This window comes from Macaca thibetana, chromosome 18 (genome assembly GCF_024542745.1).
Source record: "Macaca thibetana thibetana isolate TM-01 chromosome 18, ASM2454274v1, whole genome shotgun sequence".
Classification (NCBI taxonomy): domain Eukaryota; kingdom Metazoa; phylum Chordata; class Mammalia; order Primates; family Cercopithecidae; genus Macaca; species Macaca thibetana.
In genome coordinates, this window is record NC_065595.1 from 48,530,205 (window position 1) to 48,602,293 (window position 72,089).

Sequence of the window (72,089 nt, forward strand, 5' to 3'; positions counted from 1 at the left end):
GGAGGATAAACAGGAGGTGGGAGAAGAGAGAAATGGATGTGGCTCTATAAAGGCAACTTTAGGGATTCCTGTGGTGATGGAAATGTTCTGTGTCTTGATTGTATCAATGTCAATATCCTGATTATGCTATTGTAGTGTATATAGTTCTGCAAGATGTTACCATTAGGGGAAACTGAGTGAAGGGTAGATGGATCTCTCTGAATTATTTTTTATTACTGTGTGTGACTACAATTATCTCTAAATAAAATTTGAATTTAAAAAATTGAGTAAAGTGAGCCTGATGCTACAAGAAAGATGGGATTTATTGCCAATGATAAAATTTAATATTTCAAACAAAAGTTAAAATTTTGGAAAATTTGTTTCTGCCACCATGAGCATAACAATTTCCCAAGACTTAAATACATATATATATGTATATATATATATATATATATATATATAAAATTGGGGGGTTTTTAGTCATGTTTTTACTTATTTATTTTGACATGGAGTCTTACTCTGTCCACCAGGCTGGAGTACAGTGGTGCAATCACAGCTCACTGTAGCCTGACCTTCTGGGTCCAAGCAATCCTCATACCTCAGCCTCCCAAGTAGCTGGGACCACAAGCACGTGCCAACATGCCCAGATAATTTTTTTATATAGAGAGAGACAGAGTCTCCCTGTGTTGTCCAGGCTGGTCTCGAACTCCTGGACTAAAGTGATCCACCTGCCTCGGCCTCCCAAAATGCTGGGGCTACAAGCATGAAAGACTTTAAAATGAGATCAGTAGTGCAATTAACTAATGTTGTTTTCATACCGTATAATGAAATGTGTCAAATGTTGTAAGAGCTGTATAACTCAGTGAACCAATATTTTCTAAATTATCAATGCACAGTATTGCAAAATCAGACATAGCTGAAAGACTCAAAATACAAGATAGACTAATGGATTTTACAGGACAGAATACAAAAGTTCATTGATATGGTTTCGGATTTTGATTGCAACTAACCTTTAAGAAGTTACCATTGTCAACTTTTAACAAAATTATTTCAAAAGAATATTCATATTTACCTGAGAAAGCTATTCAAATATGCCTTCCTTTTCCAAGAACATATTTGTGTGAGGTTAGATTTTCTTCACATCCTTCAGACAAATTAATATATCACAACAGAATAAATGCAGAATCATCTGTGAAAACTCAGCTGTCTTCTATTGAGCTAGGCATTAGAGATTTTCCCAGAAAATGTAAACCAATGCCCCTCTCTTTGCTAAATATTCTCGTGTTTTGAAAAATACAGCTATTTTTCATAAAAATATTTATGTTAGTATAGAAGGGGCTTATTTTTTGTGATTGATAAATACATTAAATTTTTCCTGGTTTGAATTTCTAATAAACACTTATTTAAATCAATGAGCTGCTTGTAAGCAAAATAGATCCTCGGTAATCTATTTGAGATCCTCAGTAATTTTTAAAATGTGAAGATTCCTGAATAATCTATTTGAGATCCTCAGTAATCTGTTTGAGATCCTCAGTAATTTTTAAAATGTGAAGATTCCTGAATAATCTATTTGAGATCCTCAGTAATTTTTAAAATGTGAAGATTCCTGAGTAATCTATTTGAGATCCTCAGTAATCTATTTGAGATCCTCAGTAATTTTTAAAATGTGAAGATTCCTGAGTAATCTATTTGAGATCCTCAGTAATCTATTTGAGATCTTCAGTAATTTTTAAAATGTAAAGACTCCTGAGACCCAAAAACTTTGAGACTTGCCACTCAAAGAGTGAAAGGTTTTCTTGCTGATTATAGTCATTTGCTCAATCAAATTCTAAACCAAGCTCATGTACCATAGGGACTATATAAGAAAACAAGAGAGTAGCCGGTTGTGGAGAAGAATGTATATTAACAGAGAGTGGGGAGCTATCCCATTACCCTTCCCAATGCTGGGAAAGGATGGCACTGAAACTGCTGCAATTCCGCATGGTGGATCATTCCCACTGGGTGTTTCTAGTGGGTTTCTAAGGAATCACTTGTGAGGACACCACACGTGGCCCCCATATGGAAGGATCAGTAATTTGAAAAGCAATCTCTAACTGTTGCTCTCCCTTTTTTCTAGACAATATTATACTTTCAGAAGAGCCTGAATTGCTTTTCTCTCATTTAAAAGAAGGAAACACAAACAGTATTTCACCAAATTGACTTTGACCAAAATAGTGATTTATAGTATTTCCAGCTATTTACAGAAAAAGATCCATTTTTAGAAGAATGAGGTGGTTGTAATATCTCTTAGGCGAATCCATGACGAAGAATCCTTTTTAATTTCATTTGCTGGCCGTATTGTCGAGTTAATCTTCAAAAAGCATGCTGCTAAAAGAGGAAAGAACAATTGATGATTTAATTTCTAAATTTAAAAACTGTTATTTAAATGAATCACAGGAAAACGATCTAGTCTTTAAATGAAGTACCCATTAGTAGTCTCCTGGCCTCCCTCCTAGCTGGCAATGGCTCCTGCTCCTGGTCTCCATTTAGAGCCCTGGCTTTTTGAGCCCACATTATTCAGATGCTAAAACATTATGGTGAACACATACATTTGCCTCAGAAAAAAAGGTCATTCTGATTTAAGATCTAAACAACATCTGTGAGATCTGTTATCAGTGAATTAACTGTAGAAATGCCTAGCCTAAGATAATGTAAGTCAACTGCCTTGTCCTTGGGAATGTGTTTAAATGACCCAGACACAAAATAGTTCTGTTGTAATATTATGGAGTGTGTGTGTGTGCGTGTGTGTGTTTCCACTTACTATCCTTACCATGTCCCTGATACTCTCATGGTTTCCCCACTTTATTGACTTAGTTTCCTTCTGTCTCTTCTCTTTGGTTTTGTCACTTTTCTTTAACTCCTTCTAATTTTTACTTGCTAAGTTAGAGTCCTTATAACAGCTGTTACACTTCCCATTGTCAAGGAAATATCCTGGCAATCCCATCCACCCAGTTAACTTGTCCCCTCCTGCCCTGCCACTGTTCCACCTTCCATGCACCAACTTCTGGCTCATCCCAATGGCCCAGGAGACCGAACTTGCAGGCACAGCTGCCATCAGGTTGACATACCAGGCCAAGTATTCGCTGATTTTTCCCTTTTATTTTGAGTCATAAAATAAGCTGAAAGTTGTCTTAAAACAAAACAATCTGTTTATATTTTAAGCACTTTTGTAATAGTTTTGTGAGGTAATTGATCTATTGCCATATTATTAGCATTAAACATCTTCCTGATGTTGAGGAAATAGGACAACAGCCTACGATAATACAACGATTTCCTTTCAGTTCATTATCATTGTCCAGGTTTTGACTGACTGGTCAAACATGTTTTTATTATTTTATATCTTGATATAAATAATAATATCTTGATACCCATCTGTCCCCTTTAAAAACTCAAAACTTTAAATATAGTATGTCTTGAATAATCGTTTTTCTTAAGAAAATGTACTCTTGCTTTAGCCAATTGCGGTATTTTTATTTTTGGAGATATTCTAATTGGGCATGTTTTCTGACTGGCTTCAGTAGCAATTTTCAGAGACTCCAATTGGAATGAACTAGAACTGGAAGAATTTTAGGGCTTCATTTTTAGGTAATGTTCAGATTTCATGCCACTTTCTCTGTGCTCCTTTGCGAGGAAGAATATGAATCGGCATGTAAAACTCTGTGCTCTACTGCTGGAGTATGTAGTGGATGCTAGGGCACTGCTGCTTGGTCCTGTCCTTTGAATGAAGGCTGTCATGCAAGAAATGCCCTCCCCCAAAGGCCGTTGCCTTGTCCAATTTTATGCCCCTCTTTGGGGGCAGCCCCATTCCAGCGATGGGAGTACAAAGGCCTGGCCCCCCTCCCTTGATTCAGGATGTGCCTAAGAAGGAATCATCCCCACTCCAGAGCTCCCTGGAGGATGGGCTAAGGCCTCAGCTGCAACCACATCACAGTCTAACCTCACCCTCTGCCCAGGCCAGCTCCCTCGGCCTATTATATGTGTTCCAGGAGCCCTCCCCAATCAACCTCCTGTGTACAAATATCCATCTCAGAGTCAGCTTCCCAAGGGACCCACTGGAAACAGGGTCGTTTCAGGAGTCTATTCACATTTTAGAGATTTTTTGAGGGAAGACTAAATCCTTTACTTGAAAACTTGCCTTAGAATTAGTTATTCCACGTGAAGCCAGAATGAACTGGAACCTTCTTTAATGCAAAAGCTTCCCCAAACATGCCTGCATCCCCCTCCTACGGGCCTCAGCTCAGCACCACTCTAAAGCCTTTAGAACAAAAACATTTGCAGGCCACCTCTCCACTTTACCAGGAAGGTTTGAACTTGCAGGCAAAATCAATTGTGCCTTTCAGGTCACAGACCACACCACACTCCAGGAAAAAACCCCTACACACAACTGTACACAATGTTGTATACAATTCCAGGAGGATAATGAACCTCCATAAATCCCAATTTAAGAATTGTTGATTTACAGTGAAAGTAATAGGAACTTTTATAGTCTGAAATCAGTTGTCCCAGCATAGGAAGCAAAGAGAAGAAGGCAAGAACCAAAGTATGTCAAAAATGTCCTAGTTCCTCTCCATAAGATTTCACCAATAGGTTGTGAATAATCAAATATCAGCCTCAACTTACATTTTGCAGAGTCAGATTTGGTCCATTTGAGCTCATCCTTTCACGATATTTCTTCCTGGTGCAATAGACACTGACAAGAGTGATGATGAGCATCAAGGCAAACACAGCGACAGTAGATGAAACGGCAATGACGATGGTGTCTCGGGTAGAGCCTCTCTTTTCACACCTTTCTCCCATGTACCACCAGTCTTCCCCTGACTGGCACCTGCACATTGAGAGTGTGACTCAGAGTTATGAGTTGATATGTAACTCCAGAAATCTTCACAGTTAAAGATGTGGATCACCTTTAGTCTATTTGATCACCAATAGGTCACTGCTATATGGAACTATTTTACCCACTCTGGACTGGAGAGAGACAAGCACCTAGAGCACAGGTGTAAGCAATGGAAAGAAAAAATGGAATTCCTCCTAATCTGATACTAAAACAGCATCTGCAAGTTAGGAAAGGCTGTTAGCACAGGTAATAGAGAAAGTTTAGTTCTCAGCGTCCCATGCCCACCATCCTCCAGCTTCACATCTTGGCCAAGGGCTCCTCAGAACGTCAGTATCTTCATCTAGGAAAGGGAGGCAGCTACACTTAAAATGACTGGACTGTTGTGAGGACTTTTTCAGACAATTAGAATATAGTGTAATTTTTTTTCATAAAAAATTGTGTTGGCTATCACAAAGATAGTTTTTGTGGTTATCCAAAGCCCCAAAAGGAGGACAACACCACAAAAAATTCTATGAATGACTGTGAGATGGGAATCAACTGATTTCATTCATAAGAACTATCAAGTATTTAATCCTACATTATGGGAATAAAATTTCTAACCAAAGAATGGAGAGATCTCTTCCAAATGATCCTTACCTGCACTCAGCTTTGCCATCTCGAACAGTGCAGACACCATCATTTTCACAGGTGGTTTTTGAGCAGAGGTCTTGGACACTAGGGGTTGGTGTTGCCTGGATTTGCGTAGAGTTGAGGTGAGATATGTCTAGGAAGATGGGGAAGAGTGTGGATGGAAATCAGCTTTTGTTTAACAATCATTTGATCTTTAAGTTTCTTTTTCTTTTAATGTCTCTTTTTTCCTTTTTTCTTTCTTTCTTTCTTTTTTTTTTTTTTTTTTTTTTAGAGGTGGGATCTTGTAATGTTGCCCAGGCTGGTCTTTGCTCCCGGGCTCAGACATTCTTTCCACTTCAGCCTCAGAGTCCTGGGATTGTAGGTGTGAGCCATCATGCCAAGCCCAATCTTAAGTTTCAAAATAGACGATGATCAGATTTTAGGCTTATGAGAAATTCAGGTAACCTTGAAGCACCGTCTAGCAACATTGATATAGGCAGCGAGATAAGAACTAGGCAAAGGGAAACTAGGCCAGCCTGCTGGGGCTCCAACTCAACCACATGCTGGCCTGGATTGTGGGAGTCCAGAAGGGTACAAGCCCCTGATGCCAACTTTCAAGAGACAGATAAGGAAACCAAAACTCAGAAATGTAAAGTAATTGAGGGCATTGCCCAAGGTCAGAGGTCTCTGGCTTGGTAGAGCAAGTTGGTGGAGACTTGGAGAAAGACACCAAGTGCCCTGACAAATAGTGTTATGCTCTCTGCAGTATGTTATTGCTTCTGGTTGAAATCGCTATGGTCAAAGAGAACTGATGCATATCTGATTTTTTTTCTCTGCTACATAAAATGTTTTCTCTCTTAACAAAAGTTATTTCTGAATAATTTCTCCAAGAGGTATCATCTAGATTTACTCTAATGGACACTGGAGTCAAATTTTTGTGGGTTTTAATTGCACCACCTTTCATCACAAACGACAATCTGATTTACTGAGACCCAAGTGGGTCTTTAATAGAAAATGAGTTAAAATCCTACCATATAAAAAATGAAAACCACCAGAATTGCTGCAAAATGTATTTATTGGCTGCAGGAGTAAGAAATTTAACATTAATCTAACAAGAGATTAATATCATTTCTGCCAATATATATATATGTGTGTGTGTGTATGTATATATGTATGCATGTATGTACATTTGAAACAGATAAGACACAGCCGTTTCCAGTCATTTCATGTGCTGATGTGATATTTTTATTTCGGGAATCCTAGAGTATAATTGTTCTATTTTAATTTATTTCTTTTTTTTTTTTTTTTTTTTTGAGACGGAGTCTCGCTCTGTCGCCCAGGCCGGAGTGCAGTGGCCGGATCTCGGCTCACTGCAAGCTCCACCTCCCGGGTTCACGCCATTCTCCTGCCTCAGCCTCCCGAGTAGCTGGGACTACAGGCGCCCACCACCTCGCCCGGCTAGTTTTTTGTATTTTTTAGTAGAGATGGGGTTTCACCGTGTTAGCCAGGATGGTCTCGATCTCCTGACCTCGTGATCCACCCGTCTCGGCCTCCCAAAGTGCTGGGATTACAGGCTTGAGCCACCACGCCCGGCCTATTTTAATTTATTTCTAAAGAAATTTCCCAACCTAAAGAGTTCCACTATAGCTTCATGTGGTATTCATTAAATTCTTTATTCTGGAGTCCTTACTGTTTCAAATTAAATTATTTTCATGTTGTCAATAATTCATGTTCCCCTCACACCCCACTCATGCCCATTTCCCCCCACATCTCTACATAATACACCTAAAAATGGAATGCAGAAATAAACAGAAAATAATCAGTGGCCACAACAAAAAACTAGCTTATATAAAACTATTTTTATTGACATACCTTCCACTGTCAGTAGGATATAAACATCATCTCCTTTTATAAAATCTCCGCTTTTCAGCCTCTCGTGGGTTATAAAGGCACTGGTTCCATAGCCACCACCTCTTCTAAACTGAGTTCCATTAGGGAAAACAGCCACTGCTCCCACTTTGGAAGGCCTGTCCCAAAAATAGCTTCCATTATCTGAAAAAGCAATTTATATTAATGGAGTGTGTTTATCATCATCGTAGCTTTTGGTGGTAGGAAAGAACAGGCAATGTGAAACACAATTAGGCTGGAGCTCAAAATAATTAAATGATGCTATTGGCCTGTGATGTATTCCCTGGCAAATCGCTGGGGCTTGTTCATTTATACTGTCCTAGAAGAAATGAAATTACCTGGCAGGGAGGACCACACTGTAGAATAAGAGTGGAGAGGTACCAGAAGTTTCCTAGGTGCCAGATATTCCTGGGAATATCATATCTCTACTTATTGAACGGTATAGAAACCCTCCTATCTATTAGAATAATTTCTTAGTAGCCTAAGGCTACTAAGAGAGTCCTTTTACAAAGTTACAGTTTGTCTAGTTAAAGCAATATATTGCTGAGAGACTTTTTAATATCAGCATAGAATGATTTATCTTATTAACTGAATTATCCACCTAACAAGCAAAGTGCTTCAGAAGTAGAAGACAAGAAGAAGTACTGCTTCTGGGAAAAGATAATGACCTACCCAGCCCTGAGCTGCTTTTAATGTCATTTAGGAAGAAACACTTTAGGAAAAAGTGAAAAAATTCTGAATGTCAAGTCCCTACAATTCCATTGGTGAATATTATTGTTTTCCTATGAGATTAAGTTGGATTTTTTCTATGCCAATTTGGTCCATGTTTTTCATATACAGAATTCACATTTGGCAAAAATATTCAGCTTGCCATAATTTCATTGTTTTCCTTTATGAGGGTCTCAGAAGCAAAGAGTTATTAAAATTAGAAGTGTGATCATTGCTTTCAGTGGGTTACTTCTTTTTGAGATGGGAAAGATGGGGAATGATGTCACGATTAGCAAATCCTCTGTAACTTTTTACTAAGAAATTATAATGTATTCTCACACCCTTCCCACCAACACTTGAATGCACCTGCTCAATACCTTCCTTCTGGTCAAAAACTACCCCCATTTCCAACGCTGAATTATTTTTGACATTCCCAGTGACGTGAACAAGGTAGCATGAGTTAGAAAAACCCAACATCTGAGGGCCTCTCCACTGCAGGCCTTTCCACAGCTTCCACACTTGACCTGTACTAATTCTCATAGCAAATCTGTGGAATGGTTACTACAGCCCTGGCTTTACAGTTGAGGACACTGGGGCCCTAAGAGATTATCTGCTCAAGGTCACGTAGCTAATGAGAAGCAAACCTTGGACTTGAACTCAGGCATGTCAGACTCTAAAACCAACACTTCTTGCACAGAAGTGGAAATCTGAGGAGGGCCATCAATTCCCAGGAATACAGTCAGTATCTTCTTTATTTGTTGGAGTCCTTGCTGACATTTCTGATGAGCTCCTGTCTGAAAGACTCTGTCCACAATTCTTGAAACCTTTCTCCTAAATATCTTAAGATTTGGGACTCAAATTTCCCTAGGTAACTAACTGTGCAATCTCTCATTCCCAAAATTATCCATCCCTCCTAGAGCAATGATTGTTTATTAGCAATAAAGAAAATGAGTTACGAACTGGTGGTCATAAATGGGTCCGTAGTTATACTCCGCTGATTGGACATACGCTGTCGAATGTCAGGATTTTGATCCAAAAGTGTCATTGTGGCTTGTTGCCAAGGACATGGCCACTGTAATTGATCATCATTGGCTCCAGAGATCAAGTGGAAATATATCCCTGCATTAGTCACATGGGTTAGATTTAAGTAAATCTGAAAGGCATAACCTTTAGAAGAGTAAAATGGAGGGCTATACAAAGTTCCATTTGGGCTGCCAATGAACTGTGTGAAATTCCTTATATGCCAGATATGATGAGGGCACCGTGTTTCCGAAAGATTGATGTCATCAATAGACAGACCACCCAGTGATGTGCCAGAGCCTTTGCGTCCTTCAAACACCACTCTAAACTTCTTGGTCACTTTCAATGTTACATGATAAAGTTGCCAGCTCCCAATGGGTATTTCTGCAAAAGAGTTATTATTATTTCAAAGACAAAGAAGTTTAAATTATGTACATGTCAACATTAGATTTCTAGCCTTCTTAGACAAAGGATCATCCAAAACTGATTTATTTCTATGGGTCAGAAGTATGGTTTTGCCAAAGCTCCAGCCTAGAATTATTTACTTAAAGGTGCTTCTATGGGGTCACACTGTTCTCTGGAATAGCTGAATATTTGTCTAGCTGTTTCTCAAATAGATCACCCTTTCCTAGAGATCAGAGAGCAAATAACAACATCTAGCTCATGAGTACTTCATGCCCTACCTATGAGTTACCTGGCATTCTCCATTGTTAAACAGCCAGCAAGCCCAATACTCGTAATACTTCTACCCAAGATTCCTGTAATACTCAGGCAAAGCCTTCTTTAATATATTTATGGTTTGATTGGAATACTTCCCTCACATACAAAATCTTCAATCAACCTTTTGGTAATATTAAACAAAATCCACCAAACCCTGGAAAGCCCACATCCCGCAATCTACTCTTTAGATTACTTCCCAGTGACTCAGCATTGTAAGTATTTATCTGATATTTGGTACCACCTTCTTTCTTTCCAACCTGCACTCCCTCCCCAACTATTAGCCCATAACCCTCGCTAGCAGCACATGATATGCCATTTTGTCTGATTTTCTTATATCACATACTCAAATAAGAAGCAGTATACTAAATAATCTGCAGAAACCCCCAGATGGACAGCAGCTGAGAAATTCATGTCAAACTAGTGGTTAACACAAAGTCTTAAAACAAAAATATGTTGGTGCTTAATGTGAAACACAGCTACTTGAGAATAAGTTAGACATACCCAAATGACAGAAAATAAGGAAGTTTCTTAAGTGCCTTTTTGTGTTATTGTGTATCAATGACACACCCACAGATTGCTAATAGAAAGGATCCCCCTTCCAATCCTGGACAATTATATATATTATAGATACATTATATCAATATTTATATTAATTTATATATTAATACATAATATATAATATTTATAGTAACATATGGCTTATATATAAGACTTTTATATATTTAATATATAATACATATTATATATAATTATACTTTATATTTTATTTTGTTACATGAATAATATATATGTATAATATGTGTATATTCTTAGTGAGCTTAAAAACCTTACTGCTTATAGGTGTTCACAAAGAAAAATATCACCTGTATTTCAGATTGTTTCTCCTTGTTAAAAACAGGAGGAAAATGGCATACTATATTGCATAATATGGATCCAATTGTGGAACAAATTGAATTACTCAATTCATTCAAGCCAGGAGATGATTAAGTGGAATAGACAGTAATATATCTGCCAGCCCACAGCCCCTCCCTTTCTCAGTCACCCCCTTAACCATCTACTTGCATAGGTGCTCAACATGGCTCTCCTCTCCGACATATTGTTGGTAAGAAGGGTGGGTACTCACTTCCCACTCAGGAATTTCTCCAGAGGCTGTGTTTGACTGAAGTCATAAGCATCCCAGTTCTTCACTGGGATTTATTTTCTAAGCTTTATATTAGAGGAAGAGTCCTTTTTCCAGACTGATAGCAAATTTGGTCAAATGTAAGCTGGGAAGTGAAACAACCAAAGTACCAGTCCTATAAAGAAAGCCATTCTGAGGTAAAACAAGAGGTGCCCAGCAATGTTCAGAGACAGAGCTATTAAAAATTCCCCCTCAAGCCGGTGTCTCCCTCATCTGTCCCACAGGCTGTAACTACCCTTCAGCCAGGAACCTGTCCTATTTTGCCTAAGCTAGTTCGCATCGTATTTTCAGGTATTTTATTTTATTTTATTTTATTTTATTTTATTTTATCTATTTTTTCAGAGATAGAGTCTTGCTCTGTCGCACAGGCTGGAGTGCAGTGGCGTGATCTCAGCTCATTGCCACCTCCGCCTCCCGGGTTCAAGCAATTCTCCTTCCTCAGCTTCCCAAGTAGCTGGGACTACAGGCGTGTGCCACCACTCCCAGCTAATTTATGTATTTTTTCAGTAGAGACAAGGTTTCACTATATATTGACCAGTCTGGTCTCGAACTCATGACCTCAGGTGATCCGACTGCCTTGGCCTCCCAAAGTGCTGGAATTACAGCTGTGAGCCACTGCACCCGGCTTTGTATTTTTATTATTTGCCAAGAACTGACCTCCATAGTGCCAGAGACTGATCTACAGTTTCTTAAGTGAGTGTCACATAACAGAGCACTCAGAAAGAGTCTTCATTCTAGCTTCCTTGCCACCACTTAAAACAAGAAGAATCTAGTTCTTAGTTGAAGGGTAGTGACTCAGTAGCCCCTGCCCTATTGTAAATTGTTGCACTAACTAAAGAAAAGACCTAAGATTGCCTCACTTTGAATCCAAACAATAAGAATGTTGACATTGTACCTTTTATTTCTTCCACAAGGGTTAAATTGCCATCCACATTGTCTGTAGAATACTCCCTGATGTAGATGTTCAGTTGATCACTTTCACTGCCACTGTTATATAAGTAAAATTGCAAGCACTGAAATCCTCTTTTAGGGTACAGCGTTCTACTTTCCAGCACTGCTGTGGCCCCCACATTTACAGAGCTGCTATCGAAATGCATGAAGAAACCAGAACCTGTTAAAGAAAAGCAGAATTGAGAGAAAAGAGATACTGGGTATGGAAATGTGTGTTTGTTAATAGTGGTGCTAGATTCTTTACACGAGGCGTAAGTAACATCCATATATAAATCGCCAGGGAGAAACGACAGAAGCCTAAGCTACATATCTGGCACTTGCAAAAGCTAGCAGATTGACATAACAGTATAAAACTCAAACTTCTCTATTATTTATAAGACGTTTACTTACAATAGTAGTTTTCCGTGGGCACTAATCCTTGCTTATCTTCGTTTGTTATGAGCTATAAAGATACAGCAAGTTTAAGTATCAAATGCTAATTTTTTAAAAATCCACTGTAAGGCTGCAGGTCAAGACCAAACAGCAGGGCTAAAAGGTAGAGTCTACACAGGACACCTTTCAAGTGTCTGCAACCCTGGTCCAGCTCCAAGTGGGAAGAGCTACCACTGGAAAAAGATGCTACAGAGGGTTGTTCCCCTCTAAGAATATGAAAAAGGAAAATGGAAATTAAGTCAAAAGGAGGGTTTGAAACTTGGGTGGGTAGAGAGTTGTAGCATCTGTGTCTCCCAAGGCTAATTCAGTGTCAACTTCTAGGTCTTTCTGGAGAGGTGAACACACAATGCGGACAGGAGCGAGAGCCCAGCCAGGAAACCAGGGCCTTGGCTGCCCCCTTTTTTTAAAAAAACACTTTCTAACTTCTTTGGCTTCAAACTGTCACAAAAAAAGAAGGAAGAATAAAAGAAAAGAAAGAAAGAAATTCAACTCTCAGAAGATACTGTAACTACAGCAACCATCTGGGGAGATTCACATTTTAATATTTTTTAAATGATATTTGTAATGAAAAAATAGAGAATAACTGAACCTGATAATTTCAGAGGTACCTCCCAGTTCTCTGCTTTCATTATCTGCAATACTTAATCTTCCAAGCCATCTCTAAAGAAGGCAGAGCTAGTGATTCTGGTTTGAATGTATATATATTTTGTTTCCTTTTTTTTTTTTTTTTTTTTTTTTTTTGAGGCAATGTCTTACTCCGTTGTCCAGGCTAGAATGCAATGGTACTATCTCAGCTCACTACAACCTCTGCCTCCCGGGTTCAAGTGATTCTCCTGCCTCAGTCCTGCAACTAGCTGGGACTACAGGCATGCGCCACCACACCCAGCTAATTTTTGCATATTTAGTAGAGACGGGGTCTTACCATGTTGGCCCAGCTGGTCTCAAACTCCCAACCTCAGGTGATCCGCCCACCTTGGCCTCCCAAAGGCCTGAGATTACAGGCATGAGCCACTGCACCCGGCCCAATTTTCTTTACCTTATTTCAAGTATTTGCTTAGTTTCCACTATATGCAGGGAATTGTGTTGGGCATTTAAATATGGTTCTAGGAGCAGGCAATTTCTGAAAGACACAACGTTAGGGAACCTTTCCCTTACTACAGAAATTAGCTTTCAAAAACAGAAAAAAGTGAGAGCTGCCTGGTCTGGATTCTTCTTCCTTTCCTCCCTCCCTCCCTATCTACTTTCCTCTGGTCTGAGGAGGACCACTATCCGCTATCCAAATATGCATTTAAAAAGAAAAATAAAAGGAAAAGCACCTTTTTGCCATTGAAGGCCTCCAATTCCTGCCTAGATCATCTGAGCTATTATTATTAAGCACTGGCCCTAAGTTCTGAAGTCTAGTTTTACATATTTGTTGCCAGAATAAGCAAATAAGTAAAAATGTGGTCCTTGTAGCCAAATAGCTACTTAAGGCAAAACAAAATGAAAATGGAAAAGGATATGCATCTGAAGAAAATTAAATAAATGGTGCTTTTTAGATATTTTTGTAACAGGAGCATATAATCACATCCAGCTACAGTTCTGAAACAATAGTTCACAGCCTAGTGCTGTCCATTGGGAAGAGTCTCTTGTATTCTGCAAACTTCTAGAAAACAATAGTACTGCCCCTGAGATAAAAGGCCTTGCAGGAGGCCCACTCTGGTATGCTCTCCTATGGGAACGCACTGGTAGAGGCATCACAGAGCCCAGCTCTGACTTGTAGAAAGAAAAATAAATGCAGAAGGAAAAGCAATTAACAATGTCTTTATCAGGTGCAAGACCTACTTCTCAGTAGTCACCTAATGAATAATCATTAATTAATCTGATAGAAATTAGAGATAAAATCCCAGTCTTTCATAGAGAAGAACGTGGCTGTAGCCACTGGGTATACAATCTAGGAGTATCCCACTCCTGTTACCTTGGCACTGGCCCATGTTGGAGTGATCATTCTCTGGCCCCCTGGGAACCTGTGAAACCCGTTGCCAGTCAGCATTATCTACTGAACTTTGGATCATGCCACACACATTTTCCAATTCAAAACTGCACGAGTCCATAAAACTCAAGGAAGAGGCTACAAAAGCAAAAAACAATTATTGACACTCATACAACATGATAATCTAAGTAAGAACAACTGAACTTATCACAGTATTAGAAATGCCAGGTTGGTATTACAGGGAACACCTGACTGATTCTGGGTGATGGTGGCTCAAAGATCCCTCTTCATTTGCAGAACCCCTACAAAGAAGGTAATGAATTCTGCACATCTGAATAAGCTCTCTGCCCCATCTTTTTTTAAAAAATTATCTAATTTGTAGAAATCTGAGTCTACACTCCCCTAGTTATTCGAATCATTAAGCCACAATCCAGTTTATTTGATCCCATTCATATTACAACTAGACATATCATTCTAGCTAAAAGGAAGTGTGAGTATCAGTCTTACCCATGTTTGAATTAGTAACAGCTTTTAAAACCTGCCTGAGGCATATTCCTACAGGACCCAATTTGTTTTTAGATCTCAACACCAGACGTGGTGAAAAGAAAAATGCTGCTTCCAAGGTGTAGATTGAGATCTGAGTACTATTCTGTTTACTTCCTGAATATCAAGTCTCCATAATCTCAGAAACCCCACCGGTGCTCGACGAAATGGCACAGACCATCATTTTTTCCTACATAACAGAGGGAAATACAAGTCATTTCAAAGAACCTGTCACATACAGCAGTTATACAGTCGATTCAACTTTAGGAGATCAGAGTCACTGAAATCCATTCGTTGGCCAATCACATCCTCGAAGTCTGAGATTCTTGTGACAATTGTCGGCTCTGTTCCGTTTTGGAATGCAGTTTTACTGTAGTGCATTACTGAAGTGTAATCATAGGGAACGTTCAGGGAATCTGATACGCTGTCACTATAGGTGTTAAAATTGTGTTCTCTGCCTAAAGGATAAATAAAAAATCTTTACTTGATGTTCAGAAAATTCAGCTTATCTTACTCCAAATACTACTCACTTAGAAATGGAGAATATAATAAACTCAAACAATTTTTGCTACAACTAACAACAGTTTCATTATTCCCATCTTACAATATAACATTCAAACTTAGAACTGTAATACAAGCAGTGACACTGAACATATCTAAGGTTCTATTGCAGCCCATAGTTAGGACACTGGCATTTAGTCTAAGGCTGTAAAAACTGCTCGTGGAAAGGAGGATTCTAAAAAGTGTTGCTAACCAGCCGGGGCAACAAAGTGAGACATCATCTCTAATAAATATTTTAAGCCCAGGCGTGGTGGCTCACGCCTGTAATCCCAGCACTTTAGGAGGCCAAGGCAGGCTGATCATAAGGTCAGGAGTTCAAGACCAGCCTGGCCAACATGGTGAAACCCCGTCTCTACTAAAAATACAAAAATTAGCCTGGCGTGTTGGTGCGTGCCTGTAATCCCAGTTACTTGGGAGGCAGAGGCAGGAGAATTGCTTGAACCCAGGAGGCGGAGGTTGCAGTGAGCTGAGACTGCACCACTGCACTCCAGCCTAGGTGACAGAATGAGACTCCATCTCAGAATAAAATAAAATAAAATAAAATAAATATTTTAAAAATTAGCCAGGCGTGGTGGTGCATGCTTGTAGTACCAGCTACTCAGGAGGCTGAGGTGGGAGGATTGCCTGAGCCTGGGAAGTCGAGGCTGCAGTGAGCTGTGATCACGCCACTGCACTCCAGCCTGGGTGATAGAGTAAGACCCTGTCTCAAACAACAACAACAAAAAGTGTTGTTGAACTACTCAGGGCATTGGCCAGCAGTGATGGCAGGCTGAGGACATCCACCGTAGATGGAGATGGAAGTAAGAAGACTTTGAAGGATGGTGAGATGAAACCTGGGAATGATAACTTTCTAGTTATCCTACAAAGAAGTCATTAGAAAGCGTTGACATGCGGTTATTGACTAACCATAATTCATGGTTACTAGAATATGTGTAGATGTATTTAAAGCATGATGAACCAGCCTGGCCAACATGTTGAAACCCCATCTCTACTAAAAATACAAAAAGTAACCAGCTGTGGTGGCGGGCGCCTGTAATCCCAGCTACTCGGGAGGCTGAGGCAGGAGAATCACTTGAACCCAGGAGGCGGAAGTTGCTGTGAGCCAAGATCATACCACTGTACTCCAGCCTGGGCAACAGAGCAAGATTCTGTCTCAAAATAAATAAATAAGTAAAGCACGATGACTATAGTTAATAATAATGTAGTGTATATTTCAAAATTGCTAAAAGAATAAATCTCAAATGTCTCACCACAGAAATGATAAGTGAGGTGATGGCTATGTTAAGCAGCTTGTTTTAGTCATTCCACATTGTGTACACATGTCAAAATATCACTGTACCCCATAAGTATTTACAATTATGATTTGTCAGTTTAAAATAATAATAAAAAACAAAAATGAATCTATTTAGAGAAGATATCAGGCTGTTTAGCATTATACCAATGGGCAACTGATTCCAACTTGAAATGGAATGATTCTGTGGACACATTGAGGTGGTTCTAATCTCCAAAACATAAAGATGTGTTATCAAATGTGGGCAGAAGTTTTGATCAAAAATAAGACTTTGGGAATCCTAAAGAGTATGGCTGTGGATTAAAGCTAAACACTGCTGTTTCTCTAGAAATCTTTTAGTTTGCTGCTATGCCTGACCCCATTTGAGATAAGCAGAGGTGGGGGATGAAGAGCAAGATCTATGATTTCAAGAAGTGTGGTGTCAGGGGGCCTTGTGTAGGGCACTCCTCACAGTGCCTCAGACATAATAGCAATGCCCTTTCCTCTGTCTCGCCCCGCACAGGCAGGACAGATGAGGAAGCTGAGTGTCACTGTGGAATGTGGAAAACATGAGCTCTAGTCAGACATGGTTATTAAGACTTTGTGACTTTGAACACAGAATCACAAACAGTTCATGCTACTCAACTATTACTGAAAATTGTTCCATGAAACAATAAATCCAAATACTCTACAAGCTACTCTGCAAAAAGAAAAAAAGACCATGATCAAATCATTTTGTAAATCACTTTTCTTAGAGATTTACAATTCCTGTCAACCTAATAAAGACTCAGAGCAGTATAGTGGGATAAATAAGTCTAATTTCTTTTAACCTAGGTGCTATGGCTTGAATATGTCCCCCCGCAAAAGCATGTATTGGAAACCTAATCCCCACTGCAACAGTGTTGGGAGGTGAGGCCTAATGAGAGGTAATTAGGGCATGAGGGCTCTGTCTTATAAATGGATTAATCCCATTGCTGCAGGAGTAGGTTTGCTACTGCAGGGGTGGATTCCTTGTAAAAGGACAGATTTGGCCCTGTTTTTTCTGACTCTCCCTTGCCCTTCTGCCCTCTGCCATGGTATGCGACACAGCAAGAAGGCCCTCATCAAATGCCCACCCCTTGATTTTGGACTTTCCAGCTACCAGAACAATGAGGAATAAATTTCAGTTCTTTATAAATTACCCAGTCTGTGGTGTTTTGTTATAGCAGCGCAAGATGGACTAAGACTTGGGGATTTGCTAAACTAATTTGGGCACAGACTCCATTCCACGTAATACTCAGGAACATATTGTGGGACTGAATGTGCTTTAAAACCACAAACCCAGTTTCTAAGAGCATATCTAGCTCATATGGGTTCTAGAATACCAGTGTTCCAATAACTCAGAATGAGTTTGAGCTGAATGAATTAAGACATCAAAACATCAAAGTTTTAAAATTATTAACAGTTGCCACAGATGACAAGAGAGGACACATGCTTAGAAATTCAGTCCTTGACTAAAAACACAGGAAAATAAGAGAAATGTACCTGACAGAATTCTGTCCCACATTATCCTGACATAGTCATCCCGGTCAGAACGCGACTGCTCATGCCAGAATCCCAGAGCGTGGAGGAACTCATGTTGAACCGTTGCTATTCGGTCACAGTTTGCCCCGATGGAAAGTTCTTGCTTCCCAGCCCGCCTATTTCCCACTGAAGACCAGCAGCTTATAGGAGAGTTTACAAGAAAGGGGGAAGAGGATGTTACAATCTGAGGTCTCAGGGCAGAGTCTCCACTGCCTAGTCCACCTCATTACCCACCTAAATCCTTTGCTGTTACATCTGAACACTGTGCATTTCTCTCATAACCCAGGTGATATAGTTTGGACAATTGTCCCCACTCACATCTCATGTTGAAATGTAATTCCCAATGCTGGAAGTGGGACCTCATGGGAGGTATTTGAGTCATGGGACAAACCCCTCATGGCTTGGTGCTGTCTTTGCAATAGTGAATTTTCATGAGATCTGGTCATTTAAAAGTGTGTAGCACCTCCCCCTCCCCACTCTTTCTCTGGCTCCTGCTTTTGCCATGTGACATGCCTGCTCCACCTTCACCTTCCACCATGATTGTAAGTTTGCAGAGGCCTCCCCAGAAGCTGAGCAGATGTCAGCACCATGCTTCCTATAAAGCCTGCAGAACTGTGAGCCAGTTAAACCTCTTTTCTGTATAAATTACCGAGTCTCTGGTATTTCTGTACAGCAATGCAAGAACAGCCTAATATACCAGGTATTGTATAATATTAAAAAACCTTGTAGACCAGGTGATCTTTAAAGAACTTGCCCTAACGCCAGATATTACATAGGAGCAAATCATCCCCAAGGTGGTCCAGACCTGGTTTTTCCTGTGAATTTCAAAGTCTTTGAGATCCTCCTTGGTATGCCTGTGCCCATTAAACAAGGACTTTACAGGGACAGCAATCACTCAGAATTGCTGAGCTCAAGACAAATAATACTGTCGCCTTCTTAACTCAAGAAATAAGAGTGGTTGGGTTAAAATAAGCTTAAATACAGACATGGACACGCATAAATACACATTTTTTTACTTGAAAGGGATAAAGAGTATGTAAATTACAAACGGCCTGAAATTCACAAGGTTGTGGGTCTGATGGCATGCAATTCCATCCACTTTGTCTAAAGGTGGTTACATGTATGGGAATATAACTTCTATGTCTACGAAAACTAGATCCAGTTGTTTTTTACTCTCCAGCAACTAGCAAGAAAGTCCCCACCCCTTCCTAAAGATCAGAGCCTAGGACGATTGCTGTAATGTAACGTCCCAGGCACTAGAGTTCTCCTTAGATGCCTTGGAAGACTAAGTCTTCAACTTACCCACTGCCCTTGATCACTGATATATAGTTTGTTTCTCCAGCCCAAGGCTTAAAGTCAATACAGGTTTTTAGGCGATAACGTTCAAATGCATTGAGGATAACTCCCTTAGCATTCATTTCTGAAGGAAGAAAACAAACAAAAATATACTTATTAAAACAATCACCATTGAAAAATCTACCATGGAAGCAGGCCATTGTAATGTATTGCTTATCATGAGTTAGTCTCTTCATGAATGTTGAGTCTTTTATTTTTACAAAAATGAGAATTCAGTACCCATTGAATATCATATACAGTATCTGCTTATTCTTCAGATCCCTTATTTGGCCTCATATTTCTCTAGCACTCACTAATGGTGCATTACTAAACAATAAAAATGCATTTCTTTACCTCAGAGAACATATCCATTAGATCACAGGCAATCAAAATAGATAATCACCATCACATACTTCATCTGAGAAGACATAATATGTATTTAAAGCTGCACAGCTGGGCTTTTAATCTGAGGATCTTGAGATGGGAGAGTCTGTGAACAGCCTGAAATAGTATGCAAAGCGTGCATGTGTGTGTGTGTGTGCGTGCACATCTACATATGCAAAGTGCATTTTCTAGAGAGAGCTTTCATGAGGTCTGCAAGTGAGTTCGTGGCCCAAAATAGGGGTAAGAGCCAATGCTTTGGATATAAGACTGATATGGATATGGAGCTCAAAGAAGGCAGAGGCATGGAAGAAACAACATGCAGGAAAAGAAACTTGTGAGTGACCAGGAGGAAGGGGCTGTATCAGATGCACATGGAGAGGCATCATATGGACCAGGTCCTAGTGAAGTGAAAAATGGGAGCCTGCCAGGAGGTAGGAGACAGTATGGCAGAGGGGAAAGTGCTTGGACTTTGGAGCCAGACACACCTAAGTTCTTCTCTATCCTCACCACTTACTTTTGACATAAAACTTTTGCCAATTCAATCAACCTTTGGAGCTTTGGTGTTATTATCAGTTAAGTGAGGAAATAAAATCAACTTTGCAGGATATTGTGAGGATAATAAGAGAAAGTAAACGTGAAGTTCCAAGTAAAATTAGCATTTGTCAAATGTTCATTTCCTTTCTCCCTTCTTGAGTAACCATTGCATAGACATTCAAGGAAGATTACTTGGTATGCCTCTGTTGAGGCAGGCCTAAGAAGATCAAGAACAGGATTCACATAGGGAAGACCCTAAAATCCATAAGTTGTAAAAGGCACTAAGTTCAGACTTTTACAATACCACATAAGTAATACACTATCATTATAAATAAGTTAAAATGTTGATATGAATAAAAAGAAATTTAAAATCCTATCATCCAGGTATAATCAGTCACCCTTACCATACATTTTGCCTTTGAATACACATATAACATACATATGTTAATATTTCTATAAAAAATAAAGTCACCTACATAGCATTTTACCAACTATTTTTTCGCTAAATATTATGTCATCAAAATCTTTTTTCATCATTGAGTATTGTTTTTATCATTTTAATGAACAGAGGATTACAAATTGGATCCATTGGACATTGGATCACAGGCAATCAAAATAAATTGTCACCACATACTTAATCTGAGAAGCTATAATATGCATTTAAAGCCTCACAGCTGGGCTTTTAATCTGAGGACATTCAGATGGGAAGGTCTATGAGCACCCTGAAATAGTATGCAAAGTGTGTGTGTGTGTGTGTGTGTGTGTGTGTGTGTATCTACGTATGACTGTAACATTCAAAATGTTCTGTCCTATAAGTATCATGTTTGGGTCGTTATTTCAAATGTAATATTTCCTTCAAATAAGGTATGATAATACTGACCACCATATCACTGTTTTAAACAGAACTTAAAACAGCATACTAGTTTAGGCCATTTATCAAAACTTAATGAGGACAGTTTCTTGAATTAATAAAGTAACATGTGAAAGCTTTATAAACACTGAGGCCCTTTACCAAGATAAGATCTTTATTTTCCATATGCCTTTATTTACCAAGGGCCTTAGTTAACCTTGCTTTATAGATATAGAAAGCTCCACTTGGAACCATATCATAGAAATCCCCAGGCTTCGGAAAATGAGGCAAGTTGCTGGCAGTCCTAGGAGTTCAGTAAGCAGCTGTTCAGGATTGTTTCCCCTTAGTAGCCCCTTCAGGTTTCTAGCACCTTCCCCTTCATTTCTATCCCCAACTCTTTACCCTCAGCCTCCCCCACTGCCTTTTCTCCCTTGGTGCTAAGGCAAGGAATTATAACTTAGGCCCTGGAAAGTATAAATGGCTGCTTTGAGTGTTACTCCTTTCAGGGAAGTTGCATCTACCAGCCAGGTAACATCTGAAGTTCAAGCTCAAAGACTACAGTCCTACTGGTAGAATTTCACAGGTTGACCTACTAGAATCTGAGTAATAGGGTCTTCCAGAAATCAACCCTTCATGGGCATTTACTTTTGCTACCTGTAAGAGTGGCCTTGCTTAGTAATTTTCTTAGTCTGAGTCATTTGAAGATGGTATACATTTCTGAAACATAAGGATACTTTTCTTAATTTGAACATAGAAAATAAGTTGAATTCTACAATATTAAACAAAGGTGTTTTCTAAATAAGAAATAATCAAAATCACATAATTTAAAAAATTAGTCTATAAAAATTTGAAGTTTGATTCTATTATAAAGACTATACAATACGAAAAAATGCAATAACATTAAATGAAAAATTAGAACAAAAAATTTAAGACGTCATAGTTATAACTACGTAAAAATGTGCACAGTTTGGATGGTAGGATCTAGGCTGAATTTTTACCTAACATTTTTCATTTATATATATATACATATGCTTATCAATTTATTTCAAAAGTATTATTACATATAACATGCTAGAGACTATGTTAATCCTCCAATTTGCAAGATGAAAAATAGCTCTTGTCCTCAAGGCATTCATTATGTTGTTTATAATGTTGTTTAAAAAATAAATAAAGCTTATAAGGTTAGATGGCTTTGGTTAAATACATGGCAAAAAAAAAAATATAGCCTAAGAGATATATAAAATTAAAGCTCCCTAATCTTTCATGGAACATACTTAGGAGAATAATTAAAAAATATATATATATATAGCTGGATGTGGTGGCTCACACCTGTAATCCCAACACTTTGGGAGGCCGAGGCGGGTGGGTTGCTTGAGTTCAGGAATTCAAGACCAGCCTGGACAACAGATGAAACCCCATCTCTACCAAAAATACAAAAAATTAGCCAGGCATGGTGGCGTACATCTGTGGTCCCAGATACTTGGAAGGCTGAGGTGGAAGGATCACTTATGCCTGGGAGGCAGAGGTTGAAGCCTGGGTGATGGAGTAAGAACTCATCTCAAAAAAGAGAGAGAGAGAGAGAGAGACAGAGAGGAAGGAGGGAGGGAGGGAGGGAAGGAAGGAAGGGAGGGAGGGAGGGAGGAAGGAAGGAGGGAGGGAGGGAAGAAAGGAAGGATAATTAAAATAAAAGAACTTAAAAATTCTTTAATCAAAAGACTAAACTAAAAAACATATATATTCAAAATCTTTCAGGTTCCTGATTCCAAAAGTCAATGAACCTCTTTCTCTCCTCATGCTCCCTTTGCTCTTTATGGCTTCCAACCCTGCTAACTACTCCTGCCCTGGCTTTCCCTACCCTACTGTTAGTTTTTCATCTATGTTTCTGGCCAATTCCCCCTTCTCAATAACTTCCACCAGATCTTCCTTCTATACCAGTTCCAAAACATGGCACTGAGTTTCATTCTCGACCATCTTCTTACTTATTCAACACAACCTTCCAGGATAAATCAATAAAATCCAGTTATCTATGGAGCACCTGTTCTATGCAAGGCACTGTGTGAAATGCTCATCCATACTCACAGCTTCAACCATCTCTTATATCCTAATAACTCCCAAATATTTCTCGATCTTGAATGACCAGGTCATATACCAACACTTTATTTAGTATCTCCACCACAGTGACTCTGAAACATTTCAAATTCTGCATGCCAAAAGCTAATTTCCACCACACTTCTCTGTCTCATGCTCCTCAAGGTTAAATTCTCCATTCTTGTTAAAGACATTACCATCCACTCAGCTACCCAGGACTGAATCCTGAGCACTAGAATCTCATTACCTACATCCACCTTCTTTTTGACCTCTTACAGTCAATCACTAAGTCTAACAAATGCCTCCCAAATAGCTTTTAGATTTATCCACTCTTGTCTATCCCCATTGAGAAGGTCTTGGTTAGGAATCTCTTAATTCTTTCTCTGAATTTCTTCACTGGTCTTCTAACTGGTCTCCCTACCTTCTTTTTACCCCACTAACGACACATCTTCTATACTTCAACCCAAGTGATTATTTTAAACTGCAATTTTAACAATCTCACTGCCACAATAATACTTTTGGTGGCTCCATGTTATTAGTATACACAACAAGTTCTTTAACACGGGAAAGACCCAAGTCCTTTCCCACCTGGGTTCTGCCTACCTGCTCAACTTCCTATCTCCCAACTCTCAATCTGAATTCCAGCTCAGGGTTTTCTCCCTTCTTCAAGCCTTAGCAGATCGTGGTGCATCTGGCTAAAGCACCCTTCCCTTGTTATCAGAGGCCACGCTAGCCCACATGGTGCCTGTGTGCAGATTAGAAAGAGGCACTACATCTGAGCAGGGGGTGCAGTTGCTGGCTGTCCAGACGGGTGAACAGCACTTTCACACAAAGAAACAAATGCCTCCTGGTGAATAGAAAGAACGTACACCTGGTATCAGCTCCACTTGTTTCCTGGCCCAGCCACCTGAGAGCAACCTCTCGAAACAGCTCTGCATCATTAATGGCATTCTTCATTCATTCCTCTCAGTCAAAAAGTCTTGCAGAATCTGAAAGCCGAGGTGGCATGGCGGCACCAGCTCCAGGAGGTCATGTCTGTTGTATAGTGTACAAGTTACACAACCTTTGTGGCAGTCCTGCTATATAGTGTCCTCTGCTTATAATGCATATGCTTTTCTATCCAGGTTGAGTTTAATGCCCCTCCAATGTGCTCCCATAGCTCTTTGAACATATCGCTAATCATGTTTATTCCATTCTATCATAATTCACTTTTATGTGACTCTCCACTGAAATGCATGATCCTTAAGGAAAATAGCAGGGTTTTCAAATACCATATGTTTTCCCATAAGTGGGAGCTAAATATTACATACACATGGATGTAAAGATGAGAACAAAAGACACTGGGGACTACAAGAGGGGAAAGGGAGGGAGAAAGGGTTGGAGAAGCCACCTATTGGGTGCTATGCTCAACTCCTGGGTCATGGGTTCATTTGGACCCCTAAACTCAGCATCATGCAACATACCTGTGTAACAAACCTGCACACTTACCCCCGAATCTAAAATAAAAGTTGAAAATTAAAAAAACTATAACAGGCTGGGTGCAGTGGCTCATACCTGTAATCTCAGCACTTTGGGAAGCCGAGGCAGGCAAATCACTTGAGGCCAGGAATTTGAGACCAGCCTGGCCGACATGGCGAAAGCCCGTCCCAACTAAAAAATACAAAAATTAGCCAGGTGTGCTAGCACATGCCTGTAATCCCAGCTACTCGGGAAGCTGAAGCAGGAGAATTGCTGAAACCTGGGAGGTAGAAGTTACAGTGAGCCGAGATTATGCCACTGTACTCCAGCCTGAGCTCGTGCCACTGCACTCCAGCCTGAGATCGTGCCACTGTACTCCAGCCTGAGATCGTGCCACTGCACTCCAGCCTGAGATCGTGCCACTGCACTCCAGCCTGAGCTCGTGCCACTGCACTCCAGCCTGAGATCGTGCCACTGTACTCCAGCCTGAGCTCGTGCCACTGCACTCCAGCCTGAGATCATGCCACTGCATTCCAGAGCAAGACTCTGTCTCAAAAAGAAAAAAAAAAGAAAAAGAAAATTCAAAAACTATAGCAGGGTTTTTACTCAAACTTTCCCCAAACAGCAATTTCTACACTAATGCTGGTCAGTGACATCATTGTCACTAGTCCATAGATAAAATGAAGACCATGTTTAGAGTTTTCCAACACATTTAAGTTTCTTCTATAGAAAAGCTGCCCTTAGTTTTGAATTTGATTCTTCTGACTTTTTAACATTTTAATACTAAACTAATAACATTATTTATTGTATGAAAAGAGGATGATAAAAGCTCTTTTATCATGTTACGTTGTTGTTGAAGTTCCTGACCTGGCAAAATAAAATGTTGATAAAACAATGCCAGTTCTTCAAGTTGTGTTTAGTTGTTTATTTTATGCGTTTTGTTATATGTATACTTGGTCACAGGGGAAACCACTGCTTTAAAATAAAGACTGGCTCCCTGTGAGCCCATCAATCAGGCCCTGCACCTGTTTAGCAAAGTGTAGGGAGCAGTGCAGTGGAGATCTGCGCCTGCCTGCGCCTCCTCGCCCGCCTCCACTACATCATGGGCGAGTACGCAGAGGCCCTGAGAAGCCAGCAGGAGGCAGTGCTGATGAGCGTGCGGGTGACGGGCATCGAGCACCCCAACACCATCCAGGAAAACACGCACCTGGCCCTGCACTGCTTCACCAGCAGGCAGCTGTCTCCGGCCCTGAGCCTGCTGCGGGGCGCCGGCTACCTCACGCTGCTGGTGCTTGGGGAAGACACCCCGAGGTGGCGTGCTGAACAACATCGGGCGGTTGCTCGACCTTTCGCCACGCTTCCTGGACAACGCGCTGGCCGTCAGCACCAAGTACCACGGGTCCAAGGCCCTCAAGGTGGCCTTGGCCACCACCTCATCACCTGGGTCTATGAGAGCAAGGCTGAGTTCCGGTGGGCCCTGCAGCACCAGAAGGAAGGGCTGCACACCCTCCGTAATACCCAGCTGGGCGAGGACCAGGAGAAGACCAAGGAGAGCTCCGAGTACCTCAAATGCCTGACCCAGCCAGCCGTGGTCCTGCGGAGCGCCATGAATGAGATCTACCGCAATGGCTCCAGCAACAACATCCCGCCCCTCAACTTCACAGCCCCCGGCATGGCCAGCATCTTGGAGCAGTTCAGAGGCATCAGTGGCATCCTCTTCATTCCTCTCAGTCCAAAAGACTTGGAGAATCTGAAAGCCGAGGTGACACAGTGACACCAGCTCCAGGAGGCCAGTAGAAACAGGGATAAGGCCGAGGAGCCCAAGGCCACGAAGCCCGAGTCAGTGGAGGCACCAGAGGACCTGGGCTCCCAGCCCCGGGCTGCCAAGGACTCTTCTTCCCCAAACTTGCAGGGATAGAGAGGGACAGGCAGACGGACAGTCAGTCAGTGGCCCCATTCACCAGGGATCCAGACTCCAGGAGAAGGAAGCATACCTGCCATGGGAAGAGGAAGCAAGGCCCTCTTCTTCCATGTTTCACCCCCCACCGCACCCCCAGTATCCTCCCGGGACCCTGGCCTGGCCTGCCTGCTCCCCAAAAGATGTTTTTGCACTGGTTCAATGAATATATGAGGCAGAGCCCCTCCCCCACAAAAAAAAGACTGGCTCCCTAATCGTTATGTCCCTAGCATAACACAGTAGGCTCTCCATAACTGTTGGTTGAATGCATTGCTGTATTGGTCAAGACACTAAATATTTCAGACAGAATCATTTAGGTTACGTTCATTGTTCATTTTGCTTATTTTTTTCAAAGTAAATGTACATAGCCACACAAAGGAGCAAATCAAACAAAACCTTAAAGACCACATAAGCCCACCCTTTGAAACATTGTAATCATATTTTATCAGAAACATACATTAGTTGTGAATACTCCAAGGCGCATACTAACCCAAGCTATCTTCTAGAACATATGGAATGGTATGAGGCCATCTATAGTTTTCTCCAATGATGGAATTTCTAATTTGTGCCTGTCAAAAATAAATGCAAAAGGGCTAGTTAAACGAATAGGGCAAACACTTAGGAAACAATCAGTAGTTAATCTAGAAATAAATGAATTTTAAAGCTCTCCCAGTTCGCACAAACTGTGTGTGTGTGTGTGTGTGTGTGTGTGTGTAGCCCTACTTTTATCATAATATAACAAAGTTTCTAGGAAGAAATTACTAATTTCTATCATTAATTTTGTTAATATAGTTGAAGAAGGAATAATGCAAAAAATAACTGTTGGAAAACTGAACTACAAATATTGGTAGATTTATAGGTTAGTTTCCCACACTTAAAGATTAAAAATATGCAAGAAAACAGTGATAGCAAGACCTTGATAATCTGGATATCACAATATCAGAAAAAGTCACACATGAGCTGGGCCAAAGTTTTCAAAAATGTTTAAAGGATTTTAAACTGTGTAATGGAAAATGGGAATAATATTTTACTAATGTATTTACCGAGTCAACAAATGGAATATTGTCCTAGAGAATAGAGAGTCCTTGGCAATAAAGGTCCCTGGCTTCATGGAGCTTATATCTAGTGGAGGAGAAAAACAGTATGAAAAAATATATATGTTTAAGCAGGATGAACGCAACAGGGAGGAAATTAGAAAGACAGATGTGAACAAGGGCAGAGGGATGAGGGAGTACATGAGATGGAGTGATCAGGACAGGCCTCTCTGAAGGGATGACATTTAAGGGGAAATAGGATCGCAAGAAGAACCAGGGTTGAAAGGGGTCCTGGGAAAGTGGTTTCAGGCAGAGGGAACATTAGTTATTCTGCTTCTGAGGTGGGAATATGCCTGGTATGTTTTGAATATGTGTTGAGACCAGTAGCTTAATGAGTGAAGAGAAAACATGGATGAGATAGGAGGAGAGGAAAAGAGAGGAGAGAGGAAGGGAGAGGGGAGGAGAGAAGCAGGAGCTAAGTCATGCTGGGCTTAGAAGGCTAGGGCTAAATCCGGAGTTGATTCTAAACCCATAGGTAACTATGGAAGGGTTTCAAGCCAGGAGGTGAAATGAAGTCACTGCCTGTTTGAAAAATGACTTTGCGTGAGAGATAAGGACAAGTAACAGGGTAGAAAAGATTATGGGGGAACCATATCTGAAATAGAAAGATAAATTAGGAGGCTAATGGAAAAAGCCAGGCAAGAGATGATGGGGCCTGAATCAGAGTGCTGGAGAAAAGTAGACAACTTGCAGTGTGTGTTAGAGCTAGAAGTGACAGAACTTGCTGATGGGCTGGATGGGGAGTGAAGGAGAGAAGAGAAGCAAAGGTGACTCTTGAAGTTTTTATGTGTTCAGTTGAGTAGAGTCAGGTTGTGAGGATGACTTTATGAAGAGAGGAGAGTGGGGAAGAACAGTTTGGGGGGAAGGTCAGGGTTCACATGATCAGAGGACACCTTAGGTCTGAGATGTCTTGTAGACATTCAAGTGGAGCTGGCAAATTAGCACTTGGATAGACCAGTCTGGAGCTCAGGGAAAGGAAAGGACCAGAGATATGCCTTTGGATTAATTGGCATGGAGATGACATTTAAAATCCCTGGACCAAGGTGAGATCAAGAGAGAGTACAGATAGAAGAGTAGGCTCAGGACTAAGCCTGGGACACTGCAGCTCTGTTTCCTGAGGGTGGGAGGACTGTAAGGGACGTTGATGCTTATGACATAGGAAGTAAGGGAGTGACTCAGGACTGTGTTGGAAGGAAAAGCAGAATTTTACACGAAAAGATCTACTGGATAATTTCTAGGCCATATGGTGTACATATTTTAAATTATGATAGCTCTTATCAAATCAAATCTTCTTTCTTTTTTTCAAGCTTATATACTCTCCAGTATAATAACATGTTATAAACACATTCCTAAACAAGCATACTGGTTTCTCTCTATCATCACCAAAAGGGATAGTAAGTAGTAAGTTTCTTAATATTTTTCAATCTAGTGGACAATAAACTATATCTTTTCTTTTGAAAACTAGTGCTTATTTCCATTCTGTGAGAGAACACTGAAAAAAATAGTGCTTTTATGATAATGAACTTTTTAGTCCCCCTAATCTACATGCAAGGTACCTGTGTTTATCTGTGTGGCATGATGACTTAGATGAGAATCAGCACTCTTTATGAATAGGTTTGGGAGGGTCTTAACTTGGCAATTTTTAGCTAAGGCCAGGGTAGAAGTCACAAAATCTATTTTTTTGTGTGTGTGGTAAAAAGCCTGATTCATTGAAGATGTTTACAAATTCAGTTTAATTTTGCTTCCACCAGATTGAATCTGTGAGGTCCTATTTTAAAATGAAAATGTCATATTACTCCAATGATGAAAATCAGTCAAATCAATAAGACTAAGACATATGTAATGAGTTATGGTGGCTTGAACCACACAGAAATCTGAGTAATGAAAGATGAAGACACAATTATATGCATTTCTTTGAGTATAACATATTTATTGAGTAAATGTGTCGCCATGATTCTACACCCTTAGAGATAGTTGGGCTTAACAAAATTCATGCTGTCTAATCTTTCTTAGTTACTCTGAACTTGGCTTGCAGTGGTTAATGGAAGATTCTTCCTTACACTGTTTCAACTCACCCTATCAAGTCTGATGTCACCCTCAAAAAGATCCAGTCCCAAACCTAAGAGTAAAGATAAAAATTCATGTTAGCAAATTGGATTCAAACTCTATACTTAAAAGATTATGTAAAAAAAATCCACAAACCTTCATTGATATCGAATATGTCCTGGTCCATTCCGCCATCTACGTCTTTGATTAAAACAACAACAAAATTGAACATTATGTTTATAAAAGGAGAAAACCTTTATCATTTATATAATCAGAACTAAGTGAGTTTCTTTTGGCCTCAAGTAAGTTACTACTAGATTCAGACTCAACATACATTGATTAATTGATTGATTGAGTGATTGATTAAGAATCTCCTATGTGCCAGGTTGGGCTCCAAAGAGCTTTTATGTATGTATTCTGTCCTATCGACTTTCCTTGAATGTCAAATGACTTCAGGAATAAGAAATTGGTCACTCCATATGTTATTAAGCTTAATTTGAAAGACTAGAAGACTAGATTAAATAGGAAACAAATGATTAAATTTGGTCAAACTAGCCCAATCTACTCATACATGTATATCACTTGCTAGTAGTATACCTTGGAACTTTCAAGCAAAATTCTTAAGTTAAACTTGAATTATTATTTTAAGTTGCAAAGGTGTATATAATATGGCCAAATCTCTGAGTATGCAAGTGAATACTGAGTAGACTGTTATTAATAGGTCCATCTGATTTGACACAAAAAAACAATAACAGCAAGCCTTTATGGGATGTCTATGTGTCAGTCACTGTGCTTGGCCTTTCCTATACCACCATCTATTTCTCTGCTGGGCATATGAACCTTGGAACATGGACAATAAAATGTCGCTCCATAAATCAAAAGAATCCAGTGTTAGATCAAAGTTCAATGCAATTATGCATCAATTATGCATATGTAATTATGTATGATATTTAGCATTAAATACGTCCTAGGTTCTCTATAGCCTAGAGCAAAACTCAAAATAGACTCACCAAAGTTTTCTGGAGTTGACTGGGAAATAAACACATAAACAAAATATATTATTATAATGCCCATGAATGGTCTTCTTGGATTCAGTTTATATCTAACCATTTGTTGTTTGTTTGTTTTGTCATTAATATTATGGATTATTTCCTGACATGTATTTAGGATGGCTAAATTGAAGTCTAAGATGACTTTTTGACCAAAGGGTCTTCTCATTTCGTATAGAAAATGAAACTGCCTGTTAAATCAATTTGAAGGTGAAGGAAACAAGAAACCAACTTCAAAAAATGGGGGGAAAAAAGGCAGAACGTAAGACTCCAGCTCTCAAATAAGTGCTCACTTTACACATGATTTTCTAAAGCATTCATGGAGCAATGTTTGAAAAAGCTAATAATTTACATTCTCAATGTTGAAATAATATTGTAATTTATAACAATTCTTTAAAAAGAAATTTTATTCATGACTCATTTATCAAGTTATTTTACGTTCATGTTTCTCCCAGAATAATTCTGCCTTCAAAGACAATACAAATATTTAAGGAAAAAAAGGGGACATTTTGTGATTAATTTTTTTCCCTGAAAATAGATTCTCCACAAATGGTCAATGAAACTCAGACTGCATGTCCAAAGAAAAAAAAAAAAACTAAGTAAACCTGAGAAATGTCTTAGTGTAATTAAATAAAAAAGCTCATAGGACTGTCTGGGTTATGTTACTGGTTCTTCTAACTAAGGGTAATTCAGTTCACCTTCCAAGTACTCAAACTGTCTATAAAATATGGTCAGTACCTGCTTTGCCTGAGTATTGTGAGGGTTACAGTATATAATATGAAAGAAAGCACATTGTGAGCTGTAATAAATTGTCACAAAAGTGTAAAGTACAATTTTATTCAAATACAGCTTACATATCTAAATATTAGAATCATTTGGAGTGTTTAATAAAATGTGGGAATGAACTGGATGGAAGGTTACCATCATTTTTGACATTAACAAGTGCTTTGCATGTTTCACACTATAACCACACACAGGCATACACTCCCAGAGGAATGCCAGGGCACCTACAGAATAAAATTATCAAGGATTTATTCCTAATTACAGTTTAATATGTATTCATCAATATCTTTTGTTTGCAATGCTCTAGTTCCTATTTATTGAATATCACCCCAATATAATAATTGTTATTTTAAAATAACAACTGAAGGTTTTCCACCAGCCATTTGAAACCTCATTTAAAACCTGGAGTTGGTTTGTGATACAAACTACCTGATAGAAAAGATTAGTCCAAATTGTAGAAGGATTAGTCTGAATTGATGAAGAAGCAGAAGAGAAATACCATGTTACAAAACTTTGTAAGCACTGACGATGCCTGTGACACTCATTTATGTCTCAAGTTAACTGTGGAGCAATCTGCATTTCATTCACCAGTAAAAATGGAATGATTTTCAAAATTCACATTTACAATCTCATCAAAAGAAAACTTGTTACACAATGATGAAACTAAAAGGAAAACATAACTTTATGTCAGCATCTCTACTCTGGTGTGGCTATTTGTCACCTCCTACACCCTGCACACCTCTACTCTCCAAGAAGAAACACTCATTTGAGATCAACATTTCAAGACGTATAAAGAACAAAAAATTAACAGTTGTTTTTTGACAATCAGTATCAACTGTCCCAAAATTTTTAAATTGTTTTCTATATATTGTTTACTTACCAAGCCAGAAATCATGAGAAGAGCATCCAAGAACAGAAACCAAGACAGATTCCATAAATCCATGTTGTAGCTTCCAGTTGAAAGTAGCTAACTATGACATTCAGGGTTGAATTTACTTTTTTAAAGGCAAACATTATAATTTATAGCCTTTGATCTCAGTGATCCATATTGCAGGTCAGCTTGACGCTATAGTAATACCTCCAGTCGAGGGATGAAAGTCCAGTATTTTTAACCCCGCTCTGCAGAGTTGTTTCATTGGGTTTTTTTTTTTTTTTTTTTTTTTTTTTTTTTTTTCCTGTGTCAACAGTTTAGTGCCTGGCTGAGACGTCTTAATGAATACATTCTCTAATATGTATGTACTGGTCCCCAAGACTCTTAAACACCACTTGAGCAAAAAGTATATATATCAAATGAATTTTTAATCCTGATCTTATGAAACTCCTTCTGCTCATATAGCCCCATGCCGCTTTAATAGTTCCAGTTACGTCCACTGCTTTTTATCATTCACTCATTTAATAAAAATTTATTGACTGCCTATAATTTATTGAGTTATAAAATCCATTAACGTGCTAGAAATCAGGCACACCCGTTATTCAGATATAAAGTAGTAAGACAGCAATGTACCTCATCCCTAAAAATTCCCATCAAGCAAACACTGGTGGGACATGGGTCATAAAGGTAGGAATGGTCACTGATTTTCTAATAAAATAATGTTCCCATTCATCTGTTAATTCTTTCTCACTTTTTGCTTCTTTTCTTGGGATAATTTCTCTTTAGAAACAACCTGCTCTCTCAGTTCCCATGGCTTCAACTTACTTATGATGCAGTTATTCAAGTTACTTATGATGCAGGATAATATTTTTCAAATACTCATTTTGGCCATGGTGGCTCACACGTGTAAGCCCAGCACTTTGGGAGGTCAAGGTGGGTGGATCACCTGAGGTCAGGAGTTCGAGACCAACCTAGCCAACACAGTGAAACCCCATCTCTACTAAAAATACAAAAATTAGCCAGGTGTGGTGGTACATGTCTGTAATCCCAGCTAGTCAGGAGGCTGAGGCAGGAGAATCACTTGAACCTGGGAGGCGGAGGTTGCAGTGAGATGAGATCGCACCACTGCATTCCAACCTGGGTGATAAAATGACACGCCATCTGAAAATAATAATAATAGTAATAATATTTTTCTAGTTTCCCCTTCCCCTCTCCAGCTTAGCCTTCACCCCATTTTGTGCTAATAAGAAGACTATCAAGAGACATGTAGCATAGACAAGAGGTTTGAGAGGTTGCTCTTGAGTACAAGCCAGCCCTTCCCACCCTATGAGGGTAGGATGAGAATTAAAAGGGAAAATTGAAAACTATAGTTATAGTCAGTTTTTCACTTGATCCCTGAGATCCCCCAGATATATTGTAGGATCCAAAATCAAATGGGCCTGCTTCTTGGCTAGAGCTACAAGGAAGCAAAGGGACTCTACAGAAGAAGGCACATCTTGGGAAGAGGAGAATAACTCCTGAGGCCAAGGGAAGCACAGAAGTATCAGAAAAAGCTGCCATGCCTGAAGGGCCATGTGGATAGGAATAAGGATGTCACCATAGCAGACTGCATAGAATCACAAATAAGGACCAGACAGAGGGACTGATATTTTAGAGGATGCCTGTGAGGATAGATGACATCAGGGATCATAAGGGACCTTCCCAATGTATTAGGACTATTAATGAAGCCTAAAGGTAAATGTGAGTCCTGAATTGGTCGCAATTAAATTTTTGACACCTGTGTGAATGGGAGCCTAAAATATCAATTATTATAACAGACCAATGGAACAGACTAAAGAAGCCAGAGAAACCAGATGCCAAGAACTTACATTGGGGAAAGGACAGTCTCTTTAATAAATGGTGCTGAGAAACTGGATATCCACATATGGAAGAATAAAACTAGATGTCTGTCTTCCATCATATACAAAAATCAACCCAAAATGGATTAAAGATTTAAATGTGGTCAGGCATGGTGTCTCACGCCTGTAATCCCAGCACTTTTGGAGGTCTAGGTGAGCAAATCACAAGGTCAGGAGTTCGAGACTAGCCTGGCCAACATGGTGAAACCCTATCTCTACTAAAAATACAAAACTAAGCCAGGCGTGGTGGCACACACCTTTAATACCAGCTGCTCTGGAAGCTGAGGCTGGAGAATTGCTTGAATCCAGGAGGGAGAGGTTGTAATGAGCCGAGATTGCACCACTGCATTCCAGCCTGGGTGGCAGAGCGAGACTCTGTCTCCAAACAAACAAACAAACAAAGATTTAAATGAAACTATAAAACTACTCAAGGTAAACATTGTAGGAAGATTTTTGGGGGATAAGACCTCAAAGACACAGGCAACCAAAGCAAAAACTGACAAATGGGATTACATCAAGCTACAAAGCTTCTGCACAGCAAAGGAAACACTCAACAAAGTGAGGAAACAACTCACAGAATGGGTGAAAATGTTTGCAAACTATCCTTCTGACAAGGGATTAGTAACTAGGATATATAAAGTACTAAAACAACTCAATACCAAAAATGCAAATCATCTGATTTTAAAATGGCCAAAAGACCTGAACAGACATTTCTCAAAAAAGACATACAAATTGCCAATAGCTATATGAAGAAATGCTCAACACCACTAATCATCAGGGAAATGCAAATCAAAACCACAATGAGATATCATCTTACCTGAGTTAGAATGGCTATTATCAAAAAGAACAAAAGATAACAAATTCTGGAAAGGTAGTGGAGAAACAGGAAGACTTATACACTGTGAAAATGTAAAGCAGTAGAGCTATTATGGCAAACAGTGTAGAGGTTCCTCAAACAACTAAAAACAGAACTCCCATATGATCCAGCAATCCCATTGCTGAGGATATTCCCTTCCAAAAGAAGGGAAATCAGTAAATTGAAGAGATATCTGCACTCCCGTGTTTATTGCAGCACTATTTGTAATACCCAAGATATAGAATCGACCTAAGTATTTGTCAACATACAAATGGATAAAGAAAATGTGGTCTATATACACAATGGAATATTAGTCAGTCATAAAAAAGAAATCTGTCATTTTCAGCAACATGAATGGAAGTGGAGGTCATTATAAGTGAAATAATCCAGGCACAGAAAGACAAATATCAAATGTTCTTACTCGTATCTGGGAGCTAAAAAAAATATTTATCTCATGGAGGTAGAAAATAGATTGGTAGTTACCAGAGGCTAGGAAGGGAAGGAAAGGGAGGAGGAGGAGACAAAAAGAAGTTGGTTAAGGGGTACAAAATACAGTTAGATAAAAGAAATATTTTAGTATTTGATAGTATAGTAGGTAAATTATAGCTAACAATTTATTATATATTTTTAAATAGCAAGAAAAGATTACTTGAAATGTTCCCAACACAAAGAAAAGATAAATGTTTGGGTTGATGGATACCCTAATCACCCTAATTTGATGATTATACATTGTATACAGGTATCAGATCATCATATGTACCCCCAAAATATAAACAATTATATATCAATAAAAAGTTTAAAATCGAAAGAAAAGAGTATGATTATAGAAAAAATAAAGACAGGCCGGTTACAATGGCTCAAGTCTGTAATCCCAGCACTTTGGGAGGCCAAGGTGGGGCAGATCACCTGAGGTCAGGAGTTCAAGACCAGCCTGGCCAACATGATGAAACCCCATCTCTACTAAAAATACAAAAATTAGCTGGGAGTGGTGGTTGGCACCTGTAATCCCAGCTACTCAGGAGGCTGAGACAGGAGAATTGCTTGAACCCAGAAAGCGGAGGTTGCAGTGAGCTGAGATCATGCCATTGTATTCCAGACTGGGTAAAAAGAGTGAAACTCTGTCTCAAAAAAAAAAAAAAAGAAAAAGAAAAGAAAAAAGAAAAAGAAAGACATTTATTAAGCACAGTTGTTTCTGGGAGCTTGTGAGCTAAGATTTGTAACTGAAACACCTGAGTGAATTCTCTGTGTTGATAAAGGCTGTTCATATTTGAAGTTGGGAAAAGTGGAAGCAGGAAGAACAGGAAGCGATCATTCTTACGATGTTGGAGTCTGTTTTGAACCCTAATTACAGGACATGGGCAGAGCCTCACTAGGAATCTCATGGAAGTCATTGAGGCATGGCTGAAATCCAATTTCCAAAAAATGTATTTTTCCAACAATAAATAGATATCTTTTACAGTGTGTTCTTTTCTGAGGTTGTCAATGAAGCTCTACTGCAGAAGCTACACTTGGCTGGTCTAACATACCTCCAGCTTCCATCACTTGTATTCTGCCTGTAGGAAGCCTTTCCAAGCTTCATCATGGCATTAGGAATCTGATCCCAGAAACCTGTCTCTGCCTTTGGTCATTGGTCCACCTCTGGTGTTCATTTCTCCCCAGGCAATATCATCAACAGGAAACCCAATGCTGAGATGATAGGATTTATATACTGCTCTGAGATCCCCTGGCACCATCAGGAAAGCATACTTCTCTTAGGAATGTGATTCTTAAAAAGTTTTTGTAAGTTATGTCATGCTTCCCAATACTAGCTCTTTATGAAATCTTACAAACATTTCCCTAACATATTAGAAAGTTATATATATATTTGAATTTCAATTAAATTAAAAGGATTTAGGAAAAAGAAAAAAATGAAGATAGAGTAATTATAGAAGTCCCTGGGAAGAGAGCACAAATTCAATTGGAGTCTTCTATGAGAGCACAAATTCAATTGGAGTCTGGCCAACGAAGGGGTGGAAGGGCTCATAAGACATCTTCCCAAGACATCTGTATTGCCCAGTATTGGACAGACTAAATCACATATTTCACACAGATCTTCCAAGTCCCTCCCCCAAATTACCATCTTTTACCCCATTTTTCAAAATTATAGTATGTTACTATATTAGTCAAGGTTTACCAAAGGAACAGAACCAATAGGGTGTGTATATAGATAGATTGGATTGGCTCAAATGATTGTGGAGGCTGGCAAGTCCAAAATCTGCAGGGTAGGCCAGCAGGCTAAAGACCCAGGCAAGAGTTGATGTTGCAGCTAGAGTACCATGGCAGTGTGCTTCTTCTTCCTCTAAAGACCTAGAGGAAGAAAAGGAAACTCTTTTCTCTCTTAAGGCTTTCAACTGATTGGATGATCCCACCCATATCTGGATGGAGTAATCTATATGTTAATTTCATCATTAGAAAAAAATACCTTTGCAATTATGTTTAGACTGGTGTTTGACCAAACATCTGGGTAGCATACCCTAACCTAGTTGACACATAAAATTAACCATCACAGTTACTTTTTTTTGCTTCTTTTCTTGTGTTTCCCAAGGATGGGATTGTGTGTACCCAACACTAACATGATTTTAAAAGCCATTCATGGGATTTCCAGTTTCTAGTCTGGCTTGTGAGAAGAAGTCACCACTCTGCCCTAACAAGAAGTGAAAATATGAACAAACTGAAAAATCACCAATTCTTCTTAGATTTATAAAAGAAGTTAGGTTAGAGGAGAAACTGCTGGTGCTAAAGTGGGAAAGACCAACAGGTGAATACAAAGAATCACAACAGGGCAGAATCTGCCGTAAGGAACCATCACTGGGTTAAGGAAACCTGAACTGTAACTGACAAGTTCCTGGAGGGTCAATGTGGACAAATCTGAGTGATAAAAACTCCAGGGGGATCTGTCATGGGGAAGGGGTGGAGGGCATGCTTTTCCAAGTTTTACCTCCAGAAGCCTCATCAAGCCTTCACAGTGAACATCAGAGAAAAATTCCCTCATGATTACATCAAGAGCAGCTGAAAGAAACTATTCTGAAAACCACAAAAGCACTATGTTCTTCTTAACAAGGAGAAAGTCGTTAACCACAGCCTCATCTGCTGGGGTTTTACCAGAGCCTAACTCACCCGAGGGAAGGAAAACACCCAATTCCATCTGATTCTACCCTGCCATGTGGAGGAACTACCCAACTCCAGTCCACTCTAGCCATCCTGCCCCACCTATGGGGGTGAGGTGGAGAGGTCTGAGAAGCACATGTGGAGTCCAGAGGCACAGGCTTGCTAAAACACTGAGATCTAATCATAAGGGTATAGAATGCTTCCCCTCCCGCCACACCTTACCAACACATCAATAAAGATCTAGTTACAGCAATTCCTTTTACCTGGTACACTATGTCCAGCTATCAAGAAAAAAATGCAAGGCATACTAAAAAGCAGAAACACAGTTTGAAAAGACAGAGCAAGCAATGGAACAAGACTCAGATATGGCAGATATGTTGGAATTATCAGACCAGAAATTTAAAACAACGATGATTAATATGCTAAGGGCTCTAACAAATAAAGTAGACAGCATGCAAGGGGACATGGGTAATATAAGCAGAGAGATGGAAATTCTAAGAACCAAAAAGAAATGCAAGAAATAAAAAACACTGTAATAGAAATGAAGAATGCCTTTGATAGATTTATTAGTAGACTGGATACAGCTGAAAGCAATCTCACAACTAGAGGAATCTCAATAGAAACCTCCAAAACTGAAAAACAGAGAGAAAAAAAAGACTGAGGGGAAAAATCCAAAACAGAATATCCAAGAACTGTGGGCCAGTTACAAAAGATGTAATGTACACATAATGAGAATACCAGAGGAGAAGAAAAAGAGAAATGAACAGAAGAAATATGTGAATCAGTGACTCAGAATTTCCCCCAAGTTAGTGTCCAACACCTTAACACAGATCCAGGAAGCTCAGAGAATACCAAGCAGAATAAATGCCAAAAATCTACACCCAAACTTACCATTTTCAAACAACAGAAAATCAAAGATAATGAAAAAAAGATCCTGAAAGAAGACAGAGGAAAAAGAACATCTTACCTATATAGAAACAAAGATAAGAATTACATTAGAATTCTCAGAAATTATGCAAGCAGAAAGAGAGTGAAGAAATGTTTAAAGTGTTCAGAGAGGAAAAAAAATTACCCAAGAATTCTTTACCTCGGGAAATTATCATTCAAAAGTGAAGGAGAAATAAAGTCTTTCTTGAACAAACAAAACTTGGTGAAATTTTTTGCCACTAAACCTGCCTTGCAAGAAATGTTAAAAGAAGTTATTTAGAGAGGAAGAAAATGATATAGATCAGAAACTTAGATCTATATAAAGAAAGGAACAGCATGGGAGAAGGGATAAATGAAAGTAAGAGAACACCTTTTATTATACATATTCTTAATTGATCTAACAGATAACAGTTTGCTCAAAAATAGTATAGCAATGTATTTGATTATATATGCACATATATATGTCCATGTCTGTTTATATATAAGTGAAATGAATAACGGCAATGATAAAAGGATCAGAAGGAGGAATTGGGATTATTTTGTTATTATAGGGTGCTCACAACTGCCCATGAAGTTGTATAGTCTTATTTAAAAGCAGACTTGGATTAGTTGTAAATGTATATTACACACTGTAGGACACCACTAAAAAAAGTTTAAAAGGCAGTATAACTGATATGCTAAGAAATGAGAGAACATCCAATAATATAAAATGCTCAACAAAAACCACAAAAGGCAGAAAAGAGTGAAAGACAAAAATAGGAACATAGAAAAGGGCAACAAACAGAAAACAGCAACAAATGTGGTATATATTAATCCATACATACAAATAATCACTTAAAACATCAATGGCCTAAATGCACCAATTAAAAAACACAGTTTGTAACAGTAGATCATAAAACAAGATCCACGTATACCTTGTCTATAAGAAATCACCTTTTTTTTTTTTTTTGAGATAGAGTCTTGTTCTGTCACCCAGTCTGAAGTGCAGTGGCACTATCACGGCTCACTGCAGCGTCAAACTTTTGGGCTCAAGCAATCCTCCTGCCTCAGCCTCCCAAGTAGCTGGGATAACAGGCATGTGCCACCACACCTAGTTAATTTTTTTAAAATTTTTTTGTAGAGACAGGGTCTCACTATGTTGCCTAGGCTGGTCTCCAACTCCTGGGTTCATGCAGTCCCCACCCTCAGTCTTGCGAAGTGCTGGGATTACAGGTATGAGATACTGCATCTGGCCAAGAAACCCACCTTAAATATAAAGATACAAAAAGATTAAAAGCAAAGGGATGAAGAACATCAAACCCAACTATGTATAAAAAGAACTGTATACCACAAACAAGTGGGATTCTTCCCAGATATGCAAGGCTGGTTCAACATTTTAAAAATTCTTGAAACTTAACAATAAGAAAACAACAACCAATTCAAATATGAGCCAAAGACCTTAACAGATACCTCACCAAAGAAGATACACAGATGGTGAAGGAGCATATAAAAAGATGCTCTGCGTCATATGTCATCCAGGAAATTAAAATCAAAACAATAATGAGATACCATAACAAACCTAATGAGAATGGCCAAAATCCAAAACACTGACAACACTAAATGCTGGTGAGGATGTGGAACAACAAGCACTCTCATTTATTACTGATGGGAAAGCAAAATGGTGCAGCCACTTTGGAAGATGGTTTGGCAGTTTTTTACAAAACTAAACATAGTCTTACTATGCTCTGGTTTCTCGTCAGAGCATATAAATCTTTCACCTCTTAAATATATCCTTACCATATGATCCAGCATTTGTGTTCTTTGGTATTTACCCAAAGGAGTTGGAAACTTACGGCCACACAAAAATCTGCACATGAATGTTTAGAGCAGCTTTATTTCTAATTGCCAAAACTTGGAAGTGACCAATATGCACTTCAGTAGGTGAGTGGATAAATAAACTGTGTTACCTCCAGACAATGGAATGTTATTCTGCACTAAAAAGTAATGAGCTAGCAGGCTGTGAAAAGCCATGGAGGAAACTAACTGTATATTACTAAGTGAAAGAAGCCAACCTGAAAAGATTACACACTGTGTGATTCCAACTATATGGCATTCTGGAAAGGGCTAAATTAAGAAAACAGTGACAAGTTCAGCGATTGCCCAGGGGTAGAGAACAGGAAGGGATGAATAGGCAGAGCATAAACGACTTTTAAAAGAGTGAAGCTATTCTGTACATTACAATTGTGGATACAGGTTAGTATACATTTGTCAAAATAAAACATACAGCACCAAGAGTAAACCCTAATGTAAATTATGAATTCTGGGTGAGAACGATGTGTCAATGTAGGTTCATCAGTTGTAACAAATGTACCATGCTTGTTGGGGATGTTGATGTGGGGAAGCCATGCATGAGTGGGGCGAAGGATATATGAGATATTTCTGTACCCTCCACCCAACTTTGCCATGAACCTAAAATAAATAAAGTCTCTAAAAAATAAAATCCAAGAAAAAAATTTAATCTAAGAAATAAAAACCATTCAATATTTTAACAAAAACACGTAAGCTGAGAGTATCAAGTGTACATGTTATAGGCCCCTGACACAGGATCACCAAGATTCAGTTAACCCAGTTTAACCACTAGCAGGTGGCTTCTTCTGTGCGCCCCACACTGAGCATCATCTTGCTTCTGCTCTACTGCATTGACTTTTTGTTTTGTTTTACAGTGTGTGCCTTCTGAGAAAACTACTAGAATAACAAACATTTTCCAAAGGATGTAAATGACACTACCTGCAGTCAACAACAGAAAGAGGCCAAAAAGTAAACAGGGTCATACACTTAGTTCAAGACTACGCTGTTGCCTTGGAGACTGCACTACAACGTGTTCCTGAAGTGGGAGGGGGTCCATGGCATTGTTTAAGCATTCGCTGTACCTCACAGTAGAAAATATCCTGCACAAAAGCAAAAAAAAAAAAAAAAAAAATACTTGTCACACACCCATGGGTAGATGGGTGGATGGATGAGCACGTCTCCCGTGCTCAAGTTGACTTCAAAGAGAAATGTAGTTGAAAAAGTTGAAATAGCCTTTTAGATAATTGTGGCTGTTCTACTTAAGTACTACGCCCAAACTCAACAAGCTGTAGTTTCTTAAACCACATCAATGAACTCTTCATATTCTGTTATTTTTAAGTCCATTTCGTATGCCGTTATATTCAAATCTATTGGTCTACCTTACATTTGAATGGATCCTTTACCTAAGCATGATTTTCATTTCATAACATCATTCATCTTTTAGAAAAATCTAGGTTCACTGAGTTATGCAGATCTTCCAAATGTTGACACATTTAGTGATACTTTATGAAATAAATCACTTTGTTAATATCACCACCAATCTCATCAGAAAACTTTAGATGTGTCTGGGAAACTGTCAAGTTCATAGTAGCAGATACAAGCTTTCTAAAATTCCAACTTTCTCTTGAAACCTTAATTTTTTTCATTGCCAGTAAATGCCATCAATTGATTTCCTTGATGTTTTAGGCTCACTCCATTCACTTTCTTTTTTTTTTTTTTTTTTTTTTTTTTGAGACGGAGTCTCCCTCTGTTGCCCAGGCTGGAGTGCGGTGGTGTGATCTCAGCTCACTACAACCTCCCCCTCCCAGGTTCAAGCGATTCTCCTGCCTCAGCCTCCTGAGTAGCTGGGATTTCAGGTGTGCGTCACCAGGTCCAGCTAATTTTTGTATTTTTAGTAGAGATAGGGTTTCACCATGTTGGTCGGGCTGGTCTCAAACTCCCGTCCTTGTGATCCACCCACCTCAGCCTCCCAAAGTGCTGGGATTACAGGCGTGAGCCACGGCGCCCAGCCTCCATTCACTTTCAGGTACATGTCTGCCAAATGCCTAGTAACCGTAGTTTGCATGTCAGTTGTTCTTCAAGTAAATATGATGTACCATGAGAAAGGCATCTTTTCCACAACTCAGTCACACAAATGCTTTTCTTCCAAATGTGTTCTTCACATTTTGTCATGCAGAATATTAAAAAGATGTGTACTCAAGGGTCTAGATATAATAAAATTAATTTTTATAGCATCATCTGGACATTTTAAAGTGAGACTGTTTTATTATTATTGTTTTTACTGAAAGTGCACAGTGGTGAAAAATACAATGACTACCGTTATCACTGCTTTTGTACCAAGATACTGTTCTCAACATAGTTTTGTTTGTTTGTTTGTTAGTTTTTAAGACAAAAAAAAAGTCAGTATTATTGTAAAAATAGTTTTGACCTGTGGACTCTGAGAGAGTCTCAGGGACCCTCAGGATTCTATGGAACACACCTTGACACTGTTGCTTCATGGTGATGGGAAGATAGAGCTGCACTAAAAAAGACGGGTTTGAACCCTTAGCTGAGAAGTTCAGCTTTGTATTAGCCACCTGAGCATAAGAAAGTTAAACTCCTTGAGCCTCAACTTTTTTTTTTCTGTACAGATGGGGTCTCCCTATATTGCCCCAGATGGTCTTGAACTCCTGTGCTCAAGCAATCCTCCCACCTCAGCCTCCCAAAGTGCTGGGATTACAGGCCTGAGCCACTGTGCCCAGCCTCAACTTTCTTACATATAAAATGAAAGTAATAAAAGGACAGGATTAGCATATTAAAAATTATGTATGTAAAGTAAGTGCCTGGAAATTAGAACAAACACTACAATATGGACCACAGACATGTATGTAAGGAAGTTCATGCACAAGGGAATTCTCATGCACAAGGGAATTATTAGAGAAAACTAAAGTGTTCTTTAATTGGCATATTCATGCATTCATTCAAAATATTTATGGAAAACCACATCCTGGCATTGTGCTAGATACTGGGGACATAGAAACAATTGGCATGATCCCTGCTCTTAAATAGTTTACAGGGGGCACAAGCATTTAAATAGACTGTAAGGGCTTCATCTGATCAGTTATAAGAAAGGTATCCACCAAGTATAAAGGTCAAGCAGTGAAATACTTGCTCATAGTCTATATCTGGACCTCGGAAGCCAATTTAAAAGGGAGGACCCCCTCTACGTGGGTCAGTCCAAGTAGAGAAGAGAACAGAGAGCCTAGTTTTGGCAAGGTTTACTGAGTCACCTAAGGGCCTGATGGGCTGAGAGGGAGAGAGGGAGCCGCACCATTCTGAACTTCAAACTCTGCCCTTGGATGGGGAAGTGGGTCAAGGCGAGAGTGTCATGTGTGCTGGGTTTTCAGATCCCCACCACGGTGGTGAGAAGAAGCTGCTTCCCCTACATATGGACTGTGGGAACCCTAGGATCTATGATAATACTCAGCTGTTCAATGACTGAGGACTTCTGCTTTGACAGCTGCTGCGTGTGCTGGGCCTTAGTTGTTGACTTTGCTCCGTGTGGCCAGAAGGGCCAGATGAGCATGGAGTGGGTGAGATGTGACTCATTGCAGGTTTTGGTTACAGTAAAAGGGAAAGAAAAACATTTGCTTCCCAGTTCAAATGTCTTAACTTAAGTCACAGGTAAGTGTTTCCATGGAGTCAGCTACCAGATGAGAGTTCTGAAGGGGTATCCCAGGGCCCAGAACACAAAAGAATACCACCATACAGGCACGGAATATTAGCTTATCATTTTTTTATGACAAAAAAGAAAGGAAGTACAAGCTGCTGGTCTGTCTTCATCTGAGAGAGGAAAGAAAAAAAAAAAAAACCAGAGAAATAATGAACAGTCTTGGAAATCATGACCACACTTACATGTGGGATAGGCAATTTTACTATCAGTATTAGACATTTGAGATCTGAGGACCAGAAGTCAAGAATAACTACCAGTTTTCACAAATTGGCCCAAAAACTGCATAGTGCAATGACTTGATTTGCTTCAATTATGCTAGAAACATCTGAGGATGACTTTAGCATGCACAATCTTTTGCACTAATGTAGATATTTCTTACTATGAGGTTATGAACAAGGGGAGAATTTGAAAAGGGAGGTAAGTTACACATTCATACCTTTATGGTGTGGGCTCATTACTAAATGGATGGATCGATGGATGGATGGGTGGGTGGATGGGTGGATGGATGGATGAGTGGATGAGTGAATGGGTAGATGGGTGGGTGGGTGGATGCATGGATGAGTGGATGGGTAGATGGGTGGATGGATGGGTGGGTGGGTGGATGGATGGATGGATGAGTGGATGGGTAGATGGGTAGATGGATAGGTGGATGGGTGGATGGGTAGATAGGTGGGTGGATGGATGGATGGATCGGAAGGTGGGTTAGTGGGTGGTTTGGTGTGAAGTATGAACTTTAAAGTATATAAATTTTAGAATGAAATTAAAAGCTTCCAAGGTAGGGAGGCTCAGGAGAGCTTTTTGGGGGCCATTTGGTGAGAGAATAGAAAGCAGACTTGAGAGTCATAATCTTGGCCTGGAACAGGAGATTAGAAATCCTGTGAAATTTTCTAGGACTCTGTATCAGCAAAGCCACTTACTTTCTGTTCCACTGATACTGTATCAGAAGAATTCAAGACAGTGTCTTTGGGAGCTGAGAGATCCATAGACTCTGCTTCAGAATCTCTCAAGCTTGAGAGTCGTATGGTATCTATAATCCTCTCGCCATAATAATTCACCAAAGTGGGGACATTCTTCACCTCCGTTGATCTTAATTTGGGGCCCACAGCCATGGATAGAAATCACAGGTTCTGAGAATCAGAAAGAAAAAATAATTACACCTTAATTTCATTAGCTTGTAATTAAAATGTAGCATTTCTCTCCATTGTGAAAATAGACATCTACATCCTTACCACCCTGAATCCACCCAATCTTGTTTGATTTCCAAAGCTAAAAAGGGTCAATCCCAGATAGTATTTGGATGAGAGCCAGCCTGGGAATACTGGGTGCTGTAGGCTTCAAAAATAGATAGATAGATAGATAGATAGATAGATAGATAGATACACAGATAGATAGATACACAGATAGATAGATACACAGATAGATACATACATAGAAATTTTAAAAAGAAAATAGGCAAAAAGTCATAGTCATGGTATAAGTACCTGTGATTTTGTCATCAATAGACACATCAAATATTTTCATATCAGATCACATTAAGGTCCTATATCTCAAAATATTGTTTATACTCATTGCTACTTTGAAATTACTATAGGTCTTAGGCTCACAGCTAGATCTTGTCATTTAATACTTAAAAAAAGAAACGTGTGTATTACTATATCACGAATTTATTCTTTTTCCTAACAGTATCTCAATAAGAATTGATTTCCTTTGTAATCCTATGTGTATTTTATATTGCACATCTAAAACATTATTCTGAGGAGGCATCCATGAGCTTCATTAGACTAACAAGTCCATGGCTCAAAACTGTTAGAATGGAAGCTGCCTCTTTCAATTGTCCCCACTGTCCCTGCATAGACATTGCCCTGAATTCTCATGAAGGGATAGGCAGTGTTTTCATGGCATTTCCAGGAAGCAGCCCAAACCATCAAGTCAGAGGACTGTCAGCAAGCTGTTTTATCCATTAGGAACCATAGAAACAGGGCCCAGGGCCAATGAGCTTGAACAATGCAGTCTACAAACATGCCTGAGACAGACCTAGGGGGAAAAATTATTTGCTCCTAACTAAAAATAAAGCTACAGATGTGAATCAATAAATGTCTAATTAAACATTCTACCAAATAATATGTCAAACTCATCTGTCGCTAAATTTAATATTCATAAATATTTTTGCATTAAAAAATGACATATCAAATTTTCTCACTTTGCAAGAAGCCTCAAGTAAACATGGTTATGAAGAAAGGCATAAAAGATTAAAAGTTACTCAGAGCCAAATGTTTTCAAAGGCAGAATTATAAAGGTATGCCCAATATTTTATGGGAAGAAGAATCTATTTATGTGATGTGGAATGTCTGCATTTTAATATGTTTGACAAGGAGTGAGGTGGGCTCCAAAACAAGATGGGAAAGGGGTGAAGTCTTCCTAGGTTGCAAAACCATGCCAACTCTAAGTCGTGACTCGTCCTCTCGGCTCAGAGTTTAGGACTTGGGAAGATTTCCAGCATTGACATCCCTTTCCCCTTCCTCCTGTGGGCTTCCCAATCCTCCCGCTGCCCTCTCCAAGCCCTCATTTTCAGCCTCACTGCCCTCTCCTGGGCACTTCACTCTCTAAGAAAAGTAAAGAAGCCCCAGTTTAGTGAAAAAAGCCAGGCCTGGTGGCTCACTCCTGTAATCCCAGCACTTCGGTAGGCCGAGATGGGAAGACGGCTTGAGCCCAGGGGTTCAAGACCAGTCTGAGGAACATAGCGAGATCCCGTCTCTACATATCAAAAACTAAAAATTAGAAGAAAAAAAATTTGAAAAGTATTTGAAATTTGATACATTTATTTAAAGGGCATCAAAGACAGGGAAAAATCAAAACATTAATGTTCTTCCTCACACTTACACTAAAATGTAAGATTTGTGCAAACAACATTGTCCCAAAGCCTAGACTTGGAAAGAACTTCTCGTGGGAAGAAATTAGCATTCCTGATAAAACTAATAAGCCATTTTCTAAGGAGGTTTTTTTGTTTGCTTGCTTGTTGTTTTGTTTGAGACCAAGTCTCACTCTTTTGCCTAGGCTGGATGGAGTACAGTGGTGTGATCTCGGCTCCCTGCAACCTCCACCTCCCAGATTCAAGTGATTCTCCTGCCTCAGCGTCCCAAGTAGCTGGGATTACAGGCACCTGCCACCACGCTCAGCTATTTTTCGTGTGTGTGTCTGTGTGTTTTTAGTAGAGACAGGGTTTCACCATGTTGGCCAGGCTGGTCTTGAACTTCTGACAGGTGATCCACCCACCTCGGCCTCCCAAAGTGCTGGGATTGTGGGTTTTGAGCCACCACGCCCAGCCCTGAGGAAGTTTAATAGGACTAAGATTTGTTCTGGGAATCTAATTCCCTGCCCCCTGTTTTACTGTTAGCTGCTTTTGACCAACTTGTAAAATTTCTGTATTTAATCTAACAAGGATTATATAAATATTCTCTTTTTCTATAAAATAGTCCTACTGAGCATAAATCTTTCAGTTTGCCTCCCAAAGGCCTCTCCCTGTTTATGCAACATTGTCATAAACTTTATCTATTTATGATTAAATCGTCTGAGAAGTTTAGCATGTCTGTTGTTCTTGTTTTCAAATAAGAGGTTGGGCAATATGTTCTTTCGGAAATTTAAGTCTAAGCACGGTGGCTTCTGTACAGTTGAATTACTTTATAAGCATATATTACATTTCTAGAAGAATTCCTTTAAAGGGTGTAAGCAAAGGAATTTGCTTTAATCACATTTCTCACATAGTTTTGTTAAGGCACAATACAACTACAATACAATATTTAGAAGCTCATATTATGACCCTCATGCAAATATAAAATGTATGTATGTCAAAGATTGTATTCAATCAAGAAAGAAACCAGTAAGATGTAAGAACCAGTTTAAGAGAAAATTTGAACAGTCATATATACACAGAGGCAATTAGGAATGCTGAAATAAATATGCTAATGGTTGTAAAACTTATTAATATTATGTAAGAAAATGAAATGCAGCATTTGGGATGATCTTTCTACAGGTCAGAAATCAATTATATCTCTACTGGACAAAAGCATTTGCATTTCTGTTGACAAGAATTGTTTGCCATGACTACCAGTTTCCTGCAAGTTCAATTCTGCCCTAGTCATTAGGAGACAATCAAAGGTACACATCCCTATAAAATCAGATAACATTCTCTGGACTGTACATAGAACTCCACTGAAATTGGCGTTCTGTTTAGCCAATTTTTATATCTCGGACTATTTTTCTTGATAATACATCATTTTATCAACAATTTTACCTTATCAAAAACCAATGCACAGAACAAATTAATGGTAAGGACTACACAAATTATAGTTGAACAATTGCTAGCTCTTCCGTTTTCCTCTTTCTGACTTTGTAAGAATAAAATGATACTTTATAAAATTGTTTATAATTATAGTAGTTTCAATCTAAATCCCTTTTTTGTTTTGAAGAAGGAGAAATGTGAAAAAAGAGATTCTAGCACTCACTTGGAAAAGTAAGCATCTGAAAATAGTCAAGAAAATTTGACCAAAAATTGACTGATATGGCTAGGCACGGTGGCTCACATCTGTAATCCCAGCACTCTGGGAGGCCAAGGCAGGTGGATCACTTGAGGCCAGGAGTTCGAGAGCAGCTTGGACAATACGGTGAAACCTTGTCTCTACTAAAAATATAAAAATTAGCCGGGCAGGGTGGTGCCTGCCTGTAATCCCAGCTACTCGAGAGGCTGAGGTTCAAGAATCACTTGAACCTGGGAAGCGGAGGTTGCAGCGAACTGAGATCATGCCACTGCACTCCAGCCTGGGCAACAGAGTCAGACTCAGAAAGAAAAAAAAAAAGAAAAAAATGGAAACAAAAAGTCTCAAAATAAAAAGAAAAAAATTGACAGATGGGGTGGTGGATATTAGTAACTATGTAGGAAAAAGGTGGAGACGCTTGCCTTCCCTCACATCAGATATTAAAAGTCATTTGAAATTTTTAATAATAAAAATAGTAACAACACAGGAATGGATGTATTAATAGATTAAATAATATAAGGCCCCAAACCAGACCTAAACGTAAGAATCTACCACATGCTGGAGAAGACACTGAAAATCAGTGGAGAAATGATGGGTTGTCAACAGATGACGGGACAGATAGATACTTCATTATTTCAAAAAATTTAAAAGACCAGGGTATTAAAACATCAACTGGAGTAAGCTGGATGGAGATGAGAGACGAAATTCAGACATTTTAGACAGAGGGCACCCAGAGCAAAGGAATTACAGCAAAGAAAGAGTTGCTGCGTGCATGAATGAAACAATGGATTCAGACAAAGAACCCAATCAATTCCCAGCAGAGAAATGTTAAGAGATGAGGTGGGCAGAGCGGTCAGGAGCCAGCCATGTCAGCTGAGGATGCCATTCGAAAGAGGCTTGAACTTGATCCTAAAAAAGTTGGGAAGCCTCTGCAGTTTTTAAGCAGGAAACTCTCATGATCAGGTGTTCCTTTTAGGAACAGGTGTTCCTTTTGGTTACTCTGCTGCCTGTTTAGCAAATGGGTTCCAAAAGGTTAAGATAGTGATATGGTTTGGCTGTGCCCCCACCCATATCTCATCTTGAATTGTAGTCCCCATAATCCCCACGTGTTGTGGGAGGGACCAGGTGGAGATAATTGAATCATGGGGGCAGTTTCCCCAATCCTGTTCTCATAATAGTCAGTGAGTTCTCACGAGATCCGATGGTTTTATAAGGGGCTTCCCCTTTCTCATTTCTCGCTCCTGCTGCCACGTGAAAAAGGACGTGTTTACTTCCCTTTCTGCGATGATTGTAAGCTTCCTGAGGCCTCCCCAGCCCTCTGGAACTGTGAGTCAATTCAACTTCTTTCCTTTATAAATTGCCCAGTCTCGGGCAGTTCTATATAGCAGCATAAGAACGGACTAATACAGATAGGATGCAGAGAGACCATTTAGGATAGTTACATAAGAAGGAGGTTCCAGAAATATCTAGGAATAGGAGCCAGATGGTAAAAGCTTCAGGGAGGAATTGATGGAAAGAAAGAGTTGTCAGCACTATCCTCACGATTTAGGATTTGGGTGGTGAGAGAAAGGAGAAAGGTAGGGTAGTAACGAAGGGAGCAGCAGGTTCTAACAAAGCTTAGACCTAGCCTTGGCATGCTGGCAGCAGAGCAGGAGCCAGTGGAGACAGGGGAGAGGAGAAAACGAGAGGGAGGCCTGGGGAGAGTGGGGAGGAGTGGGGCAGGGAAGGGTTGGGACACAGCTGAACACCCATCGATTTAACTTTACGAAAAGGAGAAAGGGGCTAACTTGGGGAATGGGCTAGTGCCATGAACTAGGCAGGCCTCATACTCAGCCCTCACGTTCTTGTCTTTACCAGTTTTTGAAAACTGATTCTAAAAGGGTAATATGCCTAATAAAAAGGACAAATCAACTTATTGCTCTAGAAAGCTCATAATCATCCATGTAACGTATTTCCCGTAACTGTTTTCTGCCGGTGTTGTTCTCAGTCCTGGGGATGAGGCAGTAAATGAAACAGATAAAGACCGTGCCCTTGTGGAGCTTGCATTCCCGTGGGAGAGAAGACAATTACCAATTAGTTACCACGGAACACAATGTCAGGGATACATAAGTGCGGGGAAGAAATAGAACTCGAGAAAGGAGGCAGCAAGGCTGAGGAGGGGAGCTATTTTATACGATGTGGTCAGAGGAGGAATCTCCAGTCAGATGACATTTTTCTTAGACCAGAGAGCATAATTTAATGAATGGTGGGCATAGTAATCAAAGTTCCAGGATTAGCCTCACGTCTACCCAAGACATGACTTCTATGACTTCTATTCTTAAGTCACTATTAAATGTTTTTCTGAGGGGGGAGTGGGGGAAGGACCTTTCAGGATTAGAGATCCTGTAAAACACAACCTTCTAAGAAAATAAGTAAAAGAAATCTAGGCTAGTTATCAATTACACAGTGGCATTTCCCAACTAAAGATTTATTTGGGCCTCAAATCAACCTTCCCTTAATCCCAAATGTGATTTGTCTCATTATAAACTGCGACTTAATATTTATTTCTGGTTCCAAAATCAGAATTTTGGAGAACTGAAGGATACAGTTGGTATTATAATATTTCAATTTCTGATAAGTTTCCGTGGAAAACAATGGGGAAAAACTAAGAAAAGCCTGTAACAAATAGCTGGGATGTCTAAAATGTTTTAAATCTCTTTGTAATTTAGTTGTTGATCAAACATGGTGCTGTGGGTCTTCAAGTGCCGAGCACTGGCCTGGGCACCAAGGGCACAAGTTTTTATCAGCCCTGTTCTCTAAGATCCCACTGCCAGGCTGGGGGCGAGACTCACTTCTGTAATCCCAGCACTTTGGGAGGCCAAGGCAGGCGGGTCACTTGAGGTCAGGAGTTCAAGATTAGCCTGGCTAACATGGTGAAACCCCATCTCCACTAAAAATACAAAAATTAGCTGGATGTGGTGGCACGCACCTGTAATCCCAGCTACTCCGGGGGCTGAGGCAGGAGAATTGCTGGAACCCTGGAGGCGGAGGTTGCAGTGAGCTGAGATCGTAGCACTGCACTCTAGCCTGGGTGACAGAGTGAGACTCCGTCTCAAAAACAAAACAAAAACAACCACCACCACAAAAAAAAGATCCCACTGCCAAAAGGGATGGCTGTTGGAAAACGAATTACATCAGATGGCTACAACAGAACATGGTCAAAGTATTGGAGAATATAACATCAGAGAAAGTAGTGTCTCAGAGAAAATCCGCTGTAACTTTTCCAATTGCTCTGTAAAGAAGATACTTCTCAATCTCTTAATCATCCATTATGCTGCCTTTGGCTCTATTGAATATTTCTTCATTTTAGAAACTCTCTATGTCCTGCTTACCCTGAAACCTCTCTCCCTTTTTCTCTAACCTTGCTGAATTCAGCCAGATTGGCAAACATACCATATTCTTTTTATGATCTCAGTAGCTCGCAAGATACCAGACATATGATAGGTACTCAACAAATATTTGCTGAACTAAACCAAACCAGGTCACGCCTTGACAAGTTCCAAGAATTCTTACTCAGGTTCTTCCTCTGCCAGACACAGGGTTCTATTCTTGCCGCATCCTCCCATACTACGTTCATTCACTCAGTAAATATATGTGGAATGGCTATTAAGTGCCAAGATCTGTTCTGATAAGATAGAAATGTACAGAAAAGGCTTCTTTCTATACAAGAAACTAGGGAAGGAGAGTTAAAATAGTTGCCTTGGTATTAAAAAAAAAAAAATTTTTGGCTGGGCGCAGTGGCTCATGCCTGTAATCCCAGCACCTTGGGAGGCTGACATGGGTGGATCACTTGAGGCCAGGAGCTTGAAACCAGCCTGGCCAACATGGTAAAACCTCATCTCTACTAAAAATACAAAATTAGCAATGGCGTACACCTGTAATCCCAGCTACTCGGGAGGCCGAGGCATGAGAATTGCTTGAACTGAGGAGGCGGAAGTTGCAGTGACCTGAGATGGCACTATTGTACTCCAGCCTGGGTGACAGAATGAGACTCTGTCTCAAAAAAAAAAAAATAAATATAATAAAAAACAACTTTAACATATATAGAAGCTATCATAAAGGAGCTGTTCTACATGCTCATTTTTAGAGATCAAACTTACTTGATAAACTTAATTTTATGATTATATAAAAGGGCAAAAAAGGCCGGGCGCGGTGGCTCGCGCCTGTAATCCCAGCACTTTGGGAGGCCGAGGCAGGTGGATCACGAGGTCAGGAGATCGAGAGCATCCTGGCTAACACGGTGAAACCCCGTCTCTACTAAAAATACAAAAATTAGCCAGGCATGGTACAGGCACCTGTAGTCCCAGCTACTTGGGAGGCTGAGGCAGGAGAATGGCGTGAACCTGGGAGGCGGAGCTTGCGGTGAGCCAAGATCGTGCCACTGCACTCCAGCCTGGGTGACAAAGTGAGACTCCGTCTCAAAAAAAAAAAAAAAAAAAAAAGCAAAAAAATCTGTTCTGAGAGCCAAGAATACAGCAAAACAGGCAAAAATCCCTGCCTTGATAGAATTTACATTTCAAAGTAGGACACAGATAACTAAAATATAGAGCATGGGAGAAGGTGCTAAGAGATGTGGGGGAAAAAAATAGGTTTATTAGGATTTGACCAGAGAAACAAGACCATTAAGAGGTATTCACAGTGGTGGGCTGGAGCTGGCTAGGACTGGACTGAGAGAACTATTAGCATCTTCTCTTCTCTCTCCTTCCCATTCAGTGATGTAACATTAGTGGCTTGAAATTGGCCGTAGTAAGAATATTTATACCAGGGAAATTGGCAAATGCTACAAATTAGGGTTTTTTGGGTTTTTTTTTTTTCTTCCAGAAAGCTGGTTGTTAAACATTTATCCACATACCACACGTAAACATGTGGAATGCCTTATTATAGGCACTTATTATAGGGATTTGCCTTTATGCAAATGTGGGGGCTGGTTAAACAGTCTATATGGACACTATTGCTTCTGTGTCAGGCGCTGGTGCCTGAAATCAACAGGGCAGGTAGTCAGGAAAGGAAGATGGACATGAAGTAAGGGAAGCAAGATGGAACCTACACAGCTGAGCTGTAAGCCAAGAGGATTGACTGGAATTCTTATGGAACTCTCACTGTCTCTAAGCATCCAACTTTGGTGATGTGGAGGGTGGGAGGAGGGATACTGAGGGAGAAGCTGGCCTCCTTCACCATGAAGCTAAATACATCCCTCACCTAAGAGTCTGAAAAACTAGAGGAAGATCCAGCTAGAGCTAGAGGAGTTGTCAAGGGTCCAGCAACTGCCATGTGCTCATCAGGCCAACAGGTAGCAACAGTGCACTGAGCTGCGCCAGTCTTCTAAGTGTAAAACAAGATGGTGGTTCCTTCAGTTCTGCCAGGTCACTTTGTCAAGGCGTGACCTGGTTTGGTTTAGTTCAGCAAATATTTGTTGAGTACCTATCACATGTCAGGTTCCTATGTGTCTGCATGTGAGACACCTATCTGTGGCCCATGTGACTTCAGAGCTCTCCAGGAAAGAGAATCTGGGAATAACTCCAGCTCAGCTAAGTTAGCACAACACTCATCCACCATGGTTAAGAGAGGGAATAAAGAGTGTCAGGGGAGGGGAAGAAATATACAATAGGATTGTCAGGGAAGGACTTAACAAGGAGGTGACATCTGAGTAATTATATGAAGGAAGTGAGGGAGCAAGCTCTGGGGATTTTATGGGAAGAGAGTTCCAGCCATAGGAGATGGCAAATACAAGGCCCTGAGTTGTGGAGCAAATGAAAAGAGTAGCAAGAGGGGAGCTCAATTTGTTTAAGGAGTGGGGTAGAGAGAGGGAAGGGCTTGTAGGACATTCCAAGACTTTGGCTCCTCCTCGCTGTGGCATAAGTGTCCATTGGATGATTTTTAAGCAGGGGAATAACAAGATCAAATGAGTCTTAGCAGGATTATTCTGGCTGCTCTATTGGGAATACACTGAAAGATTGACAAATGCAGATTATGAGGTTATTGCAGAAATCCACAGGGGAACTGAGGACAGTTCAGACCAGGGGAGCAGCAGTGAGGATGGTACAGAGAGGTCAGATCCCAGGAATATTTTAAAGGTGAAGTCTGTGGAAATTTGGGCTGGATGTGGAATATCAAAGAAAAGGAAGAATCCAGGCCAGGCATGGTGGCTCACGCCTGTAATCCCAGCACTTTGGGAGGCTGAGGCGGGCGGATCACGAGGTCAGGAGATCGAGACCATCCTGGCTAACACAGTGAAACCCCGTCTCTTCTAAAAATACAAAAAAATTAGCCAGACATGGTGGCGGGCGCCTGTAGTCCCAGCTATTCGGGAGGCTGAGGCAGGAGAATGGGACACGAGGAGTTCAGGGACATGAGGAGGAATAAGCAAAAGAAACTAAGGGAGTGAGCAGAGAGGTAGGATAAGAACCAAGAGCTTGGTAGCCTCCGACTCCAGTGACGGAAGAGGGAGGAGGTGATCAGCTGAGTCAGGATGCTGCAGACGGGTCAAATTAGATGAGACCTGAGAGCTGATTGTTGGGTTTACCAAAATGAAGGTCTTTGGCTACCTTGTTAAGGACAATTTAGACAGAGTGGAAGCCATAAAAGCCATACCAGCATGAGTTCGCATGAGAATGAAATAGAGAAGGTAGAGACAATGAGTACAGACAATTCTTTTGAGGTGTAAAAGGAAGGACAAAAATGGAACATAAGCTGGAAGGCAGAATGGGGTGAAGGGTTTTGGTTGTGGTTGTGGTTTTGGCTTTGTTCGAACTGGGAGAAATGATAGTATGTTTGTATGCTGAGAGGAATGATCCGTAGAGAGGCTGGATTTTATGAAGGACAGAGGGAGGGGACAATTGCTGAAGCAATGTTATTTTGGTAGGTGTGAGAGGATGAGATCTATTCCACTGTGGAGGGGTTGCACTCTGAGGAAAGTTATTTTCATCCATAGAAGACCAAGCACTTGAGGTCAGCAGACTGAGGTGGGTAGATAGGTAGGTGTGGGGGTAGGGAGACTGGAAGTTCTCTTATTATTTCTAACCTCTCATTTCTACATAAATAGGGTTTTGGGAGAATTAAGTAAGTTAATACATATGAACACATAGAAGAGGTGTAGTGAATGTTAACACCTATTAGATATTATTCCATGTTAGTCTGGGTGACCTAATTTGTTCTCATGGTTTCACTGACCTCCTATCCTTAACCTTCACATTCAAAATCCAGCTCCTGTTGGACATATCTCAAAATCAACTCATTTAGAACTCAATTCACTTTGTTCCTCCTAGAGAAAATCTATCTCCTGCAAGCTTCTCTCTGTTAATGGCTCCTCCCCCTACCTGGGCACATCACTAAGAACACGTGAGTTTTTTGGACCTCATCCTGTCCTTCATATTCACACCTAAGCCATATCAAGCATGACTCATTTTTCCTCCTCAACATTTTGGAAACCCCCTTCTCCTCCCCACCCATCATCCCTACCACATTATCCTTTCAGACTCTCAGCATCTCTCTCTTCTGGACTTTGGCCTCCTAACTGGCTCCTTCTGCCAACATGACCCCCTCTTCTGTATGTACAGAGTGGTCTGTCCAAAATGCAAGACACCATGTCACTTTCTGGGTTCGGCCCTTCAGTGGCAGCCTATAAGCTACAAGAGTCGATGCAATCTAGACAGCATGGCGCTGGAGGTCTTCCCTCTGTATTTATAACTTTGCCTAGTTGTTGATCTCCCGTCCCCTCCAATCTTGTACTTGATATGCCAATTATACCAAGTGTTTACAGCTTCCTTGCACATCCCTCCCCAAAGCTACATCCCCCAAACAGTTTTGTTTTGAGACAGTCTGACTGTCACCCAGGCTGGAGTGAAGTAGCATGATCACAGCTCACTGCAGCTGTGATCTCCAGGGCTCAAGTGATCCTCCCACCTCAGCCTTCCCAGTAGCCAGGACTGCAAGCGCACCACGATGCCTGACAAACTTTTTTGATTTTGATTTTTTTTTTTTTTTGTACAGACAGTGTCTCAGTATGTTGCCCAAACTGGTCTCAAACTTCTAATATCAAGTGATCCTTCTGCCTCGGCCTCCCAAAGCACTGGGATTGCAGGTATGAGCTACTGTGCCCAGCTTGTCTGGATGACTTTTATAAAACAAAATAACATCTAAGTCTCTAATTAAACCCATGTCAATATATCCTGCATAATCTTTCAAAAGTTTAGCCTCCACCACGTCATTACCCTGTTCAAAGGCCTGCAGTGCCTCTGGGGTAAAGGACAGACTCTGAGGACAGACTCCCAGGCGTCCTCACGATCTGGCCCCTCTGCATCTCAGTCTTATCTCCCCATGCCACACCCTCCTGAACTTCTGCTCTGATCACCCTGTTCTCACCCTCACCTGAACACACCTTCCTGAGCCTCTGCCCCAAGAATGCTTCCCGCTCCTGTTATTATATAGTTATGATTCACCTTCCAAAGTCCAGGCCAATGCTAATCCCTTCTACGAAGACTTCCTCCCTCCTCTGAGCATCTATAGCACCTATTTTTGCCATATTTTGTCGAAACTGCACTTACACATATGTTATCATTTTCCAGTAAGTTATAAGTTCCTGGAAACAGGATGATACCGCACCCTTTGCCCTATATCCATAGTTTTTACCCTACTGCTGGTCTGAGAAAATAGGATTTTACTAAAATATAATTTTGATTTGTTGGAAGTTTAACAAAAGCTATGTTTTAGGTAGTATCTATCTATATGGTTTATTGTAAATAACATTTCCTTTTAATTCAGTAATTTCCCACATTCGTGTGGTTCTGTGCTTAGCTTTTGGACTTCTTATTGGGTGGGTTAAATTTATAACCAACCTTTATTAAATGCCTACTCTGGGCAAGGTATGCAAATATGATCTTTCAGACAAGGCATTGACTCTTATGTCATTTGTCTTCTAGAAATCTAAAGTTTCATGATTATGTTATAAAGGCTGCTGTTCAAATCACTAGAAGGACATGTAGACATTGTGATACTATGGGTCAAAACAAGGAAGGGGGGCTGGGCATAGTGGCTGACACCTGTAATCCCAGCACTTTGGAAGGCCGAGGCAGGTGGATCACCTGAGGTCAGGGGTTCAAGACCAGCCTGACCAACATGGTAAAACCCCATCTCTACTAAAAATATTTTAAAAATTAGCCTGGCGTGGTGGTGGGCACCTATAATCCCAGCTACTTGGGAGGCTGAGGCAGGAGAATTGCTTGAATACCTGGGAGGTGGAGGTTGCAGTGAGCTGAAATCATGCCACTGTACTCCAGCCTGGGCAACAGAGTGAGACTCTGTCTCAAAATAAAAAATAAAAATAAAAATACAAAAATTAGGGCCGGGCATGATGGCTTGCACCTGTAATCCCAGCACTTCGGGAAGCCAAGGCAGGTGAATCACCTGAGGTCAGGAGTTCGAGATCAGACTGGCCAACATGGTGAAACCCCATCTCTACTAAAAATACAAAAATTAGCCGGGCGTGGTGGCATGTGCCTGTAGTCCTAGCTACTCGGGAGGCTGAGGCAGGAGAATCACTTGAATCCGGGAAGTGAAGGTTGCAGTGAGCCAAGATCAAGCCATTGCACTCCAGCCTGGGCGATAGAGCGAGACTCAGTCTCAAAAAAAAAAAAAAAAAAAAAAAATTAGCTGGGTTTGGTGGCTCGCATTTGTAATCCCAGCTACTTGGGAGGCTGAGGCAGGAGAATGGCTTGAATATGGGAGGCGGAGGTTGCAGTGAGCGGAGATCATGCCACTGTACTGTAGCCTGGGCCACAGTGACACTCTGTCTCAAAACAAACAAACAAAAAGCTAGGGAACGGGACCTTGAGTTTCATGGACCCTTGGGTACAGCAGGTTTGCTCTGAGAAGTAGCAGAGAGGTGGATATTCTCTTCTCCCTTTTGCCCCTTTATGATCCTCTACACTATGTTGAAATACTCCTCTGCTACTGTGTCCACACCTTTCATTTTCCAAAATATATATTCTGTTTCCCTTTGGTTCAGCAGACATATATTGAGCAACCACTGTTTCAAAGGCATGGTAGAAAGCACTGGTTTCCTGATTCATCTATTAATGCTACATATTATTATAATAATGTATAATATAGATGTATACAGTCTATAATATATGGATTTCTATATGTATATTTTTATAAGCAGAGTAGAGTAGCAATTTATAAGAGAGAGAGGTTCTAAAGTAAATGTTACATGAACCCCAATGAAAGTAAAAGTACTCTTAAGAAGTCCTGGCCGGCGCAGTGGCTCACGCCTGTAATCCCAGTACTTTGGAAGGCCGAAGTGGGCAGATCACCTGAGGTCAGGACTCGAGACCAGCCTGGCCAACATAGTGAAACCTTGTCTCTACCAAAATATATATATATATATATTTATGCAAAAATACAAAAATTAGGCGGGCATGGTGGCATGCGCCTGTAATCCCAGCTACTCAGGAGGCTGAGGAAGGAGAATCACCTGAACCCGGGAAGAGGAAGTTGCAGCGAGCCGAGATTGCACCACTGCTCTCCAGTCTGAGCAACAGAGCAAGACTCTCAGGAAAAAAAAAAAAAAAAAAAAAGTCCTTAAATAGCCTATAAAAGCTCCCCATAAGAGGTACGAAGGACATGAGGCCACCTCAGGAAACAGCCAGTTAGCTACAGCACAGGAGACTCATTCTGGGGTTAACATTTCTTAAGAGAGAAATTGATGAGTCTTTGCTGTGTATATGTGCTTAAGTGTGTGTGCCTGTGCTTTTTTCTAGGGCAAACAAAATTATAAAGATGTGTGCACCAAGTACAATAAATCATGGTCTCTTTCTCCTTTCCCGGTTCTAATTGCCCCAATAAACCCGCTCTCCACTCTCCAGTCTATCCTATTCCCCCGCTGTTCGGTCTTTGAATGGTCGATGCGTAATGTCACGGTTCTAAGCTGCCACCTTGTGGCTGTCCCGCGTGTGTGTTTTAAGCAGCCTCTTCAATGTGCCGCTTGCCTGGCTGCACTTGTAATTTGATGCGGTTCCTTTTGCTTTCTGCGTTTTTGCTTCCTTCCTCCAGAGCTGCTAGTTGTCCTGTCGTAGATTCACGAAACTGGATTACACTTGACATCATTCAGGATAACAAGTATACCAAGAGCTTAAAATCATGGCAGAGTTGCACATTGCTTTTGAACTCTAGTAGACACAATTATATTTTTCTCCCGAAATACTTTGTAATGTTTATTTTAAAGCCCCAATATCCGAAAAGCAACAACAAATTCCTTTCCCAAGCATTGATTGGGCACCTATTAGCCACTGCCTTCAGGAGTTCCCAGCCTCATGAGGCGACATATGGGACCATGTAGCAATTGCAAATAATGCAGGTGAACCGCTGTACATTGGGAACCCGGGAAATCACTCTAAAATCTCTCTGAAGGGGTCAGCAATGCCTTCACAGAAGAGTCCAGACTGAAGCTTAAGTCTGCAGGTCAGAAGGCCAAAGTTGGAGACAGGTTAGACATCCCAGACAGAAGGAAAAGCAGCACTATTTTGGTGAGGAAGTGCACACATCATTCTTGGACTTGATCCCCAGATCTTTGCCAGCCCAAACAGCACTCCAGGTGCTTTTAAGAATGTATTTATGCCAGGCACAGTGGCTCACACCTGCAATCCCAGTGCTTTGGGAGGCAGAGGCAGAAAGATCACATGAGCCCAGCCTAGTGATTTGAGACCAGCCTAGGCAGCATAGTAAGACCCTGTCTGTACTACAAATTGTAAAAATTGGCCAGTCATAGTAGCGCATTCCTGTAGTCTCAGCTACTTGGGAGGCTGAGGTGGGAGGATGGCTGGAGCCTGGGAGTTTGAGGCTTCCATGAGCTATGAATGACCCACTGCACTCCAGCCTGAGCAACAGAGTGGGACTCTGTTTCAGTTTTTTTTAAATAATGTATTTAAATATCCTTAAGAGAACCCCTCCCTTTTTACCCAAATAAAATATACTGAACCATAAGGGCTTTCTGAATTAAAGTTTGACCAACCACTGCATTACCCAATATTTGTGCTGTCTTCCCTTAATAGAGTTTTTCCATATCACAACTACTTATTCTAAAGCAATACTAGGTCTTTTCACAGCCTGTTCACTCTTGAAACTGGACTGCAAACTGACACTGATGTCCCCAAGAAGCCACTGAAAAAATGGACTTTTGGTACCTAGTAGCAGAGGACAGAGAGAAGAGGAAAGCTCCTGTTTTCTCTTGTCTCAACAGTACATGCCCACAAATTAGCTCAGAGATGGTAACTCATGGGCAGCAAACCCTTAGGAGCCTTAGACACTATAAGAGGGCCACACCTTGTGGCAAGTGTTATCTGTATAGTAATAACATCCCACAAAAATAAGAAATATGGCTCAAATGTATCTAAAGGTTGGGTGATTAATAAATTATAAATCCATTTAGAGTTGTTAGTGGATTCATAGGACTGTATATATTCCCCAATCAGCTACTCTGAGCCTTCCGCAGAAGACCATTAAAAAATCAGCTACTCATCATGTATAGAGGTCTGAGAAATTTTGCGAGGTTCAAAATTTTACCATGCTGGACAAGACAGGAAGCACTAGTTTAGTTTTGTACAACACTTTTGTCAGGTTAATGCCTACTCTTCCCTCAGATCTGGCTTTAACTGGGATCTTTTCTGACCTGCCTGACATAACTAAATTCTGCTATTATGTGCTCCATAGCATCGCAGCACTTAACACAGTTGGAGTTTTAGAGTTGTGTGTGAGTGTGGATGTAGACTGTCTCTCTCCCACTACTGTAAAACATCATACGGGCAGGCCTTATGTCTTTCTAATCATTATTGTCTGTCCAGGGTTCAGCGCAGTTTCTAGCACACACTAATAACTCAGTGAATAAGTACAATAAGCTAAAAGTTCCTGTGTCCCAGTCCTAGGAGATAAATCCAGGGATGACATGTCAAAGTAAACCATCTAAAGGAACTTGGTGGCTGGTAGATTTCTCCAGAGAAAGTGGGTCTCATAGGAGAGGAGACCCAGATATGTAGAGGAAGGGAAATGTGAAGCTCATAAATGCATCCTGCCTAACAGCCAAAGTCAGGAGCAATTCTGCCTTTTATGGACAGTTCTGTGTGTTAGAAAGAGCATTAGATTAGGAACTACATAGTGGGTTCAAGTTCTGGATCTACCTACCATCAACCTGGCATGTAACCTTGGATTAGACATCTAACCTCATCAACCGTGAATCGGATTCGTAATCTGTAAAATGGGGATGATGTCGTCCCTATCTACATCATCATCGTGAAAATCAAGCAAAATGATGGGCCCAAAAGTATAGTGAAATTATAGAGTATTCGATAAATATAAGGGTGGCATTTTTTTCTAAATACAGTAAGTCCTCACTTAATGTCATCAATAGATGCTTGGAAACGTCAACTTTAAGCAAAACAAAACCAATTTTACCACAGGCTAATTATTATAAACAAGAGTTTAGTTTCTTGTGGCATTTTTCTGGTGACAGAAACATCACCAAACTTCTAAATAAAGACACAAAACTCCTAATATTAAACATTGAAATAAATGTGAGCTATACATTTAAGAAATATTAATAAAAACAAGTAACATAATTATTTACCCAATTTTTGGTGAATCAGTGAGTGACAGGGGTTGCAGTAGTGGTGGATTAAATCAAGGAATAAATGCTTGCAAAGCAAAAAATATCACAGCACTTCCTACCACTATGCAGCTCAAAAACAATCACAAACATGGCAGGCTCAGTAAGCACTTTTGTCCTGCATCATTTATTTTCATGCATGTATTAGTCTGTTCTTACACTGCTATAAAGAACTGTCTGAGACTGGACAATTTATAAAGGAAAGAGGTTTAATTGACTCACAGTTCTGCAGGGCTGTGGAGGCCTCAGGAAACTTACAATCATAGCAGAAAGGGAAGCAAACACGTCCTTCTGCGCAGGGCAGCAGGAAGAAGTGCCAAACAAAGGTGGAGGCCCCTTATAAAACCATCAGATCTCATGAGAACTCACTATCATGAGAACAGGATGGGGGAACTGCCCCCATGAGTTAATTATCTCCACCCGGTCCTGTCCTTGACACATGGGGATTGTTACAATTCAAGGTCAGATTTCAGTGGGGACACAGCCAGATAATATCAATGTATTTATGATTTTCATATATTTTGTGAATTTTTATTTTACTATCATATGTATTCCTGTATTAATTTTCTAACCCACTTATTTCAGTTCAGGCTCACAGATGGCTGGATTCTCTTCCAGAAGCTCAGGGTGCAGGGTGGGAACTGACCCTGGAGAGGATGTCATTCCATTACAGGGCACACTCACAGACACCCACATGCTCACTCCAAGTGGGACCGTGGAGACATACCAATTAACCTACTGTGTACAGCTTTGAGATTTGGGAGGAAACTGGAGTATCCAAAGAAAACCCACTCAGACATGAGGAGGATGGACAAACCCCACAGAGACAGTAGTCCCCATTGGGAATCAGTTTTTTCTTTTTTCTTTTTTTTTTTTTGAGACAGAGTCTTGCTCTGTCACCCAGGCTGGAGGGCAATCGAGTGAACTTGGCTCACCACAACATCTGCCTCCTGGGTTCAAGCAATTCTCCTGCCTCAGCCTCCCAAGTAGCTGGGATTACAGGTGTCTGCCACCACACATGGCTAATTTTTGTATTTTTAGTAGAGACGGGGTTTCAACATTTTGGTCAGGCTGGTCTCAAACTCCTGACTTCAGGTGATCCACCCACTTCGGCCTCCTAAAGTGCTGGAATTACAGGCAGTTTTTCCACATTACAACAAAACCATGTTGAACAAAGTCATGTTATTTGAGGCCCTGCTGTGCTGCTTTTTTATGATTCTCTTCTTCAGCTTCTCCTAATTTATAAAACATTATTTTCTTTTTAACCCTTCAGTTTTCCCATTTCTTTTTTTCTTTTTTTTTCCTGCACAATCACAGCTCACTGCAGCCTCAACCTCCTGGGCTCAAGCAATCCTCCCACTTTTGCCTCCCGAGTAGCTAGGAACACAGGCACACACCACCACACCTGGCTAATTTTTAAAAATTTTTGTAGAGACAGGGCCTTGCCATGTTGCCCAGACTGCTTGTTTCTATAGTTTTTCTGGATATTTGTTAACTTTTATTGATTATGCATCTTAATAATTACCTAAAATAAACCAAATTTCTTAAAGGCCCCATAAAGACTATTTATCTTAATGCCTTAGCAGCTCAGTGAAACAAGAGCCAATACCATTTCTTCCTACTGTCACAAAGCAGATCAACAAATACTTATTGATTACCCCACTACATGTTAAATGTTAGGTAATACCAAATAAGTAATATAACATCAAAGTTTCAAAAATTTCACAGCCGGGAGACTCCTGGTTTCAAAATGACAGTGTAGAGGTAAGCTGATTTCACTTTTTCCCCAACAGAGTACCAAAAACTATATATACGGCACTGAGATTTTCACCAGCAACAATCCAGAGCTTAGGTCTGAGGATGAGACAGTTTTCAGGGCCTTAGAGAAATGGAAAATCTCTGAGCAGACAACAGGAGAAATGGATTTCTACATTTGCAATGACCCTCCCCACAGATTCTGCCCAGTACCAAGTATGTGAAAAATCTCTCCCAAACTCACAGTTTCTACAATAGAAAGTGAAACCAAGGTGGTCAACCAGCTTCCCCACTTTCTTGGGTTCCCTGGCAGGAGCCCTGTCCTTGCTTTAACCTATGGGAAGCATTGTGACTGCCTGATGACAAAAATATCCCTGAGAACAGGAAGAGACAAAGTGGGGAGACAGGACTACCATCTCCAGCCCTAGGACCTCTGCTCTGTAACTCTGCCAAAGGAGATGATAAATCAGAATGGCTGTTCAGCAGCACCACACTGTACGAAGTAAGTCCCACAGGTCCCCTGGGCATGAACCTCTAGCCAGCCTTCTGACACTGTCAGGATTATCCCTTTGGGACCTCCTCCATTTAGGACCAGAAGCACTCTGAGCATTAACTAAAGCTGAGGCAAACCTGGGCTTAAGGTGTCACCTAAAGCTGAAAAGGAAGCAATGATCTGCAGGCAAAGGTATGCTAAGCAAATACATTCAATAAAAAACAAGACAGAGAAAACGGATAAATAATCATTCAATGCAAAGACTGAGACATCCACAAGAAAGAGCAGAGAACCATGACCTCTCCAAAAGGATAAAGCAAAAATCCAGTAACTGACCCTAACAAGACAGCAATTTGTGAGCTCTCTGACCAGTAATTCAAAATGGTAGTTTGAAGGAAACTCAGTGATCTCCAAGATTGCACAGAAAAGCATTTCAGAAATGTATCAGATAAATTTAACAAAGAGATTGTAATTAAAATATAGAAATCTTGGAATGGAGAAATACATTTGCGGAACTGAAGAATCCTTTAGAGGCTCTCAACAGCACAATGAATCAGAGGAAAGAATTGGTGAGCCCAAAGACTGGCTATTTGAAAATATACAGTCAAAGAAGAAAAATGAAAAATAATGAAAAGGAAAGAAGACCACCCACAAGATATAGAAAATTAGCTCAAAAGATCAAATCTAAGAATTATTGGCATTCAAGAAGGAGCTGAACATGAGCAAGGGGTAGAAAGCTTATTCAAATAAATAAATAACAGAAAAGTCTCCAAAACTTGAGAAGGATAAATATCCAAGTACGGGAAGGTCTTAGAACACCAAACAGATTTAACCCAAATAAGACTAACCCAAGGCATATAATAATGCAACTCTCAAAGGTCAAAGGCAAAGAAAGGATCTAAAAGCAGCAAAAGAAAAGAAGCAAATAACATATAAAGGAGCTCCAATTCGTATAGCAACAGACTTCTAACAGAAACCACAGAGGCCAGGAGGGAATGGAATGAAATTTTCAAAGTGCACCAAGAAAAAAACCAAAAAACTATCATTCAAGAATAATGTAGCCGGGCGCGGTGGCTCAAGCCTGTAATCCCAGCACTTTGGGAGGCCGAGACGGGCGGATCACGAGGTCAGGAGATCGAGACCATCCTGGCTAACACGGTGAAACCCCGTCTCTACTAAAAAATACAAAAAAAAACTAGCCGGGCGAGGTGGCAGGTGCCTGTAGTCCCGGCTACTCGGGAGGCTGAGGCAGGAGAATGGCGGGAACCCGGGAGGCAGAGCTTGCAGTGAGCTGAGATCCGGCCACAGCACTCCAGCCTGGGTGACAGAGCGAGACTCCGTCTCAAAAAAAAAAAAAAAAAAAGAATAATGTATACAGCAAAATTTCTCATTTAAATATGAAGGAGAAATAAAATCTTTTCCAGACAAACAAAAGCTGCCAGAATTTATCAACACCAGATCCATCTTACAAGAAAAGCTAAAGGAAGTTCTTCAATATGAAAGAAAAGCAAAAACATACCAACATCCCAAAGAAAACATTTCAAGGCATAAAATTCATGTTAAAATTAAGTACAAAAACAAACCCAGAATACTCTGTTACTGTATTTGTGGGGTACAATCCACTCATAACTCTATTATGAAGCCCAAAAGATAAATCTATTAAAAACAATAATAGCTACAGCAACCTGTTAAAATATAGGTAATATAAAAATATATAATTTGAGACAACTAAATCAAAATGGAGGAGGGGATAGAGTTCAAGAATAGAATTTTTGTGTGTGTGCTTTTCTTGGCCTTTGTTTGCTTCTATTCTTTTACTTGTAATCAAAGATAAGTTATCAACTCTTTAAAGTAACTTGTTATATGTGTAAGATGTTTTCTGTAAGCCTCATGGTAACCACAGTACAAAAACCTATAATACAATTACTAAAACTAAAATACAAAAAAATTAAAATATACTATCAGAGAGAATCACTTAGCCACAAAGGAATACAAAAAAGAAGGAAAAGTGAAAGAAGAGTCTCAAAACAATGAGAAAACAAGCAATAAAATGGCATTAATAAGCCCCTATTAATAATAACACTGAATGTAAATAGTCTAAATTCTCCAACTAAAAGGCATAGAGTGTCTGCATGAATAAAGAAACAAGACCCAACTATATGCTGCCTTCAAGAAACCCACTTTACCTAGAAAGACACACAGATTAAAAGTGAAAGGGTGAAAAAATATGTTTCAAGCAATTAGAAACCCAAAAAGAGCAGGAATAGCTGTTCTTATATCAGATAAAATCAGATGAAATACTTATTTCAGACAAATCAAAGACTACAAAAAAAGACAAGGTCATTATATAATGATAAAGGGGTCAATTCAGCAAGAGGATATAACAATTATAAATATCTATGCAACCAACACCAGAGCCCCAACTATATAAAGCACATTAATAGATCTAAAGGAAGGGCTGGGCATGGTGGCTCAGTGACAGGCTCAAAGTGCCTATAATCCCAGAACTTTGGGAGGCAGAGGTGGGAGTATTGCTTGAGGCCAGGAGCTCAAGGCCAGCCTGAGCTGGGCATGGTGGCATGTCCCTGTAGTCCTAGCAAATTGGGAGGCTGAGGTGGGAGGATCACTTGAGCCTAGGAGTTTGAAGCTACAGTTAGCTATGATCACACTATTGCACTCAGCCTGGGTGACAGAGCAAGACCCTGTCTCCAAAAAATAAAAAATAAATAGAACTAAAGGGAGAGATAGACTGCAATGAAACAATAGTAGGGGATTTTAATACCCCAATCTCGGTAATGGACAGATCATCCAGATTATCTGCAAAGAAACAGTGGAGTTAAACTGAACACTAGCTCTAATAGGCCTAACTAACATTTATAGAATATTTCACCCAACTGCTGCAGAATACACATTTTTTTTTCATGAGTACATGCAACATTCTCCAGAATAAACCCTATCTTAGGCCACAAAACAAAATTTTAAAATTATCGCCAGGCATGGTAGCTCACACCTGTAATCCCAGCACTTTGGGAGGCAAAGGCAGGTCGATCTCCTGAAGTTGGGAGTTCACAACCAGCCTGACCAATATGGAGAAACCCCATCTCTACTAAAAATATAAAATTAGCTGGGCGTGGTGGTGCATTCATGTAATTCCAGCTACTCAGGAGGCTGAGGCAGAAGAATCGCTTGAACCTGGGAAGTGGAGGTTGCAGTGAGCCGAGATCGTACCATTGCACTCCAGCCTGGGCAAGAAGAGTGAAACTCTGTCCAAAAAAAAAAAAAAAAATTTACAAAGTATCTCTTCTGACCACAATGGAATAAAACTAGAAATCAGTAACAAAAGAAACCTCAGAAAATACACAAACACATGGAAATTAAACAACATGCTACTGAATAATGGGTCAATGAAAAAATTAAGAAGGAAATTAAAAATGTTCTTGAAACAAATGAAAATGGAAATACAACATACCGAAATGTTTCCATATGAGATACGGAAAAAGTAATAATAAGAGGTAAGATTACAGCAATAAATGTCTATATCAAAAAAGTAGAAGGACTTCAAATAAATAACAGTGCACCTCAAGGAACTAGAAAAGCAAGAGCAAACCAAACCCAAAATTAGTAGAAGAAATAATAAAGATCAAAGCAGAAATAAATGAAATTGAGACTAAAACACAATACAAAAGTTCAACAAAAGGGTTGTTTTTAGAAAAGATAAGCAAAATCAACAAACCTTTAGCTAGACTAAGAAAAAAGGAAAGAAGACCCAAATAAATAAAATCAGAAACAAGAAAGAGATCTCAGAAATAGAAACATTAGAGACTATTATGAACAACTATATGCCAACAATTGAAAAGCCTAGAAGAAATAAAAAAATTCCTGGACACATACAACTTACCAAAGATGAACCAAAAAGAAATAGAAAACTTCAACAAACTAATAACAAGTAACAAGATCAAAACTGTGATAAAAGGTCTCCCATCAAAGAAAAGCCCAGGAACTGATGACTTCACTGCTGAATTCTACCAAATATTTAAAGAAGAACTAATACCAGTCCTACTCAAACCCTTCAAAATAACTGAAGAGCAGAGACTGCTTCCAAACTCTACAATACCAGCATTACCCTGATACCAAAACCAGACAAGGGCACAGCAGAAAAAAGGAAACTATAGGCCAATATAATTGATGAACACAGATGCAAAAATCCTCAACAAAATATTAGTAACCCAAATTCAATATTTACAAGATCATTCACCACGATTGAGTGAGATTCATGCCAGAGATGCAAGGATGGTTCAATGTATAGAAATCAATAAATCAAGGAAATGAATATGTAAAAGAGATATCTGTACTCCCATGTTTATTGCAGCACTACTCACAATAGCCAAAATATGGAATCAAAGTGCCCACCAGTGGATGAATGAATAAAGAAAATGTGGTACATATACACAATGGAATAATATTCAGCCATAAAAAGGAATTATGTCATTTAGCAACATAGTTAGAACTGAGGGGCCATTATGTTAAGTGAAATAAACCAAACACAGAAAGATAGATATTGCATGTTCTCTCTCATATGTGGGAGCTTAAAAAGTGGATCTCATGAAGATAGAGAGTAGATTCATGGTTACCAGAGGCCAGGAGAGGGAGATGGGAGGATAAAGGGGAAAAAATAATAAAAGTGTATTTTATTGCCACTAACCTGTACCTTAAAAATGGTAAAGATGGTAAATTATATATGTATATTTGGTCTAAATAAAAAATGCAGAAGTAAATAGAAGATATTAAACAAACCAAAAAATAAAAATTGAAGTGCAAGTTAAAAGCAAAAAAAAAAAAAAAATTTCACAGCAGTTCTTAACTCTGGCTGTACATTAGAATCATCTGGGCCCTGCCCCAAACTAAATCAAAATCTCTGGAGGTGGGACCTGGGATATAGTTGTTTTTCCAAAGATTCTTTCCGAAGATTCTCACGTGATTCTATTGAGCAGACAATGTTGAAGATCTAGCTGGGAAAGAGACTTACACAAGTTGATGGTAATGCTGTGATAGAGGCATGAAAAAAGTGCTACTGAAATCATACATTCTGCTTGGGGCTCCAATAGAATATGAGCTCAATGAGGATAGAAGCCTTTATCTGTTCTGTTTACTGATATGTTTCAAGTACTAGAGCCTTTATTTCTAGCATAGCCATTCAATTCATATTGTTGAGCTGTAGCTTTAAGAGTGAACAACTAGAATGTCAGCAAGGCAAGGTATGGGAAAGGCATTCAAAGAAGAGGTACTTGGAAAAGAAAAAAACATAAAAGTAAGTGCAGCACATACGGGAAAAATTTCAAATAGTTGACTAAAGCTAGATTATAATGTATAATCTATAATGTATGGTATATAATGAACTAGTGTAAAACTCCTTTTATTTCTATAGAAAGAAATTTGTTCTGTGGTGTGCAAAAATTGGTAAGGTACCAAAGAACAAAATGGTACACAATTTATAGTTTTGTTTTTTTTTTTGAGACAGAGTCTCACTCTGTCGCCCAGGCTGGAGTGCAGTGGCCGGATCTCAGCTCACTGCAAACTCCGCCTCCCACGTTTATGCCATTCTCCTGCCTCAGCCTCCCGAGTAGCTGGGACTACAGGCGTCCGCCACATCGCCCATTTAGTTTTTTGTATTTTTTAGTAGAGACAGGGTTTCACCGTGTTAGCCAGGATGGTCTCCATCTGCTGACCTCGTGATCCGCCCGTCTCGGCCTCCCAAAGTGCTGGGATTACAGGCTTGAGCCACCGCGCCCGGCCCACAATTTATAGTTTTCAAAAGGATTACAGGCTTGAGCCACCGCGCCCGGCCCACAATTTATAGTTTTCAAAAGGATTACAGGCTTGAGCCACCGCGCCCAGCCCACAATTTATAGTTTTCAAAAGTAACACTCAAGTTCTAAGGTTATCAAACATTTCTCTTTATGGACCTGGATTCCTATTAACACAATAACTGCCTCCATTTTTGTAGTGGAAGAAAGTTGATGAGGTCAGTCTTCCTGTGTTTAAAACTCCACTAATAGTTTGATCAAAGAAGCTGAACTGGTAGATGCCTGGCTTTTGTTACAGAAGCACAAGACACAAACAGAGATTACACTAGAGATGCAATATTGAAATATTGGAATTTACATACTGAAAATATGTAACACTGTTGGAAATAAGTATCTCCTAAGATAAAGGAAATTATAAAACTATTTAGGTACGCCTGAACAGAATTCTGAATTTAATGTCTTAACAGATTGGAAAGACAATTCTTTAAAGAAAATTTCTTTTTGGAGGAAGACTCATGAATTAGTGAAAAAGTCATATTTCAACAAGTTCAGACTAAGGTAATATGATCCTTAGGCAAGAGATATTAAAAAGAAAAAGTAGAGAGGATAGTCTAACAATGTTATTATAAATTGATCCCAATGGGGAAGGAAAGGGGGAAATATTTGAAGAAATTAACTGCCATTCTAACAAGATGAAAAATCAGTGT

The 72,089-nt window shown here is 40.0% G+C and overlaps 1 protein-coding gene and 1 pseudogene across 1 annotated transcript; one reads left to right on the forward strand and one right to left on the reverse strand.

Moving 5' to 3' along the window:
• Positions 1-2,210: 2,210 nt before the first annotated feature.
• On the reverse strand, positions 2,211-32,810 carry MEP1B (meprin A subunit beta). Its single transcript, XM_050768310.1, has 15 exons — positions 32,748-32,810; positions 31,046-31,064; positions 30,192-30,236; positions 30,065-30,108; positions 27,386-27,464; positions 19,592-19,709; positions 18,251-18,429; positions 15,135-15,353; positions 14,338-14,490; positions 11,893-12,108; positions 9,038-9,481; positions 7,334-7,513; positions 5,489-5,615; positions 4,639-4,843; positions 2,211-2,346 (listed from the first exon to the last, which is right to left on the reverse strand). Exons 1-15 carry the CDS (start codon positions 32,808-32,810, stop codon positions 2,332-2,334), a joined length of 2,106 nt encoding a protein of 701 aa, XP_050624267.1. The 3' UTR covers positions 2,211-2,331.
• Positions 25,966-26,856, forward strand: LOC126941557 (clustered mitochondria protein homolog; annotated as a pseudogene).
• Positions 32,811-72,089: the final 39,279 nt, after the last annotated feature.

Bases quoted from the DNA above. Each gene is read 5' to 3' on its own strand.
- MEP1B (XM_050768310.1), bottom strand. From the start codon at position 32,810: ATGGATTTATGGAATCTGTCTTGGTTTCTGTTCTTGGATGCTCTTCTC. The intron at 18,430-19,591 runs GTAAGTTGAAGA...CTCTCCTATAAG, and splicing joins TCAGTGATCAAGGGCAGTGG to CTGCTGGTCTTCAGTGGGAA. The intron at 14,491-15,134 runs GTATGTGACAGG...TTGCTTTTGTAG, and splicing joins GAATCGACTGTATAACTGCT to CCTCTTCCTTGAGTTTTATG.